A 72,089-nucleotide genomic window follows, 5' to 3' on the forward strand; every position below is an offset into this window, starting at 1 on the left:
AGACAATGTTTTGTTGTCATAGCACAGAAGACACTGTTAATTGTAAGGCTCCTACGTACAGTTTTGTGTTTTCTAGAACAAGCATGAAACAGTGGTTGCACGGAAGAGAGAAAAAAGAAAATAATATCCTAAGAATATATATTTATTTATTGTACTTTTCCAGTGCCCCCATACAGCCCGGGGGCCTGCGTGAGGGTGCACCATAGACAGATATATCCAGTGTTGCATAAAAAGCAGATACACAAAACGCATGCATAGTATCAAGAAACAAAAACGTGAAATATTCTGCAACATATTTTTTGGAGAACTTATCACATTGTTTGTTCGTTAGGGGCAGGATTTGTTACATACGTGTGAAAGACAATATTTTGGTTCAACCTGGATACAGAAGAGCAAAAAAACACAAATGCAAAGCCGTCTTTTTTTTTTTTTTTCGGCCCCACCTTTACGGAAATAGCACGCCTACCTGTCATACATTCTAAAATACTCCACACTGCTGGGACTCACCGTAAATATGTAACAAATTGCACCGGGCTCGGGTTGCTATAGGGAAGTCATTGACAGACATCTTGGAACTGCTAATGTTAACGACTGTTTGTATGAAACTGTGTTTCGCTTACACTCAGCTATGAGGAACATTTGTCGAGGGAAGTTTAATATGATGTACATGTAAGCATACTGTTATATATCTGGGCAATGATAAGAAATTAAGAAATGATTGCCGGGTTTTCGGTAGGCTACAGACTTCAGAAAGTATGAAATAGTCTCAACCTTAATATATTAGTGTACTTTAAATAAATAATACTCATTCTGTCCACATGATGCATGATGGACAATAGGCCAGCTGAAGCGCAGATTCCACTGCCTGCATGCCGAGCTGTGCATGGAGCCAAGCAGACGCTGCGACGTCATCGTGGCATGCTGCGTGCTTCACAATCTCGCCAAGAGATACCCCTGCGTGATGCCAGGGACTGCCATCCCCCCTGAGGTTCCCGTGGAGCCCATGGCAGCCGGCCGTGGCGAAAGTAATGAGGCCCGGCACGCCCCTGTCGACCAATTCTTCTGTTGAGCGTAGATATGTGGGTATGTGGTGTTTTCAATTGAAACTGATTTTCTTAAATGCGAGACACATACAGAGATATTGTCCTCGCTGTGTGTTTACCAGGCTCCGTAGACATCCAGAGGATGGATAATCATAATAACAAGTTGAATGTGGCACGCGATTTCATATAATAACTTTTCTTGAATGCTTCGTGGCATCTTTTGACTGTAGGTTTACAGGCAGCTAATAATAATATCTTTATTAGCTTTGAAAAAATACAGGTGTAAGCGTGCTGGCCCACGAAAGCAAAGATGCTTGTATGTGGGACCAGGCAGCCAACAAAATACCGTGACACATTGAACACTGGAGAAACAAAACAAACAAACAACAGCAATGTAGGCATTTGGGCAACGAATACGCACTAAGTAATTATTTAATTAGTATTGCGCGAGCGTGAGGCACCATTCTCTTACATTTCGTTTTACCGCACGAAAGGATGACAAGTTCAGCAAAGATTCTGGCAAACAGTTGAACATCGAAGGGACATAGTGTCGTTTTAACTTTTTTCCATAGTTTGTTTGTATCTTAGGGACCTTGAACCTATCTGTACGCCGCAAGTTTCTTTTTTTTACCTCTTGTTTAAATGTTCTACTATAATAATTACTTGTTATTATCACATATTTATGAAACTGATTAAATGACAATACTTCTAACGCGCGCATTTTTTCTTCAATGTCTAGTTTATCGAACACTGACCCGTAAGAAATATTGTTTACACTATATTTTATGATTTATGATTTTATGAATATAAGGGGCCTAACCAACCCCCACATATTTCTTGGAGAACATAGATATTTTAAATATTTATTAAGCACTCTTCGTGTATGGTTTCAATATGAAGGTAAACAGGCTTTGCGGCGTTCACTTGTTGCAAAAGAATGGAAGCGTTGGCAGATATTAGAGCAAGTAGATGTTGTGCTGCGACTGGTATCCACCTTTATTTGCAAAAGCGTTACTTGGAGACGATGCAGCGCCCGTCGTATGCTGCTCAGGCATCCACCTTCATAATGAAGACGTCTGTACCCTTGCCTGATTCCGAACATTTTAGCAGAAAGAGTGCCTTAAGCATTGCAAACCATATAGTCTCGCAAACCCTCTTCATTGCAACATGTTTTTGTTGGCTGCAACAAGGACATGCAGTTAAGATATAATGTGGTGGTGTCCAAAAAAGGTAACTCTTCTGAACAGCCTTGCAGGCACGGATCAGATTCATTCTCACCTCATCCAGTTTCGGTGTGTAGTTACAAATGCACAGACTGATTGGCAAATCTTGCAGCGTACCTCATTGTAAAAGGTTAGAGTTGGTCAAGCAGCATAATTGCAACTGCATTTAACAGTGCAATTACTGCATGACCCATTGAACAACGTATGCAAAAGTCCTGCAATATATTGCTGTTGTGTGCCTCGGTCGACACTATGCGTGCTGCTTTTACGCAAAAAGATGGCAATGCACAGGGACCTCAAGTCAAACTACATGCATGGAAGACATAACCAGAGGCTTGACAAGCTGCTAATGATCCTCTTAGGATTAACCCGTGACCAACTGACCAACTGGTCAGTTGGTCACAGGGTTGGTTGGGGTTAACCCGTGACCAACTGGTCAACGGAATAGCCTAGCAGACGACGCTCCCACCAGAAAGGGCTTTGCGCGCACACGCTTAATCTCTCCCGGACGCCGTGTTTTTCCGCGGCAAAACACTGGCCGTCCCGGCGGTCGACGCTCGCTTGATATTACTAAAAAAATTGGGCCACTGTACATAATGAAAATTATTTTGTTTTGAAGCAATCATGTGGCCATTTGTAATCAAAGGTAACAAGTAACGGGTAATGTAATTTGAGAGGAGATACCGTAAAATATTAACGACATTACTTCATTCATTAGACATTGGGATTCTAACAACTGTGTTAGTATGCTAGTGAAAAACTAACGTGTTACCAGTAATGTCGTTATCTGTAACGCGTTCGTTCTAACACTGGTTCCAACACTGGGGGTTCGGTGCCGGCATGGGCAACGCAGCACGCTTACGCTTCCTTCTGCTGCAGATCTTCGCTGCGGCATGGGTTGTCGAAGAGATGCATCATCCCCTGACTTCCAATCAATGCGGTTTTGAGGAAGGCAGCCAATCCCGCTCGTCACCGACAACATCAGCGGACTTCTTGCCTGGCGCAACGTTCGTCTGGCAACGGACTGGAACGTTATCTTGTGACATCAGCCTGCAAAAGGAGCAACCGCCCACTTCTTGGACGGGGTTCGGTGCCGGCATGGGCAACGCAGCACGCTTACGCTTCCTTCTGCTGCAGGTTAGTCCTGCTTATTTAGAAGTTGCTCGTTATTCCTCGAAACGCCAGCCGGCATCGTTCCCCAGTGTCCTTGTAAACTTGTGTTCCTGGTGTCACAATTTTCTGTCAAATCCTTGTGCTACACTTGTAGCATTGACATTGATTCTCTCCGGCGACGTTGAACTTAACCCCGGGTCCCTTACGGACGCCCAAATCCAGAAATTGCTGAAGGCAGTTGACCTACTACCAAAACTGGATAAAGGACAGAAAACTAATTAACAATGTGGCAGAAATAAACCGGAATCAGGTTCGACTCGACAAAAAAATCGAAGCCCTGAGTAAGAAATTCACTGCGATGGAAGCGGAAATAGCTCTGTTAAAAAGCTTCAAAGATGATATGCAGGAAATCGGTGCCCTCTCAACCAGTCTGTCAGCGCAAGTTGCTGCGGTCTCCTCTAGACAGGATGACACAGAAAACAGATCAAGGAGAAAAAATTTATTATTTTACGGAATCAATGACGAACCTAACGAAACGTGGTCCCGTTCTGAATTAAAGGTAATTGAGTTCTGTCAAAAAAATCTAGAGGTGACCGTGGCAGGGAACGACATCAAACCTGCTCACAGACTAGGCAGCTCAAATTCAGAAAAGCCAAGACCAATTATTGTTAATTTTCTATCTTTCAAAGTCAAGCAGCACGTTCTATCCCAAGGATTCAAACTAAAAAACAGTGGCTTTTCAGTCGGCGAAGATCTTTCGGACAAGATTAGATTTAAATGCAAACAGCTCTTGGAGCATGCAAAATCACAGGAAATGCCATATAAGCTATGTTTCAATAAGCTCAGTATTGAAGGGGTAAACTTTATGATAGCGCTGAAGCAGCTACCGTATCAAGCTCGGCATAAGATAAGATCCACGCGCAAACTTGCTGTTATGATTATAAATTGTCGTAGTATCAAAAATAAAGTGGAAGAGTTTTCCGATCTTATCGCTCTGACAAAACCCAGTGTCGTCATTGGTACAGAGTCCTGGTTGGATGACACCATTCGTGATACTAAGGTTTTTCCTTTTGGTCATGTTGCGTACCGCCGAGACCGAAATGTGCATGGTGGAGGAGTTTTTGCGTTAGTTCAGAAATCCCTTCGAAGTTTTGAGATCAGGGTGAATGGTATCAAATGTGAATCTGTTTGGTGCAAGATTGCGTCAGAAAATGGAGAATTTATTACAGTCCGTTCTTTCCATAGACCTGGCCCTGACGAACGCGCAATGTTTTCTCTATTTGATGTTTTGTCAAGCATCGACACATCCAATCTGGTACTTGGAGGCGATTTCAACTTCCCAGATGTGGAGTGGGCAGGTGGTCAACCCGTAACATTGAATACCGCTAAGGCATATAAAACGTTCCTTAACTTTGTTTCAAGTTTTGAGTTGCACCAGTATGTATCCTTCCCTACAAGATTAGGTAAAACAAGGGCGACAACTTTGGACTTGCTTTTTAGCAACAGGGAAGGCCTAATATCGACTGTCTCTAGCCTTCCTGGAATTAGTGACCATGAAGTTGTAGTTGGACGAATAACCAGTATATGTGGAATCAAGAGGCCACATTTACCTAGGAAAGTATTTTTTTTTACGAACGCGGTAACTATGAAGGTATTTCCAATAACCTATGCGACTATTTCTGTGAGTTTAGAGAGCTCTCTCACCAACTCGACGTTGAAACTCTTTGGAACCTCTTTGGAAATAAAGTAAGCTCCTCAGTCAATGCATTGATTCCTTCCAAACTACTCGGTTGCAGGCGACAGAGATAAGCCGTGGATGAATGGAGAATTGTGTACCTTGGTTAAAAAGAAGAGGCGTGCATACCTGAAATATCGACAAAAGAATGACACATTTTCACGTTTACAATTCGCCGAATTAAATAATCAATTTAAAACAAAATCGGATGAATGCAACTGAACTTTCATTCCTCTCTTGACTAAAAACTGAGAAAAAAAACCGAAAGAGCTTTGGAAATATGTTAAGTAAAAAATAAGGCCTCAATCGGCATTCCCCCCCCCCCCCCATTAGCGATTCCAGGCAGCTTGTAAGTGAAGAAGAGGAAAAAGCTACACTCTTCAATAATTATTTCCATTCCGTATTTTCATCCGTAGTTAACACGGAGCATCTGATAACTGGAGAAGGGCTCCTTGACAAGATGGATGAAATCGAAATATCTTACGACGGAATATTAAATTTGGTGAACGGATTAAAGCTCAACAAAGCAAGTGGTCCCGACGGTATACCCGATCGTGTTTTCACATCATGCTCTGGAATCATCTCATCTTACTTAGAAGTCCCTTTTAAAAAGTCTCTCTCGAGTGGACGGCTTCCTAGCCAGTGGAAAACAGCAAACGCAGTGCCCATACATAAAAGCAGCCCAAAAGACCATGTCCAAAACTACAGACCTATTTCACTCCTTTGTACGTGCTCCAAAGTAATGGAACACATAATTTATAGCAACATTTTTATCACCTGGAAAAAAAACTGCTATCTTACTACCGCACAGCACGGATTTATAAAAGGGTTTTCTTGCGACACGCAGTTGGTTGAGTTCTACCATGACCTTGCAACTTCATTTGATAACGGGCTTCAAGTAGATTGCGTTTTCCTTGATTTTCAAAAAGCATTCGACACAGTACCTCACGCGTTCATTATCTATAAACATTCCATCCAACATTCTTGCGTGGCTCAGCGATTACCTATCTCATAGAAAGCAATCTGTTTTAATGAGCGGCAAAAGCTCGGGTAATGGGGTTACGTCCGGAGTACCACAGGGGTCTGTATTGGGACCACTTTTATTTTTAATTTTTATCAATGATATCACTAACTCCATACAATCGAAAATACGGCTATATGCTGATGACTGCATACTTTATTCTGACATTCATAACACATCCAATTGCTTGACTTTGCAGAAAGATATCTGTCGTATCTCCGCCTGGTGTGAAAAATGTGGAATGATTTTGAACATAACCAAGTGTAATCATGTATGTTTCACGCGCAAGAGACAGCCTGTCACCTTCCAATACGTTATCAGCGAAATTTCTTTACCAACTGTTTCTGAATTTATATACCTCGGTGTCTATTTTACAGAAAACCTTTCGTGGGCCAAACACGTGGACTACACATCCACAAAAGCGATCAGAATGCTGAACTTTATTAGACGTAACTTTAAAGATCGTCCCAAGTTTACCAAACGAACGCTGTATCTAACCTATATTAGACCAATTTTAGAGTATGCCTGTGTCTCCTGGGACCCCCACCAGGCCTACCTTGTCAACCAGCTAGAGGTAGTTCAAAATAAAGCAGCTTGTTTTATATCGGGTAATTATAACTTTGGATCAAGTGTGACTCAACTAAAAATAGAACTTGATTTAATTCCATTATTCCAGAGAAGGCGGTCTATGCGGCTAAAATTTTACTACAGCATTTTTCATAGTTATCTCGGTGTTGACAAATCCAAGTACATGCTGCCTGCCCACTACTCATCAGGAAGGCGTGATCACTCCAAAAAAGTGCGAGAGTATAAATGTAGAACGGATGTGTTTAAATACTCCTTCTTTCCAGGCACAACGAGCGCCTGGAATTTGCTGCCAGAGGAAATAATTTCTACAACTTCTGCCACTTCTTTCTTTAACCATGTGTTAAGTGATGCTTCATAAACCTAAAAACAATAGATATTATTATCTCATGTTCGGCCTCGCGCTTTTTGTACTTTTTTTAACTTTTTGTACCTCTGTACTTTTTCTCAAATGTATGTGTACCCCTCCCTCGCAATAATGACTTTGTAAGGCGATGCGAGGTATTCTGAATAAATATAGCATAGTAAACATAGCCTAACAAAGGCCACGTACCTAAAATGTAAGTCTGCTACTTTTTTTCTTGTCCTCGACTTTTCGCATGCTCTCTTTAAGACACTTGCATTTCTTATGCTCATCTTTGCATGCAGGCAGTCCCTCGCCCTTGAGTCCTCCTCAAACAGGCGTCATGTTATATATTTTTATCAACTCAATCAGACTTCAAGTGTTTCATATGGAAATGTAATTTTTTTTCTAGGTTGACATTCGTCGCAATATTATCTTTCCCAACAAGAAGTGGGAGGATTTGCATGGGCAAATGGTGGACAGTCTGTTTGCTAAAGAGCCGGCCGTCTCAATCTGGGGCTTGGACGTTTTGAAGAGGAAGAGCCCAACAGGGCGATTGTCAAACGAGGCAGAGGCCCTGGGGCACACAGAGGCCTTCCCTCCATTAACACTAAAGAAGGTGGTGGTACTGCGCAGTAAGATTCATACTTATGATTTATGAGCACTTTAAAGAATCCATTTTCCCAGCAAGCCTATGCTATCAGTACGATACAATTTTCTGCGAAGGTGCCCATAGCTGGTGTATTTTCTTCTATAAAAATCGAAAGTATAAACTCACCCGAGAAAAAAAAAAAGTGCTCTTTTCTTACGCACGGCCTCCGTCTGCTAACGATTGGAGCGAGACGCAGCAGAGAGCGGTCGCAATCCAGAACGGGTGTCTACCTCTACAAACAGGCAGATTTAGCATAGCCTGGACTAGCTGGGCTGTTGATTCGCTTGGCATTCCTTCAATGTGAATCTTTCTTTTTGGGCTTCATTAGCCCCCTTACTGAAGATTATATCCCTATGGAACAAGCTGTCCAATGCACGAAACTGATTTGCAAGTTCGTCAGCGAAAAATGCACTGAATTGAGAAGATAACGGAGCATTTTAATGAATCTTGGAAACCAATGAGCAGGTTGTGAATATTGATTGAGGATATTTTGGTGTTTTGTACTTAGTATGTGAATCTATATTTTATTAACATTCCAGAAGGACAAATTGGTATTCTTTGGTTTATAAAGAGATGGTACCATTGTAAGAATAGGAGAGTGTGATATCCAGTATTTTAGTAAACCAGTGCTGAATAAAGCCTTGCCTTTGCAGCGTAGTAGTAAATATGATATAGTTTTTTGTTTCTGAACCTGTGGCGCTGAACCCAAAGAGAAATCCAAAGTATAGGAGTTCCGTGTTCTTACCTACATTATGATTACAAGAAGATAGCTAGGTCGTTGTCGTGCAGCGTCTGCCACTACATCTTTGTGTGTTTCTTATCTTGTCTTCCTGCAACAGCTCATTAGAATATGTTCACATTTAATGTTTTATAATCTACGACTAAAGTACAATCACTTCTTCAGTGTATAACGTTCAAAAAAATTTGCTTTCATCCTACGTTGAAATCTTGTTTTGGGCCTGCCATGCTGCTTTTTTCTGACTCGAGAGGTTTGTGAACACCTATACTGCATTTCATACTTGGTATACAACACAGTGAACGCTACTGGCACGAGCACTTCGCTTCATCATGCACTTCTTTTGCGCGCACCTTTGCACTAGATGAAGCCACGAGCTCACGCCAGTAGCCTTGACAGTGTTGCACACTAAGAATGAAACGGAGTATAAAGGATCCAATTTCTGATGGGCTGACGGGTCTAAAGGGTTTGCATTAAAGGGTTGATGGGTCTAAAGAGCAGACGTATCTAAAGGGTTGGAAGTGCTAAGAGGGTCCCATACCAGAGCAAGACTGATGGATAATTTTCAATAAGGAAACCATACGTTTTGCAATCTACAGCTTTCCTTGCTAATCGTTGTCCCATCGTTTTCTGAGCTCAGATGCAGACCACTAAGGGCCCTTGCATTTGCATGCAACGGCACCCGATCACGTTACAATTGCTTACAACAGCTTACAATGAAATAATACATTTACTTAGGCTTAGCAGAATTAAAAGCCAAAGCAGAAATGTAGATACTTTGCAAGTTCCTACAACACATTGCACAGCCCTCAGCTGCCATAACACAATGTATTGTCACGAGTGGCTAGGTGACGAAACAAAGAATAACTGAGTAAACAAAACGTTGTGCCTACTTAGCCAGCTGCGCGCGCAGCAGTATCATATCGTTTTAAGCAACTGTAATGCAGTCCGATGCGAATGTCTGAACTAGCCTTGAGGATCTGCCACAGCAAGCCACTGCGCTTCTGATCTGCTTGAGATGATGTGCAGCAGGTAATCAAATCAAACGTGGTGGGACACTACAACTATGAACACTGCCCTTACAGTGCAGTGATATCAAAAACCTAGCCTGGAACTTGGAAGATGTGGATAGTGATGTAAGTAATCCTTTCATACTGCACCATTTGTTTCTCAACAAGCGAGATAATAGTCAAGACCATATGTTAACCACCTAGCTTGACCTATGGGTAGTGTGCAGCAAGCTGGGGGCACCACATTGTGGCTCAAGTGTGTTGCAGGAAAGGCAGCGGACAGCGAGAGCATTGCATATGTACCAAGGAAAACTTTGAAACGTATCATGTGAAACATCCCGTTGTTAAATGTGTGAATAATCACAAACACTGCCTACTAGGAAAGAAAGTGTCTGATGTATCAGTGCAGTCACGCTTTTAAGACAAGCGAGAAGGCAGAAAATACTGTTTCCTATTCCAACAAAGGCTAGATTTTGTCATAGTTTTTAAGCAATGTCAACTTTGCCGAGCACCACGGTACACAAAATTTTGAAGGTATTGTTGGTGTTAACTAGAGATGAAGATTAAAAACACAAAGCCTATGTATAAACTACAAAAACAATAAAAATAGCAGTGATCACTTGTTTCCCAGTAAGTCTAGCCACTCTTTCAGATCATGAAGAGTAGTCTGATAAAATAAGGGTCTCATTTCCACAACACCGCCCACCGACTAAAAGCAGTGGCTGCACACTTCGACACAGATGTTGCGCTCTTGTGCCCCTTCAAGTTGGGCGCGATGCGCCACCTGGTAAATTTCCCCCCTCCTCCCAAGATCAGCTGCGCAAAGAAGCACGCGGCCCCCTTTGTTCCCTGTGCGACCAGACGGGCGTATTCTGTGCCCTTCTGGTGCGGCGCAGAGTACATCGGTCAGACGGGCCGCTGCCTCAACGACCGCCTGCGCAAACACGAAAGAGAAGTAACAAAAAACGAAGGGGATTCCCAACACCCCATGGTCCATCACGTCAAGGTTTGCACTCCCCGTGCCCCCGAGTTCTCGTCCGCGCATGTTCTGGGGGCCAAAAAGAACCGCTACGGAAACGAGGTCTTGGAAGCATACGCCATAAAAGAAGCGCCGAGGAGCATTTCGTCGGCCTCCCTGTAGCTGCCGCAGAGGGATTTGACCTTTCTGGGACCAGAATTGGCGACCTTGGGCGCGGCAGGCGAGTGGGCATTGCTCTTGAGAGAAAAATCGAGATGCCGCCTACCTTCTTCCTCTCTTTCCCCGCTGCCTCTGCGTTTTACTTTCCCCACTGCTCCCTCTCCCGTCTTTCTTAACCTCTCCCGTCTTTCTTAGCCGCCTCGTGTTGTGTGAATGCTCGGTTGTTCGGCTCGCTGGAAAATGCATCCACAGAGCATTTTAGAAGATCACCTCCTCGCATCGAGTTTGACGGAGAGCGAGGTGGAAGAAATGCTTCTCCTCACATCAGGGCCGCCTCGGAGGGACTTTAAATCCTATCGTGGTTTGCTGGACGTAGACCAGCTCAATGACGACGTCTCCCGAGCCACGTTTATATTGTGGAGGGAGCGGTTCCCGGAGCTTTTATCTGGCCTCCAGATCCCGGACGAGGTTACTTCGGCCCAGGGGATCGCCGTGACCAACGACGAAGCCCTGGGAACCGTACTCCACCACCTCGCCTACCACAGCAGGTGGATTGACCTGGAAGCTCTCTTCGGACGGGGTTTGTCGGTTTTATCGAGCATGGCAGCGAAGGTGTATTGAGATTTTGATAAGACATTCGTGATCCCACTCTCAGACCCGTATGTGCACAGGTAGTTGGACATGGCCGAACTTGGACACATGACACGGGTAAGCAGTCTTGGGTAGTAACGCGTTACTGTAATTTTGTTACTTTTTTGGTAACTTGTAACTGTAACGAAATACTTTTTAAAAATGTAACTTGTAACTGTAGTTCTATTACTTTTTTCTGAGGTAACGATGAAAGTAACAATGTTACTTTCGTCGTTACTTTCCAGTTTTTTATGAATAATATATCACTGAACGAGTACAATTTAGCCATTTTTTACGCTTTCCAAATTGTCTCTTCCGACATTTCAAGTGTCAAGTTATTTTTTGCACAGACTTGTGAATACGTTCTTTCTCGCCAGTCACGGCCCGAATATAGCCACGTGTAGGTTTGGTGAAAAAAAAAATGTAGTTATCTTTAGCATGCGCTTGTACTTTGTGACTGTGAACACTTGCATCTTAGTGTCTTGAAGAACTATCTCTTTTATGGTTCTTTTTTTCTGCGCAAACGCTTTTTAATCGGGTGAATCAAACGTGAAACAACGATACATGCAGAGGGCACTGCAAATGTTTCGTATTTTGATTTGCGCCATTAATCCGGTGTAGTGTCAACAGTCGAGGCAAAATTTACTGCTGTTTGTGCGGGGTTTGTGCGGGGTTTGTTTCTGGCTTGCTGGGTACAAACTGAAATATGTCCAGGGACCCTATGAACCCAGCGCAACCGTCAATGAGCCAGCAATGTGCTAGTGCTACCAAGGATATGAATGTTGATAAGAACAAAGAAAAACTACCATGGCCGGCGTACAGAGAGTATTTTGCTGACGTGGAGGAGGTTACTAACACCTTGACCGCAAAAAACAGCACTCTATTGCCTCACCGCCTACCCGGCAATCAAAAAGTTTTTCCGGCAAAACAACACTGCAATTCCATCCAGCGCGTTAGACGAGTGCCTGTTCAGCAAGGGCAGGGACGTGTTCGTTATCAAACAAGGGAAACTTTCAGAAACTAATTTCGAGAAGCAACTGCTCCTAACTTACAATACGAAGTAAAAAGCACACTTTTTAATTTTATGCAAATAAACTTGGTGAAAAGCATTTTCTAGTTTTTTCTAATTTTTTTGTGTTATAGAAAAAGTAACTGAAAGTAACGTCGTTACTTTTAAAAATAACTGTAACTGTAACGAGTTACTTTTTTGTTGCGGTAACTGTAACGTTAACTTTACTACTTTTTATGAAAGTAACTGCAATGAATTACTTTTTAAAAGTGACATACCCAAGACTGCGGGTAAGAATCTCGTACCACCATTATAAAAGTAACTTTTGAAGAATGCCAAAGTAACTTTATGGTTATGTGGATCCAGAAAGTAATTATTAGTTTGCAAAGTTACTCGGTAAATATTGAGATAATTTATTCACAGCTTTAGTTAACTGCAATGTACTCATTCGGTGACACATACTGTTGTGTCCATTCAGAAGTTATTGAGCTAAAATTACAGTTAAGTCAAGGGAAGTAATTTAAAGGGGCCCTCTGGAGCGTTCTGCGATGGTCTATTTACGACGGCGCAGCAAATTTCCCTATTAAAATTGCTATCAAAGTCCCCCAGCACACCCCCCTTTCTGAGATGACCCCGGAAAACGGGAGGGGCATCACTTCACGCATCAGCCAATAGCAAGCAAAGGATTCCGGCGTCACTTTGCGTCAGTAACGCGGCCGACCGCCGACCCGCGAAGGAATCTCTCGAACACGCGCGGAGCGTCGTCAAGGGGCCCGGACTTTGTGCTCGGCAGTCGTCGTTCGTCGCACCGCACCGTTGCGCTATGGACCTTTCAGACCTGACGTCTCTGGAGCTTGAAATCCTGAAACGGACAGCGGACATGGAAGCCATTTCATATGATTCAACCCCGATGCGGATGTCCCGCAAATGCACGCCTGCACATGCCCCGGGAAGCAGACCAGCCGACGCCCCGACGCATCACCCCCTAGCAACAAGCTTGCCAGGAGAAAACAGCTCGCTGGTTTTGGAACGATAATTGCAAACTACGTTTCTTGCACCACAATCCGTTAACGTTTTTCTCAAACTCTAATTTACAACAAGCTTAAAAAGTGTTGCAATAATAATGTTCGCATTCACCGCGAAATGCAGCATTTCCATTGGTCAAGTTTTTGCGATGGGCGGGGAATGGGGGATTGTCTTCCAAAATAGTCCCGATATATTTCTACTGCCATCTGCCTAATAAACGGTCTTGTAATCTAAAACTTTGTATACACGTCTGCTAGTCCGGCTTCAGGGCTCTGCCATCTTGCTTGGCTGGGGTGCGCTCGGACGAGTCATAATCCAATTACGAAGCCTTGCTAAGGCGTTGTAATCGGATTATGGCCGCGCCAAGAGCGCACCCCACTGAAGAAGATGGCGGCGCCCTGAGACCGGACTTGCAAACGTGTATACATATTAACTTGCACCTACTACGCAATATCACAACATAAACAGACGATCTCAGAAAGCTCCGGAGGGCCCTTTTAATGGCATTCTGAAGTAATGTTACGCTTTACTTGACCTCAATTATGAGCCCGCGGTCAACAAGATACTATTGCTGCATTACTCTTCTGCATTTTTCCAGGCGGTGCATGACAAGGGAGACCCACCTACAAACTGTTGGGGCTTCATAGACGGAATGGCCTGTGCCATCTGTCATCTCTCCAGGGGCCAAAAAGACTATTTTTCTGGCCATAACCATGTCGAGAAATATCAGTCGGTAATGTGTGCCAATGGCAGAATCTGCGACCTCAATGGACCCTTCCGGGGGCGACGACATAACGCTAGTCAGTACTTGGCACATGAGTGGAAAATAATGGCAGTGGTCAGTGAAACCTTCATTGAAACAAGAATACAAACCGGTATTCTAGATTGGTACATAAATTCCTTGCTGGTGTACATAAAGCTTCAACAAGAGACACTCACTTGATATTAAGACGTTTTAGCAAACGATACCCAGCCCACAATGATTGATTGAATGGCTCCGCTTGTTGATAGTGTGGTTTTTGTATCGCCATCGACAAGTTAGGTGAAGTTAGGAGCACCGATGCCTATGACAATAGACCCTTTCCACAATAGGCCCTTGCAACCATGTTACGCTACTTGGCGGTGCCCAGAAACACGGCTGGCAACAGCAATTTAGATGGGCAACACTGTTATTATGGATAGCGTCGCGAGTATGAAATGCGCTTCTGCTGCTGGCAGCTAAAATTCACACTTGATCCTAGAATGCAATTCATCTATATCAAACTGGCATTAATATTGGTTGTTCCCTTGAGGTGGTACCGACTGAGGCATTTTTATTTTTCATCTTTTTCACAAGCCTAGCCCTACCAAATGCTGTTGGCAGCGTAACTCTCTTGTTGAGTAAATGCTTATTGAGAATCCTGAGCTCCTTTACATAGAAAAGGTTCAAGAATACTATGACGCAACCAAGTCAACAAACCGCAATCAGCAACAAAGTTACAAGTTTGTAACAGAGAGTTACTAGGAACCGAGCTCACCGGAGACGGCAACATCTCTTCATGGGTAAATTTGACGATTTCGTATATTTGCAGCATTGTGCAAATTGAAATCTATTTTTGGGTGAATTCAGAGTGGATGCACCCATCCTAGTGCGCAGGAAGTGCTACCGGAGCCAACGGAAATCGAGCAAGCCATACTGCGTGACGACGACGGTTGCGGCGGACGGCACTGTTGTGGTGAGTGGTTGTGAGTGCACGGCCAAGGAAGGGCTGTGCAACCACGTTTTGGCTTCACTGAGGCTGGTTGATCTCCTGAAAGAGCAGGTATAAGAGGAGCTTTCCCCCGAGGTTAGCTGTACCGATCTCTCACAACAGTGGAGACATCTTCGTGGGACCCAGATTGCTGACACCAGCGTCGACGATGTCAAATGCAGGAGCGTGCGGGAAGACGGGACTACCAAACCCATCAGGTCCCGGCTGTATGACGCAAGGAAGCATCCAAAGAGATCTAGGAGAGATGCAAGACCAACGGGGGTGTGGTCTTGTGTCAACAGTGTGGAAAGCAGGTAAGAATACATCCTTAGGTGCCTTGTTTCGGAGAAAAACCAAAATTTGATAGAACGACGATTTAGAGAATGAAAACAAAACCACGACGTTTCATAGAATGATGCTGTAGTGAACGGCAGCTTTGTTTCCCCTGATCGACAGCAAGGGGTAACCGTGCCAGTTTAAAAACCGAGCTCGTCACCGCCGAAAAACAGCCTATTCGCTAAAATGGCATTCACAGAACCGTTCGTCCGTTCAAATATTTTCTAATCGCTAAATTGTCATTCGCTTATTTAATATGAACCAAGAAAAACACCTGCTTTTTTATCTAAAAGAGATGATGTAGATGTACTTATCTAATGAAAGGTTTACTGGTCTATGGGTTGGTAAGGAGTTTCCAGCGCAAAGTCCACAAGCTTCTACAAAACTGTGCCTCCCCTCTCCCCACGGTTGAGATAGGCACATACATCTGTAATACGGGAGTTTCCTGAACTGTGGCATGACCACCCAAAAACACTTTATCTAAGTAATTTTTATTTGATGAATACGAGTAAAACACAATGTTTTTCTAAATCTAGTAGCCCCGAGAACGAGCACAACCTTTGCTGTAGTTGCAGCGTGCCGATTGGTTGCTGTGTCGACTCCGTGAGGCCACAGTGAGAAAAGCGACCTTCTTCCCGTGAGAATAAGATCGCACAAACTAAACTTTACGCACGGTATTCAAAGACCAAGGAGAAAGAATATTCAAAGTTACCATCAGCCATTACCGGACTGTTCGCAAGGTGACTCGGGAAAAAGTTATCTCCATGACGTTCCAGAGAGAGAAAACCAAAAGGAGTCACACAAACTTCTTGACGCTAGTTGAAATTTTAATTAGTAAATGAACTATACTCAGTAACAAGATAAAACGCAGTGTCGTTTTATCGGATTACTGATCTCCAGTACCTGCTTGTTGCCTCCCGTTACGCTTCGGTTGGGCGTGTACAGTTGAAACTCACACTGGCGGCGAGGCAACTGAAATGCCCTTTATCTTGCACGAGATAATCGGCCAACCGACTCTAGAGAGATGAATAGCGTGCAGTCTCTCACACTGCCCCATAAAAAGCACACACCTAATTTGGGCATGAGTCGTAGTTCACTAAACAGCCCTGCGCCCTGTTACCTAAGCGGCAGATAGTCTTGCAAGAATGAGCTTTGGCAGCGGAGCATATGGCAGCTGTGTGCTCTGATGCTAAACTAAATTGAATTAAAAAGTGCAATGGACAGACATGGACATCACATAGACCAGACAGCACTATCCCCACAACTGGGGTTTTAATAAAACAATAAAGAAGAGAAGGAAGAAGCGAAAGAAATTATACTGAAGACAAAAAGGACGAAAATAAATAAAGAAATTGAAGTAGGAGAATCATAACAATGGTAATTATAAATTAATATCAATAAATAAATAAATGAACTAAAAATTCAAAAAAATATTCTTAAAGACATTAAAAATAATTTTAACATTATTACAACACGACTTTGAAGGATGAAGTTTAGATGATCATCCCCCTACCTAGAAACCTCCTGACACCTTATGTAGGTTGGTGGAGGTGTAATAGTTCTTTGTCTGATAAGGACACAGAAGGCTTACTGACACAGACGTCTTCACAAGCCTTGACTGCCTATGCCTCGTAAAGTTCTCTTCATCTTTTGCCACGGTACTGTCCAAAGACTCTTGTCTTTTTGAAGATCAGTTGGCACTGGCAGTCACGGACGTGTATAGCGAGATGTCCTTCCAGTGAGGAGTTGAGTGATGTTGCATGTTCTCAAACTCCGGTATTTACACACCGGCCATATTGTCCCACATAAACTTTCCTGCAGGTGAATTGTATTTTGTGTACTATACCGTTGCGGCATGATATACATTTATTCTTGTGCTTCACTTCGCAATCATCCTGATGGTTTTGAGGTGAATTGATCTTGGGGCACAGTCTCTTCAGCTTGTCCAGAGTCGAAAACACCAAAATTCCACGGACAAGCTAGGCTCTCGTCAGAGTAGTTTTGCAGCGCTGATCATAAATGGCAGCACTCGTTTTGGTTGGCAAATATTTCTTTCGCCTCCGCTGATTTTTGCGTAATAAACTTTTCAAATTTTATGTATAATACTAGAAGAATAACCATTCAAAATAAAAAAAATTTGGCACTTTTAGGTTACTTTTGGAAAAAAAAATTTTTGCACTTAAGGGGTTAAAGATGCTATACCCTACTAGAGTAGAAGACAGTAGGGTGTTGCTACTTTACACGAATGTGGCGGCTTATATGCACAAAGCTGCCTTGCTCCTAAAGGGTTTCTACCCACGTACGTTGCACGTCACGTGCCTCGCCCATAGCACTTGGCGCATTTGCGAAGAGATAAGAAAACACTCCCAAGCATGTAAACAATCTCGTTGCTGCTGTGAAGGCTGTGTTCCTCAAGTCCTTGTCTCGTGTTTGGGCATTTAAGGAACAGCTACCAGGGGTGCCTCTTCCATCAGAGCCCATCATGACACGACGGGGAGTGTGGCTTAGAGCTGTAGAGTATTGCAGTACTAGCTTTGCTGGTGTGAAGATGGTCATTAACGGGTTTTCAGCAGACGACAGTGTCTCAGTCAGAAAGGCTCAAGATGTCCTGCGCAAGGACACTCTTGAAGGTGACCTGGTTTAGTTGTGCTCCAATTTCACGTTTCTGGCAGACACAATCAAGAGCCTCAAAAGTGCTGGAGAAGCTCTGGCTCGGAACATTAGGCTCATTTCGAACGTCGAAGGAGGCGATGCCGTCCCCACAGGCCCCGCTGCTGTACAAGTTCGTTCAAAGCTTCAGTCCATCTTGGGCAAAAAAAGTGTGTTTTCTGTACTCAAAGAAGTCTTGAAGGTTCTCACTGGGGAACACTCCAAGGTACCAGAGGGTGTGGAAGCATTGAATATTCCTAAGTACAAGTATGTCCCACTCACATCAGTTGACGTGGAACACTCTTTTTCAATGGTTCTAAGCGACAAGAGGAAGAAGCTTAAACCCAAGAATCTTGAGATGGTGCTTGTTTGCTAATGTATTCATAATTTTCCCCATTGTTTCTAGTTGGACTATGTACAGCATGTGAATAAAAACTGATTATGCCAACAAATGCCTATTACAAACTTTTTACTGCCTTTTACAGGCAGTAAAAACCTAAAAGTGGCTTTTTTAGCGCCTGAACCTCCGGCCTCTACTCATTTGAGCCCCGTTGAGTGCGCTTCGCATTGAGCAGCGGTGCACTGCAGAAAAGCAACACCCGCGGAAGCAAGCTCCGCGGGTGTTGCTTCTCTGCAGTGCTCTGAAAGAAGCGCACTCAACGGGGCCGCAGGAACAAAAAGTATAATTTACACTAAAACACTGTTTAAATTAAGCGGCTTATGAATACATTCAAAACATAGCAGCACAACCAACATTTAGAAATTTGAATAAACCACAAGTTTGAAATATCTGAGTGAATTATCGTGAGCCTACTTTAGATGAACTCATTTAGATGCAATCACTGGGTGATTTCAGATAAGAGCGACCAAAGGGTGGCTAGTCGACATTTTTAAATCAACTGATGTTTTTATATGCCATTGTCTCGTGACTGGTATAAACAAATCAAAACTTAGTTTTGACCAGAAAAAAAAATTTGGGGACAGCAAAAATTGTAAGGCATGAAGAGGTGGACAGTTGCACAATTGCACACTCATAAAGAGAGCACGTTTGACAGTGAATAACTAAAACGATAAAATTACGAGAAATCTAATACTTTTCAGAAGCAAACTATGGGTACAGCTTGCTTGTAATATATAGTAATGGTATTTATTCAAATTATATTCTTTTTCTAAAAATTGCCAAACATCTCTGCTCGAACGACAAATAGCAAAATTTGGAGGCCTGTATCTCATGAAATATTTTAATCACCATATACACTTTTCATATAGTATTCTACTTATATATGGCTATTATTTAAAATATATATTAGGTATCCGAGTGGTATGATAGCCGTGGTATATTTAGGCAAACATGGGTGCAGTGGTACCAGATCAGGGAAAAGAAGAGAAGCAGAGTATGAAATGATCTCGTAGCTGTCCGAGCGGCATTTCAGTATGCTTCATACTTGCTTTGTTGTTCTGCGAAACTTCTCTTGTCCACTGCTGCCATTTTGCAATTGTTTCTCCGGCAGTGTCGTTCTCCGCTCCTGCGTCGTTGCACTTTGCTTCTGACGATGTCAATGCGGACGAGCTACATTGCTGATTTCAAGAGGCAAGTTATCCTGTTTGCCGAGAGTACCAACAACTGCGCCACTCAACAAAAGTTCGATGTGAATGAGAAACTTAGAGGCTGGCGGAGACAACGGGAAAAACGTTTTGCCTTTTCCGGGCAGCGTCGTGCCTCTCGTGGCCTAACAACCGGGAGGCATGATGCCCTCAAGAAAGAACTGAGGCTTCACGTTGACGAGAAGCGTGCTAAAGAGCTCAGGGGTTTTGTGACGAAAACCAAACCAAAGCTAGAGAGTTGGCCCGACGAGATGGAATCAGCCGGTCAACATTTAAAGTGATTAGGGGGTGGGTACAAAGTGACTCCCAGCCGACTACGAGGAGCGACAGGTGAAATTCCAGTGGTATGTCATCAAGCTGAGGTACGAGAAAGACTACCTTCTCAGCCAGCTCGGGAATGCTGGCCAGACCCCGGTCTACTTTGATATGCCAAGCCGCACCACAGTGACAAAGAAAACCTGTTGACGACGGACACGAGCATACCCGATTTACTGTCATCTCTGCTGCACAGCCAACAGACAGAAGCTTCTACCGTATATCGTGTTCCGCCGGAAGACAATCCCAAAAGAAGTCTTCCCGAAGAAGGTAATCATCTGGGCGAACAAAAAGGGTTTAATGAACAAAGAAATGATTAAGGAGTGGTTCAAAATTGTATGAATAAAGCGCCCGAAAGCAGACCTGAATCTTTCCAACATTCTGGTCCTGGACACGTTCAGGGGCCACATTTGCCCGGGGGTGAATAAGGCCATCCAGGAGGCGGGCACTAACCTGATCGTCATCCCTGGTGGCATGACATCCCAACCCTTGGAAGTCACCATAAACAAACCGTTCAAGGTCCGCGTCGCAGTGCTCTACAAAGAGTGGCTGGCGAGGGACGACGCAGCCATGACTCCAACGGGGCACCAGAAGAAGGCTCCATGTAGTGAAGGCACACCTTGGATCAAAGACGCGTGGGAGGACCTGCCAGCGACCATCATTCAGATCGCCTTCAAAATATGTTGCATATCGAATGCACTCGATGGCACCTAAGGCAATATCATCTGAGGTGCTGAGGACTCCAACGAAACATCCGACGATGATGACCTGTGTGGAAGTTCGGACGATGGTGGAGCTCGTGGCAGTGAACAGTCAGGTCTAGCCGAGCACGCAATTAATTAAGATGTGTTTTATTTAAATATTCTGTCCTATTTTTAAAAATGTAAATAGACTTATATTTGAATTTTTTTTTAGGTGGTGCCACTACGTGGTAGCGGTTCCAGCATTTTGGTTTGAATGAAGGGATCAGTTACCATGCGTACGTGACTAACCTTGGACTGTCTGGACGGTGATATCTAATCAGTGGCCTTGTGGGTAGGAGTGATGTCGGTTGCTGTTGTGGGTGGGAGCTGGGTCGGCTTGGCTTATATAAGAAGGGAGGGTAGAAATGCTGCGTATAAAGGATGGAGGAATGGGAAGACGACAGTATGGATCAGGCTCTTACTTCAAGAGCAGAACTACTAGAAAGAAAGGAGAATACTTTTCATTAAAAGTTTGATTCAGATATATCGAGGAATCCTGATTGGCAAACACAAAATCTTCAAAATGGATTATTCAGTCCAAGCTTCGAAACAACCTTCGTGGACTTGTCCTCAGAACTGGATTCATCGTTTCAACTGGGGCAACCTTCACCTGAAGAACAAGATGGAAGAAATCTCCCAGGCAAGTCTTCCGAAATTTGTGATCTCGGACTTACCTTTGGGCAGTCTTTGGAACTTCCTTCAGTGTTACGAGAACGTAATAATGGAGAAACAGCTTCTACCAGTGGAGGGTCTGGTGATCTTTCTCGTGCAACTTCGTCAAGAAACGAAATACCAAATGTGGGAAAGCTTTCTTCATCAAACAAGCGAGTTTGTGAAGAAGATAATCAAGAAGAAGTTCTACAGGAAAAAGAAAATGTGGGCAGAGTTACTACGTATGGTTTACTTTCTGCTGGTAAGACTCTGCAGTTGCGTTGGAGAAATGGGGTATTCTTTGGACGGACATCTGCCGAATTATATCAGCACTGTAATGGAATCCTTAACGACACACATCGCTTTATTCACGATGTCGTTCCCGATTCAAATGGTACAAGAATTGATCAATTGTTGGAGCAATTGTCATCAACCAGAAAGTCAAATGGATTATGGATGGTTGCCCTACACAGAAGTGCTGGTACTTCTCAACTCTTGGAGCTACCTAGGGCATTACCCTCCCGAAATGAGGCAATTGAAGCAGCAAAAATACTCAACCAATCATATGGTTGTGGACCCGATCGACACGCCCATGTGGTACACCTTTGTCCGTGGGCATCCAACTACTGCTGATGTCGACCCCTTCATGGAGTGCCGATCAAACGTCGCACAAGACCAACAAGACCATGGAGACTCATCACCGAACAACATTTTGCCAATCTTATCCTCTATTTGCTCCGTGACCCCAGGCTCCTGTGTATTTTTGAAGTCGGAGGTTCCCCCGTCGACGTCTCACTTGATCCAAGTGAAGATTTGGAAAATGAATACCGACCCAACGACTCTTGGGAAGCAGTATGGCCCGCTGCTCACATAACTTACTGTACCGATTGGAGACAAGAGAAATCTGCAGCGCCGTCAATTGTTTCTTGAGGTACTGAGTTCGATGTTAGTGACGGAGTGTCCGCTCAACTTCTGAAACGTCGATCACAGGACAATACAGTGGACTGTATATACAAGTTTCTTCAGCAAGTGTGTGTGTCTCCACCAAAATCAAGCTGTAGAACACTTGAATGGATGAACGGACCAGTGTCTAGTTATAGTGCTGTAGACCAGGAGTATAACCTCGCTGTGCGTAAGTGGAAAACTCAACTTTGTTATTGGTCTTTTGATGACTTTTGTCACCACTATGATTATGTCCAGCCAAACCCAGTGTTTGTACCGATGACAAGTTACCTTTCTGTTCCAGAAAGTGTAGAAAGTGTAGAAAGTGTAGAAACGGCAGTCGTCGCTGGGAACCCGAAAGGTAATAAACGCTTGTCTTGTTGAACTGGATTTCGGGTGTTGTACCTCCCTGCGGGCAGCAGCAAGGCCAAACCGCTGCATCTGGCGCCCAACGTGGGGCCCGAACCCACGACCCTGAGATTAAGAGTCTCGTGCTCTACCGACTGAGCTAGCCGGGCACACTATGCCCCAGATGAAAGGACCCTGCTCTGCGAAGTCTACGGGGTACCAGAAATTCACTGGCCCACACATCGGGCCGGCCTGCTCCACCGCGAGCGCGCCGTAGCCACCCACGTGCCGCAGGACGCGGACCTGGACATGGCACTGAACTTACTCCGCCGACTGCGCCCGCACCTCCTTCGAGAGTCGGACGACGTCATCTTTGAAGACGACGACGCCTAGTACACGGACACCCAGAGGGGAGGAAGGTGTGGGGGCGCTCGCACGCTCAAGCGGAAGGGGGGCGTGAAAACACCGCACATCCCACTTTAAGAGTCAGGCCAACTCTGCCCAACGGCAGTCGCCGCTGGAAACCCGAAAGGTAATAAACGCTTGTCTTGTTGAACTGGATTCTGGGTGTCGTACTTCCCTGCGGGCAGCAGCAAGGCCGAACCGCTGCAAATTATGAGAAATTATAGTAGACCGTTTCTGCAATCTCGCAACGCTATACGGAACCGCTACAGGGCCCGCTAAGCACACTATTGCGGAGGCTCAAAAGGTTTGGTAGTACATAGACCGTTCGAGAGTTTGGCGTAACGGCTGCTATGGCACAGCCACTGGAGATTCAAAAAGGTACGAGAAAAATACTAAATGTACTTTCTTCTCACAATCCCACCAGTGTTGGTCAACAATTCTGTTTTCTTATCGAATACACACATACATTACAATCAGAAATGTTTATCTCTTTGTGTGTGATGAACTGTTCCTCTAAGCAATTTCGCTACTCAGGTTGTTCTTGAGGCCAAGCCAACTCTCCGAGGCCAATAGCCAACTCTAGCCAGATCAATTCTCACTGCCATATAGCTGTGTTGTGTCTCTTTGGTCTGTCTCGTGAGGTCCTGTCGCCTCGTGTTGTGCGACTGATCGGTTGTTCGGCTCGCTGAAAAATGCATCCACTGAGCATTCTAGATGTCCCCCTACTCGCTCAAGTTTTACGTGGAGCAAGATGGAAGAAATGTTGCTCCTCACGTCCGAGCCGCCTAGGAGGGACTTTAAATCTTATCGTGGTTTGCTGCACGCAGACCAGCCCGACGACGACATCTTTCGAGCCATGTTTAGATTTCGGAGGGACCAATTCTCAGGGTTACTCTCTGGCCTCCGGATCCCTACTTCGGCCCAGGAGATCGCGATGACCGGCGACGAGGCCCTGGGCATTGCACTCCGCCACCTTATCTACCCCAAACGGTGGATTAACCTGGAGGTTCTTTTCGGACAAAGTTCGTCGGTTTTATCAAGCATCGCAGCGAAGGTGCATCGACACATCGACAAGAACTTCGCAATCCTGCTCTTGGACCCAAATGTGCACAGGTAGCTGGACGTGGCAGAGCTCGAGCACACGTCACGGGTGCGAATCTCGTACCACTGTTATAAAAGTAAGTTTTGAAGAATGCCGAAGTAACTTTACGGTTATATGGACCCAGAAAGTAATTACTAGTAAGCAAAGTTACTCGGCAAATATTGAGATAATTTATTTACAGCTTCAGTTAACTGCAATGTAGACATCCAGTAACACCATACTGTTGTGTCAATTCAAACAACAATCGAGTTACAAGTTCTCTAGTTTTAAAAGTTATTGAGCTAGAATTACAGTTAACTTAAGGGAAGTAATGTAGCGGCATTCTGAGGTAATGTTACACTTTACTTGACCTCAATTATGAGCCCGCGGTCAACGAGACACTATTGCTGCATTACTCTTTTGCACTTTTCCAGGCAGTGCATGCCAAGGGAGCCCCACTTACAAACTGTTGGGGCTTCATAGACGGAACGGCCCGTGCCATCTGTCGTCCCTCCAGGAGCCAAGGAGACCACTTCTCTGGCCATAAGCATCACCATGTTGTGAAATATCAGTCAGTAACGTGTGCCCATGGCATAATCTTCGACCTCGATAGACCCTTTTGGGGGCAAGAACCTGAGGCAGTTAAGTACTTGGCACATGAGTAGAAAATACTGGTTGTGGTCAGTAGAACCTTGATTGAAACAGTAATACAAGCTGGTATTTTAGATTGGTGCATAAATTCCTCGCTATTGTACATAAAGGTTCGGCGGGAGCTTTATGTACATCGAAAGATGTTTTAGCAAACAACGTGATCAAAGCTTCCTTGGCATGCCGAAGTGCTTCGTTACGAGCTGGCGGAAATGAGAAAGTGCAGCTTCGACTGGGATGCAAAGCTGATGCCGAAAGGACTTCGAAGTTCTGGATGCATCTGGAACTGGTTTTTGGTCAACATTATCTCTATTTGGGCCAGAACTCCCGAAGCGCAGCAGGTTCAGCACTGTGAACGTCCCTGTCTCCAACAAGCGCGCTAAACATTTCCTGCGAATATACGCCTGGCATTTCTTTACAAGAATTATTACTTTATTATAAAATGCTGCGAAAGAAAGTTATTACTCAACTGCGTTGTTTACTGTCCTATGTAGTTATGATTTGTTTTTGCACATCTCTCAGGTATCTTTAGTAGTAGATAAAACGTTTTTCTTATTTATAAACTATATGTAAATTTGCAGTTATTTCCTAACATTGTGCGACTATAGGTACTGAGATGAAAGAACATTCACAAATTTTCCGTTCATATGGAGGGAGGGTTTGAGTGATGGAAAGGAGTCCACTTGTATACAGGAAAGAGCATACCTGATGCATTGCAGCTGCTGTTCAACAGCTTTGTTTGCATCCAATAGTTATAATTTGGTTTGTGCATGTAGTAAACATTTGGTGATAATCAGATTTTATTTACTGTTTATTTATGCATATATTTTTTGTTATTCTTAAAGATCAGCGTCTCACAAACAATAGTTGAGATGAAAGAAGCGACTGCCGATTCTTCATTCAATTTGAACAAACATTTGAGCAATGGAGCCGAGAAGCAGTATACTTGCACCCGAAAGAGCTTCCGTCGAACAATGAACCTGACATTCTCTAGCTAGGAAGACATTGACATTTTTTACTATTTGTTGAAGAGGTCAAAGCATACACACAAGTAGCACTGGCGAACGTTATTTTGAAAGCAATAAGGATGCTTGTAGATGAGGGGAACAAGCGACTGGAAAGAGCAGTGTCGCTGATGGCCGAACCGACCGATAAAGAAGCAACGCTTGTGCTCTCCGACTCGTCAGCGCCCTCCAAAATGGTCAGCGGTGTCCAAGACCATGCTCGGGGGTGTCGAGAAGATGTCATCCTCATGAAAGTGACACCCAGGGGGTTTTCAGCTCACCTAAAATTCAAATGTCAAGAGCGCACTCTAGTTTTTGACACCAGCTCCAGGGTTGGATATGCGAGTTGTCGACTGCTCTGTGGCAGTTGGCTTTGCTTGCAGTGGGATGCTTGGAATCCAATTTGAAAAGTTTTGTAGCTTCAGCGAAATTTCCTATTCACGCCGGTCGTTAGACAAGCTCACTTCGCAGATTTTAACAGCGGTGAAAATCTTAAAGTTGGCGTCACTGGCAGTAGCTCAGTAAAGAGAAGTAAGGTTGACCGCTTGGCGAGATTCCTCGAGAAGATCGCTGAGTATTGAAACTGACACCTGGCACGCATGTCGGAAAAACTCTTTTTACACCAACGTTGTTGCCCTGGGGCAGAAGACCCACAAGGTGGTGGGAATCGCACACATCAGTAAAGAAACGGAGCCGTCGTCACAAAAGCCCGAAGCAGTTGGAACATACAGCTGTACAGTACTTTGATGAAAGAAACATCTCCGTTACTGACCGCTCACATGACAGGAACACGACGGTCAATAAGATTATTTTCAAATTCATTCTCACGAAAATCTAGCTCTAGAATACGGGGAAAAAAATAGTTTGAAACAATAATTTAAATTAAACCTGAAGGAATAAGATAAACAAACATTTATACATTAATAAACCCAATAACACATGTAGAAGGGAGTTCGCTAGCCATTAGCATGTGTCTGTATATTCTGTGTCATTTCCTTTCTTCTTTTTGGAAGATATATTGAGTTTTGAGTTTCAGCGTCTTTCCTGTCTTCTGTTTTCTTTAACAGTTTCCTAACGTTGTTCACCGATTTAAATCATGTTAAACCAATAATACATATTTGTCTTTTACATTACAGATTATAAAAAAAAACACAAGCAAAAGAAACCAGTGAAGAAACCTTGTTGTCGTCTCAACCAAGACACAAGACCAAGAGGAACAAAACTGAAAGGACAATATTTTAAACTATGTCATTATTACCACGATTTTATACTCGAAAAAAGCCCGCTGATAAAACACAAGCTTGTAACCGATATAGTAGTTTCGCTGCCTCTTTGTTTTTCTTTGTTGCTTGGCTTTTAAATCAAAATTTTCTTTTTGTTCATATTAGACCCCATTTGTTTATTTTTAATCGGTTATACCTGTTAAACCGTTTGGTGGTGAAGGTAGAGAGACACATTTTATTTTTATTCATTTTAACTCTGTATTTTTGCAGGAAGCTGCCAAAACAAAAGTGGCCCTTTTGCTGTTCTTTATTTTGATCTTGCAGGCGGGGGGGGGGGGGGGGTGCAGGTTCGCTAGTGAACTGCAAGCTGCACCCCCAAAGAGCTGCATGAAGCTCGCGAGCTGCAGTTTGTCCACCCCTGCACTAGAGCAAGTCATTCCGTTGGAGGAAAGAACTGAGATGTCTGGTGTCTGGGAGCATTCTTGACCACAATTGTTTAATTATACAACCTTCTCCTAAGCCATGTACAGAAGAAACAGTCCTTATCATTTCAATCTTAATTCACATACATTGCAGTAAGAGGTCAAGAAACAAAAGTAGGTGCAGTCCGATATGCTGGGCATGGCGAGAAAATAAAACAATTACTAGAGGATTGTCTCCTTTTGGTACAGCCCTTACTTGTTTTGTGCAGGTACTGAGACCACGGGATTGATGATATTGAAGGTGTCAGCGAGGACACAGGAGGCCCTGATGACTGCCGAGCTATGTGGAGTATAGTGCCATGAAGCTAGAGCTATACCTCATAGAAATGGACGAGTGAACAAGGTAAAGGCTGAAGTGCAGTGCGGCAAGAAGTGCAACATAAGAAACATTGGGAGGCTATGGTGAAGACAATCTATCACAGGCAGTGATATTTGAGGTTGCTCAGGTGCAAAACCAACTAGGCACAATGAAGCAGGTCTACAACTGCCACACCAATACAACATGCATCCAGTTTAGTGGTCAGTGTGTGGCACAGAAAATCTATAAATCAGGCGAGGGGACAAATGTGCATTGTATGAACTAGGACATGCTAAATGTGCTCAGTGACAGATTACGTAAGGAAATGAATGGTGCACTCTAGATACGGTGAAGAATATCGCTTTTGAGGTTTAAGTGTGGGACATTGTGTTTGTGCACTCTAGATACGGTGAAGAATATCGCTGTTGAGGTTTAAGTGTGGGACATTGTGTGTATGATGGGTGTGTGGTGGGATCCCATGAAAGAGACATGCCGTACGTCTCGAGCAGTACCCATAGAGACAGCAAACCAAAAGACTGGTAGATCTTGTGTCAATGATAATCACAGTTGAAACATGGTTTGGTCAAATGTTCCGAATGTGTGACTAACTGTGGTACAGTGGTTTTTGTTGCAATAAGCAGACATGGTGTAGCATGAACTCATCGACATGATCTCCAATTCATTATATTCCTTGTAGCACAAAACAACAAAGTTCTTAAACTGAGCTCTCGTCACCTGTCTTATCAAGATGTGTAAACCAACATGCTTGTCTTTTGACAGTCAGGCACAAGTATACTTGGTTTGTGCTTTTCATATTCACCTTGCCAGTCGTGACTAAAGCCCCTTGGATAAAGGTTTTGTTCACAAGTAGCGCTAACCATTGTTTTTCAGGCTCGCCAGACAATAGGTGAGGGGATAATCGTCATGATAAGTAGGCTAATGAACAAAAGTTGGTTAACTTTTCAATTACTGGTTTTGGGGTCATCTTGCAATTGCAGTATTAATGGCAATGACTATTAAACAACACACCAATTGAAAATATTTTTATAAAATGTAGCAATTTTAGATATCAATCGATAAGCAAGGCTTGGGGCTCACAAAAGGAATGCCGCAAGCTCTGCTTACAATGACGCTTAGAATAATGATGCAGTCATTATTCTGGTGGAAGTGTTTTCGAATACTGTGTCAGAGTACTGCATACCCACACTTTAATGCTTTGCAGACAACAGTCTCACTCTAGCCAAGTATTTCCATTTTTTTATTTTAGGGGGCATCGTTCGACGGCAGCAGTTACGTGAGACGTATGCCGTCGCTATCATCGTCACTGTTACGAATCACCGCCATGGGTCACCATATTGTGGCCGGCCAGCTTCTGCGGCAGCGCTTCAAGTTACTTCACAGCTACTTAACGTAAAATACAGCAGAAGCGCCCACTATTAACATTTCCCAAACTTGGGAATTCTTGAAATTATACGTAAAGCGCCTGATTTGACCAGACAAGCGCCCATTTCTAGATTAACCCAGTTTTTAGTAAAAGTGTGGTGGGCACTCCCCCGGTATTTTACGGTGGTGTCGTGACCAACGAGGTGAGGGCCTTAGAGCGATAAACCAGCAGCTGAAATCGACCCCCAGTTGGCCACCGCCATGTTGCACACTTCTGACCACTAGTCACGTGACCTTATAGATTTACGTCTAATTTTAACGAAGTACCGCACACAAATAATTGCTTGGTGATCTTTAATAACACTACCGACGAGATAAGTTATGTTTCGTTTTTTTTAAAGTCCAAAATGTGCCTCCACTAGGTGCCGTCAGCCGCGGTCTTATATTTTGGTTTTTATCGGAGCTAGACGCTGATCTCTAGGGCTAACAAAGTTGAAAAAATAGTTTATCATGTTTTTCACAGCGATCACAATACAAATCTCGGCATACCTTTGTGTAAAAGCCTCAGGATTTGGTACGGTCAAGTGTCTAGTGGTCAAACTTGTTCAACATGGCGGCAGCCAAGTGGGGGTCACTTTTACCTGGTGAATGGGATACCAGTTTATCGCACTGAGCCCCTCTACCTCATTAGTCGTGATGCACATATTTTCAGGGAATCGCATCCTAACGTTTCATATTTCGTGGCTCCTACATGCCCGCTTGCAGTGCCTTTGGGCGCAGAAGCAGGTGAGAGAACAGCAAGACTATTCCCCTTTCTGTCAGGCAAAAATGCTACTGCAAAGGGGAGAACTTAGCTTGCCATTATGAAATCAGTGATATGATTGGTCTAATCGTGAATTCCACTCGCAGATCTCGAGTGCTCCAAAAGCCCTCCATTTGGAGCGCACATATTCCGCTCGCAGATCTGGCTCGAGTTGGTCATCTTCCGCTCGCAGATCTCTAGCAGCGCCCGTTCCACGGAGCGTCTCAAACCCCGCCGAACTTGCTCTGCGGGATTTCACAGATCTTTCCGGAAGTACAGAGCACTCTACATCATTTCCTCCTAAACCGGCAGTGCGGATGTACGGCGAGGTTGGTGGGGTCGACGGGCCGATGGGGCCACTGTCGAGTTGTCGAGTTGGATCTGTTCGAGTGCGTCGGTCGTTTACGTGGGATTGTGACGGCTCGAACACTTCTACCTCGCGTAGATCAGGGATACAAAGCCGGGACTCTGGAGCGTGGCAAATCGTAAGCGCTGATATCTGTGACCATGAGAGGAAGAACAACAGAAAACAAGATGCAAGGTTAAGCGCGGTTCAAACAGACTCTGAATACGGAATCCGGAAGTTGGAACCTGTTTTTGAAGTAATCACTTCCGGCACCCGTTACGGATCGAAGTCTTCACGGTTTGGTTTGAACGGCGTGCGGCCGCGAGCCCCCGTATACGGCAGCTGACGTCACGGCGGCTCCCCAGGAAACCAATCAGCAAGCAACCAGGCGCGGGGTCGTCGCCGCTTGCGCAGGCGAGGCTAGGCGCTCTGGAAAAGGCAGGCGACGCCAGCGACGCTTCGCGCTTCGTCTAGAGCAGCACTGGCGCCTCGTTTTCATCGCTTTGTTTCGCGATGGCAACGTCTCAGCAGGATCCCGGCTACGAAGCTCGAATTGCCTCACTTATGAACCTTTGTGTAGCGAGGTATGTCACAAATGCAAGAACTATCAACTGGCGTCGGCTGACTACTTTCGCGGCTGCATGTGAGCAGTACCTGTGGAGCGTGAAGAAAAAGAAGCGAAAGGCCGTCCACGAGCTCGTGAAGTCTCAAAAAACGCTCAGCGAGTATGCCACCATCGTGAGACAGATGTACGAAGACCCTGACAGCCGGGACTTCTTCGAGTGCTTCCGAATGTCACGAGCCAGCAGCAACTTCAGCCCTCTTTGTGGCAGCGGCACTCTTTTTTGCAGCTTGAGCAGCTTTCCTCACGTCGGAGACGGGCGGGAAGTTCATCGTCACAGCCATTCTTGCGAGCAAACACGAAGCGTCCGAGGCATTTGCACGCGGAACCATGTGAACGCCGGTGGCAAGGAGGGCGGAGGAGGGAAGCGCGCTGCGCTGATTGGCCGCGGACAAAATACGGAAACCTAGGTCACAACACGGAAAGGAGATTCAACTCCTGACTACGGGTGCCAAAAACCGTAATCATGTCACCGCCCGTGTGGAGGGAGCGCTGACGTCACTATGGGTTCCGGCACCCGTATTTGTATTGCGGGCCTGTTTGAACCGCGCTTTAGGCCTGTTCATTCTGCAGCCAATGATTGTTTACCTTTGTACACTCCATTCTGCCGGCGTTTTCCCGTGCAATGAAGCAAGAAGAAATTGGGCAACGACCATGTAAGTGATGGTTTGTTACCTCTGTGTTTAATAAGCCGTACCAAAAATCTGAACTCCACCAATCACAATCGCTGTCCATGCACCGCCGCTTTGATGTGGCCGAAAGGTATGTGACGATGCCGAACGCAAACGTCTTCGTTATTTGTGACATGGGCGCCGCGGTACGTATAATTTCGTCCAGCCTGTGTCGCGTGTTATGTGTCGCGTGTTATTTCTGCAGCTAAGCAGTGACAGTTGCCACTGGTCGTCGGAAAGATCAGTCGGCTGAGGCGTTGGTGAGCTTGTCAAGTTCAAGCAGCGGCCATTTTGAACGGCGGAGGGGGAAGCGGGAGGGAGTGGTGTGGGGGAGGTGGGGAGGTTGCTCCAAAAATGCGAGTTTATCTTCCCCTCGTCGATTCGGAGCGGGTCCCACGGAGCAGAATTTCGCCTCCCTCGCAAATTTTGGAAAGTGCTCCGGATCTACGAGCGGAATTCACCATAAGTCATATTGAAGCAGCTCTTGTAGGAGTCAGAAGTCAATTTTGTAGCAGCAAAAGGAAGTTTTGGAGCATAAGCGCACACTTCATTTTTATTTACATCACTGCAAATATTATATTAAGATTCATGTGTTGGCCTGTCCAACTAAAAGCAATGTCTACTTTGCCTTCTCATCTATGTGTAACCTTTTGGTAGACTCGATTGCACCCCCCCCCCCCCCCTAGCAGGAGCAATTCCCTCAAACACAGAACTAGCTGTTTAGTTGCGTGTAGAAGCACCAGACACAGTAACAAGATGACCGATGAAGGACAGCGCAAACTGCCACGAATGGTTATTTGAGGTACGAAATCCCACTCAAGTAATGTTGGAATACAATATTTAAGCACCTAAGTTTCAAAAGTTTTTTTTTTTTTTTTCCCAAGTTCTAAAGGTTGTGATAAAACTGCAATCCTTAATTCAGACAAAAACAAAGCATGAAAATAAGCCTACAGAATAGTCCATAGCTTGCAATGCCGAAAACTCTTTGCAAAATCTCGAATTTCAAAAAAGATGCCACCAGGATATCATGGCGTCTATCGGTTATGCTCCGTGCGGGAACTATACGGGTTCCTTTGAAAAAATGCGCGTAGCGCCCACCAGCCGAGGAGCTGGCGTTCGACAGTGAGATACGTTCAGAAGCCTCCAACGTCTTTTCACGTGCGAAGCTATGGCGGCAGAAGCGCGCATGGATGTGACTTTGGTTCTTTGAGACAACACCTTGATGGTAACATTGCACGAGAGCTTGGGCAGACCAGCAAAACCTCATCTACCCGTTCTCCGCTTCTTATATATCCCAAGAAAATTAATTTAATGTCTTCAGTAAATCATAGTGCAGGCTGGCTTACGTCAAGAAGCCTTCCCGGCTTCTAGAAGGTACGACCACTGCACCCTAACACAAAATTGCACGAGGAAATGATAAATTGACCTACCTTAATTTACAGGGAATTCATGAAGTTCAAGAAGAATAAAAATCAACATGATTTAAATTGTGATTTAAGTCATGCCATTATCACTATGCTGATCATCCTTAAAAAACACCTTCCTCACAAAAAAAAAAAGTCTGGCATATTAATTTTAGAAATATGTTTTAGTTAATGTTTTTACTATATTCATGCTCTTCATGTGCATTTATTTTGTCTTAATAAAAAGAAATGAAGCAAACAATAATGTATAGTGGGCTGAACAGGAGCAAAATGCGATGCTCTTCTCAGCTAATCGGAGAGGCAAGCTATGTTCCTATCTTCCATTTCTTTCGTACATTACCTGACACTTTATACAAGTAAATCAGGATGGGAAGTAAACAAACAAAAACAAAACTGTGCGCACGCACAGGCACACAAACCCACAGAGGGAGTGACTCAGAGAAACACAGACAGACAGATCTACACGGCAAGCGAAAATGCTTAACGTTCGGCGCGGGCTGACGAGTTGAAGCAGGATTTGGCCACGAAGTATGCAACACAACGGAAGTTGTACCTCCTCAATGTCACTGTCGAGGATGAAGAGACAGATTCCGGAACGCAGTTCGTGATTGTGGATTCGAAGGTGTTGAACGTGTACTTTGCGACCACCAAATGTGGGTAGTGCAGATTGGCCGTGCCTACGCTCGAGAAAGCCAAGGAGAAGGAGTAAGGGCTGGCTGTGAAGTCAGTGCTGACGTGCCCCTTGTGCGGTTTCTGCAAGAAGCATTTTTCGTCACCCAGAGGTCAAGGAGAGGCACGGATTATGCCTTTTGAGCTCAACGTGAGAGCTGTGAAGGGAATCCAGTCCATTGGAGAAGGGTCCACCGCACTCTCCGACTTCTGTGCGGCCTTGAACCTTTCTACAGAGGCCCTTACCATAAGACTTTCCAGCACCACCTGCCGACAGTGATGCAAGCCCGTGAACTGTCAGCAGCAGCTTGTGAAGCAGAAAGTGCCGAAGCTGTGAGGGTCCTCTACGCGGACTTTCTCAACTTTCCCAACAATACTGATGCCATGTATGATGGCACCTGGAAGAAGTGGGGTCGGTCGTCTCACATTGCTGTGGGCTGCATCGTGAAGTTGTACAGCGGCCTGGTGATCGAGCACATCGTCCTGTGCAACCTCTGCTTAAGGTGTGCACTTGGCCCAAAGCCCGAAGAGGAAAACTACAGTGTGTGATTTGCTGAGCACAAGCCATACTGCAAAAAGGTTGATCACTCTGCAAGGGAGGATCTGAAAACACACCGTCACCGTCTTCCACGACACCGGCTGCAACGCGGTGGTTGTTCGAAGGAACTTAATACCGGAAGACGACCTGACGGGAACTGCGAAGGCAGTATGCCTGGTAGATGGAACCGTCAAGATGCTACCAGAGGCCAGGCTGTGGATGCAGACCCCCTTTTTCACTGGACAGGTAACAACCCATTGGATGAAGAGTCCGTTGTACGACGTTATATTGGGAAAAATTCCCTGCGCAAGAACAGCGAAGAGCCCAACCCTGAGTGGGAGGAGGACGACGCGTCGGCGGAGAAGCCTGGGGAAGATGCGGAGAAGACCGGAGGGCCCACCTCGAGCGCAGCGGTGCAGAGGCTCCAGAAGAAGACAACAGACAAAAAGGCAACGGGGCCCACTCCGCTAATAGTCCCGGATATTCACGCTGGAAGCCTTGAAGGAAGAGCAACAAAAAGATCAGAGTCTGAGAATTTGTCTTGAAAACGTGGGGAAAACAATGACGGGCAAGAAACAAAAGCATTCTTGCGTTTTTATTAAGAAAAATGGGATTCTGTATCGAACATACAGCACGTTTCTCAGTCAAGAGGTTCACCAGTTCGTGGTGCCGAAGAGTTTTTTGATCCACGGTCGAGAACTCCCATGATGGAATCCTGGCGGGGCACCAAGGCACACAGAAGACGTTGGATCGGGTGATGGGGAATTCTTCTGGCCTGGCGTAGGAGCCAACGTCAAGCATTTCGTGAAGTCGTGCGATCGCTGCCAGCGGACCACACCAAGAGAGAAGGTCACCAAGATGCTTTTTTGGCGCATGCCACTTATTGATACACCGTTTCAGCGCATGGCCGATGGACATCGTGGGGCCGCTCGCACCCCACGATGTCCACCGCAAAATTACCACAAGTAATTTTTGTTAACCTCGGAGTGGATTATTGTTAGATTTTTATTCCTCCCCACTTCGTGACAGACAACTCTGCTAACAAGTCTGTTCTCAAAAACGCATTAACCCTTCGGTGGTGATGTATGTCGGCTGGTAACGTTCCTTCTCCAGGATCCACCAAAGCGATCCTGGAGAAGGAGCGTTTTTGAGGGATTATACGACTTACGGCCAGGTGTTGGCCCACTGACTTTTCCTAGAGCCCTGTTTCGAAGTCGTGCTTTCCACCCCTCTCCACCACCACGCGGATTACGAGGGACCAAACGGAATCAACTTGCCATACGTGGAAAGGTGCTCTCAAAGTCAGCCTCGGCGGTTCCTTCCCCTTTTCCCTCTCAAGTAGAGATACAAAGAAAAGGAGGAAAAGGGCACATCTTGCTGCCCCCACAAGTGCACGAGCCGCACCTCAGTGTTGGGCAACATCATGCAAAGGCCGCAGCTACATGTGGACGGCGCTGTACAAGGCCCCAGTAATCAGCGGCCAGGCCTTCAGGAAGGGTGCAATAGAAGTCCTCCTGGAGAAGGCGCCCCTACAGCCGTGGAGCTAGCCAGTGGCTGGAAAGCTACCGCCAAGTTGTGAATACATCATGGATTGTGGACTGGGAATGAAGTAATCGAGAAACTTTACCCCCTCTCCCTGCTCATGTGTCACACACCATACTTTTTGTTAATCTTGTATGTATGTTAATGGGTAGCACGGCCACCATTAGGAACTTCAAATCGGTTGAAACTGGTTAACAAGAACAGCTCTGCTAATGTGAAGGTTGTCAGCTAATTATGCCAATTTCAATCTGCGTTAGGCAACATATATATCTCAGGAGGAACAAGAAGGCTTATTTGTAAGGCTCTACATGTGCACATTAAGGTTCTTAACACTGAACATGGAAAAAAAGCTTTGTACCTGCTTAGGACAGGCATGTCTTAAAATGAATGTCTGTCAAAAACATTTCTTTGCCTAATATTAATGCTACAATGTGAAGTTGATTTGCAAGCGAAACCAAAACCGAAACCAAAACCACCCCATGGGATGATGACGATAGCATTTTCATAGTCGTTGGGTAACAGTATCATCATCATCCCACGGGTACAATTTCGGTTTCGCCTGAAAATCTAAAAATTTGTATTGTGACCTATGTCACAATACAAATTTTGCAACATTGGGCAACATTTATTTATTTTTTTTACCAATATTTATTTTAAGACATGCATCTCCAACCAGGTAGAAAAAAAAAATTCCTAGGTTTTTGGGGGTTTTTTTTGTCCGTCAGGTTAACTTATTTGCAACCAAAGCCGGCGAATCGTCGGGCGTGCCATCAGGGGTCAGGTTGCTAAAGCCAGCGATTCGCTGGGCTACATATATTTCTGTTTTAAAAAGCCATTCTTAGATGGCACGCTATGTAAACTTGGTGTAATGTAGTTAGATATATTGCCAACAGATGGCGAGAATTGTTCTGTTCACTGTGTTTGTTTGAGCGTGTTCTTTTGTATGTCGTCTTTCCTGTTCGATCGCTGATTGCTTGGAGAAGATGGCAGCGTTGAGTAGTCAGCGTTAAGGCCTCTGTACACTGAAAGGTAGCGCCATTCTTTGATCCTCCGACACACCCTCACCCTCTCGAAAAATCCCTCTCCTCCTCTGGGAAGTTCTCCCGCCCGCCTCCTTTCACTGGCCAAGCCTGGCCGAGTCCGTGAGGTTTTGGTTCGCCACTTCCGTCCGCCATAAGTTGTGGCCCACCGCGCTTTGGCCTCGCTAAAGCCACTTTAGGCCTCGCATCCACCGGCTGCATACTACGTTGCCGGCCGCTCGTTGGAGCTTGTATTTTTGTGTCGGCAGGATGTATGTCGAGTGTTTTGCTTTCAGAAACGACATCAAGCTGCCGCCATGTTGGCTGCTGTGCGGTAGGTTGTTCGAATCGTCCAGGGAAAGGAAAGAAGCTCTTCCGAATCCCCCTTGGGGTGCGGAAGAAAAAGCGAAGGAAGATTTGGATGCTGCGAATCAAACGAAAGAATTTCACGTGCGTGCCCTCAACCAGACTGTGCGAGGTAAGTTGTGGCTCAGGAGTGAACCCCTTATTATCCCATCTCCTAACTATCTAGCGTTAAAGTCAAAACGGCAGTGACTAGAGAGTGACCGTGAAGACGCGAGGTAGCTTGCGATCATTGTGGTGCGAGTGTTTGACCCGCGCGGAGACAAGATTGTTCCTATGTCGTAAACAACCAACTGGCCTTAAACCGGCCCACTTCCAAGCATTGCTGGGCTTCAATTCTAAGTTGCGATCTTGTGCTGTGCCCGCATTCTTCGCTGACTTGTCAACATAAACATGATTAGAGTAGAAGGTGTTCGAATGGAAGAGTGGGGACATGATTCGAGTTGCCACGAGTGGACGGCTTGTCCTGGCCCTCATGGTGTCTCACACGTTCATTACCGAGACCTCCTGAACGGACAATCTCTGGTAATGATGAAATCTGTAAGGCATATGGTTACATGTCACTTCTGTGTTTTACATGCTGAAGACCACAAGTCACCGGTCTTACTGCACTGGATAAATTGCCCATATAAAGCGTGAATCAGAGTGGTTAGATTTTTACACAGGCTGAGCTCGTACTATGTTGAATTTTATGTGTGTGTGGGAGGAAGGGTGTATTTCTAAGTTGTCTGAAAATGCCTACACACTGAATAATAAAAATTACCCCGTCGCAAGAAAGCTGGTCTCGTGAAACGATACAATGTTTTGTCTGGTTACATTTATAAGATTGATGTTCCAACTATTAATTTAGAACTCATTAAGCCAATTAGAACGGGCCTTCGGCCTCTGGTACACATGAACCCTCCCAGATCAAAATAAATATTGTCACCCTTGCAAAACAGCAGTGCATTCAAATCGAGCAAATCGCCACGTCCACAAATTTCACGGGCACACGTAAAACGTACCAACGTCGGACTAAACGAACCAAGCCACTTTATTGCAAGCATACAGACTTCTAGAACAAACTTGGATCAAACTTCTGGCATGTTAGTGCTCGCCCTGCGTTACTAAATCACTTGCGAGCGCCCGCAAAACGCTCATTAACGTTTTTAGCCGCATCACTTCAGCATGTGAAGGCAGAAACAAAAAGCAACAAACTGTTCTGGAAACGAGCAAGACAGCAACTCGCTTCAATAACAGAAACAAGTGTTGTTTCGCGCTAAATGATTTGACAACCGCATGTTGAAAAGGCAGTGGAATTAGGACGATGTGTTTCACAGTCCAGTTCAATATTAAGAATGTTTTTGAAGAGGAATATTGCAACGGACCTCGAGCCGAATGATCCAAGCAGACAAGTCTTCGGCTAAGCCGAAGCCTTCGACAAAGCTTCCATCCCTGCTCCAAACGTGAATCAATGAACAGACATACCTACTTGCAAACGTGTCGGGGACATCAGTAACTAATATTCTAACAAAAACACGAAAGATGCGAGCCGAAATTGCGCCGAAAACACTGATATAGGAAGGATTTGCCAGCAGACTCCTGCAGCGGCGCTCACCGGAGGGACACTGTTGGCAGCGTCGGAATGGGAGAGGGAGCTAGTCGCAGAGAGGAGGAAAGAGCGGGAGAAAGAGGGAGTGGTGCTACCTTTCCGCATACAGGGGCCTTAGTCGGTGTGGCCTTTCTGAGAATGAAATCAAAGATATCCTCTTTGACAGCAATGATGACGGGACGTCTGGTGAGGACAGTATGCCCTCAGAGTCAGAATCACAACAAGATAGCCCTGCTTGTGCGACGCCTAAGCGACCGAGAATGGAGGAATGGCCATGGGCTGACAACGACACTGCCGAAAAAGTTAGGAAAATTCCCTTTTCTGGGTCTGCAGGACTCAAGCGGCGAATAAGCACAACCCTGGGCGACAACAGCTCGCCTTTGGAAACGCTGACTGCGCTCCTTGAAGATGATGTTTGGAAGCTGGTGACGGACTACACAAATGCCTTTGCAAGAAAGAAGCAGCGCACTGAGCCAGACGCAGCGCGGTTTTCTACGACTCCCGGAAAGAACAAAATCTATATTGCCTTGTTCCATAAGCACCTACTGGTCAGAGAGGGGCATAAGCAGCACCCCGTTCTTTGGGTCAGTCATGCCGAGAAAGCACTTTTGGATGCTCTCGAAGTATGTTCATTTCTGTGATATGAAGGACAGAGAACAGACGACAGGCTTTGTAAGCTGCGTCCAATCATCAACCACATGGTGAAAGCATTTGCAAGTGCTTTCACCGTGTGGTGAAAGCACTCTGCCGATGATAACCTCGCCGTAGACGAAAGCTTGATGAAGTTTCGTGGACGCCTGGCTTACGTCCAGTTTATTTATTTATTTATTTATTTATTTATTTATTTATTTACCCTCAAGGTACAGAGTACATTTTAGAGGGGAGTGAGCAAACAATAAATAAACGTAATTAATCAACCAAGGGTGCTGTTAATAAGTAATTGCTTAAAGAGTGAAATATCATTAATATCTGCAATAGAAGCGGGAAGGTGGTTCCAGTCAGTCGATGTGCGAGGTATGAACGAGGTGTTGAATTTGAAGGTGTTAAAATTAGGTATGCCTACCTTGTGAATATGGTCGAGACGGGATGAACGGTAAGAGGGCTCGAGCATTAGTTTCAAACGGAGAGATGGGATGTGATGATAAATTTTGTGAAACAGGCATAAACGAGCTGTTTTGCGCCGAGACGACAAACTGGGAAGTGACAAAGTTAATTTCATTGATGTTACAGTGGCTGTACGATGATAGTTAGATATGATGAAACGAACGGCTCGGTTTTGTGTAGCTTCTAATCTGCTGATAAGACCTTGGTGACCAGAGTTCAACCCTTAAGCGTGCTCGTTTCGGAATCAAGTTTTACAAGCTTTGTGAAACGTCCAGTGGATAGTGCCTCAACTTCTCCACTTACACGGGCATATGCTATGCAGCAAACCAATTGTTATCAATCTCCTCGGAGACAGTCTTGGTGATGGACATACCATTTACTTAGACAACTGGTACTCCTCACCGCATCTCTTCCTGGCCATCAATAATGGCGGATCCAAAGCTGTCGAAACAGTCAGAACAAACAGGAAGAATATGCCGAAAGATCTGAAAGCACTGAAGCTGGCCAAGGTTGAATGCAAGACTTCATTCTCACACGGCATCATGGCTATTCAGTGGCAGGATCGAAAGCCTGTTACCATGCTTTGAACAAGCCACGGTGCTGCTGACATCACTGACACTGGAAAGACACGACACGGGAAATGAACCAGTACTGAAGCCTCTAGTCGTGCATGAGTACAACAGAGGAATGGGGTTGTGTTGACCGCCAAGACCAGCAGCTTGTATCATATCCGATCTTGCGTCGCTATGCAAAAGGATACAAGAAGATCTTCTATGTCCTTGACATGGCTGTGTACAATGCCTACATGCTTCATGCAAAGAAAACAGGAAAACGGGGAAGCAATACTGACTGGAAAGTGGACCTCTCCGAAGGAAACACTGTGTACCACCGGTTCAGGGTGTGGCGCAAGAACGTGTTTGGTGATGCAGAAGATCGGCCGAGAAGGAACCCGCTTATCTCAAACAAGGTAAAGTCAGCTGCCATCAGATGAAATCTGTTTTTGCTTTGAGCTGCTTTCTCTGGGTTCCAGTAAGGTTGTCATGGCAGTCACACTTCTACAGCTTCTGGTTACCACTGTGTACCAAAAACACAGACTTATTGTTCAGATACCTTAAAAATTATGAATTTACATTGTCGCTAAAGCATAGACCAAAATCATGTATTGTCTTCCTATTTGCATTCTGGTTTAGTTTGATTAAAAATAAGATACATTAGCCAAATTCAATTATAAATATTAAATGATTAACCGAAAGCCAAAAATGTACAAATAACAAAGATATAAAACATTCCACCATTTTTCAGTTGTGAAACCTGTTCTAGACTCTGTTGGCATGCTGCACTAACATTTGCATTACGATTTGCCTCTATGCAATAGTGGTTACTGTCAGCCACAAAATGTCACTTATTACTATTAATCCACACATCTGTAACTGCCTTACAGGCAGCAATTGAAAAAAAACAGCTTTGCAAGGAGATGAATGTAGAAAAAGACGAGTAACAAAAAGGACGAAAATCAAAGGGATGAATGTTAGTAGGGTGGAAAGTTGGGCTAGTTGGTAGTTATTCATCTTGGTTTTAAAAGCGCACTTTTGTGCGCTTTTAAAACCAAGATGGATGAATGCTGGCTGGTCCTGAACGGCCCCGTTAGTAAAAGATACACCATGATATTTTCTTTCATAGGATGCTGTTGCCATACTGCGGCAGATCCAAGAGGAACAGTGGCGGTACCCCTCCCTGGCAGCCGACAACCCCTTCTACTTAACTATCCTGAAACAGGTGCTTCAGAAATGAAGTACAGAAGGAGCCACGAGTGATTGCTTCCTACCTGGCTACCAAGGCGGCCTACAGCAGTGCTAGGAGGTGCGGGCAAAGCATCAGGGTGCAACACACAGAGATCGCCAGGCGTCGACCAGGCATCACCAGAAGCGCAAGTCGAGTGCCCGCTGGCCGCCCTTCCAAAGGCTCCGGCACCAAGAAAAGCAAGCGGGCACATGCCCTGCACCCCAGCATCAAGAGCCTCATGTCAAGTCCCACGGAAGCGGACACTAAGCAGGAGATGGGCAAGAACACTGTTGGCGACTCCGGCCATGACTGCCTCAACTTCTCACTGGCATATTTTTTTTGCTTCTTTACCTACCGTAAAATACTCAAGAATCTGCCCATGCAACAATAAGCGCCAACACTCTATTTTTTTTTGCAATATTTGTAAAGAATGCAAAGGAGATATTTTTGTACTAAGTGTGAAACAAGCATGTGAGCAACAGTATTCAACATGAGAGAGGTAATGCAGAGAAGGGGAGGACAACAATGACCTCCGACTAGAAACAACATTTGTTGACCCGAAGTTCACATATATAGGTGAAGGAGGGGGAGGGGAAGGAAGGGCAACATCAAAACCGCAGTGCTGATAGAGATGTCGTCATCATCGAAGGCCAACGCTGGGCATAGACTGGACGCAATGTTTGCGTCAACGTTCAGCTCAAACTTGACTCAAAGCCAAGTGCTGATGCACCACTTGTTGGTGTAGAGAGAATGTTTCATGACATAATTAACGAAACAGAAGTGTAGCAACGTCAACCTTGTCCTCCTTTATTAATTTTATATACTGTATATTGTATTATATTATGATGCATCACGTTTACTTTGTCTACACGTATAAAGATGCCTGTAAAAATAAAAACATTATTGCAAAGCAAAAAAGACAAACATGAAACATTGCAGTATTGTCATGTTTCTTTGTAAAGGTACAGCGTTTTCAGATCAATCGGATAAAATCCGTAAAACACTCGCCGGTGAAATTTTGCCCGTTCCGAGTTTATCTTGAAAGCTCAGAATTTCGTGTACCATAAAAAAGAGCTTAGAAAAACGATGAATCTATGGTAAATAAATAAACTGCGAAGAAGCAGAACCCTGATGTTCTTACTCTGCATCAAAAATATTGCTACCCCCAACGACCCCGTGCGAGGTGGGTGGCTGGTTTTTCCTTTCGAGAAAGGTGGCAACTCAAGAGAGGTGTGCAAAACTTCGGCTTCAGCACCAAATGTGACTTCCTCAGAGCCTGTTGGAGTGCGACACCTGGTAGACGGAGCATGCGGAAAACAGACCCATTGGAACGCAGCAGCGCCGAGCAGAGCCCTGGCACCAGCTTGCGGCAAAAAAAGAACCTCGCCTACGTTTTGTCAATACAGAGTTTTAGTGGATCGTTTTGTCTCTCCCGTTACGCTATACGCTAGAGCGATGACGCTACGGCGCATGTGCACTGCTAGCGGAAAATTAGCGGAGCTCTGGAGGCTAGCGGAGATGCGCTGTTCGGCAAAAATAGCGGGAGACGTAGCGGGATGTGCTAGCGCAGGTCTCGCGAGAACGAGTCGTTGCGAGATTAGGGAAGGCCAGGGAGAACCAGAGTTCTCGATCACTTTACAAGATGTCCGCGATGTCCGCCGCTTTGCATGTGTCCGCTGCGCGGTCACGCTTCACCGTGGCAGATGACATTCTGCTGCTACAAGAGGTAGCAGTTACCAATCCATTCAAGGACCACGACAGGTGGCGAGCAATTACAGAGATGCTCAACAAGACAACAGGAAAAAACTTCACCGCTCGTGTCGTATGCGAATTGTGTGACCTGTTGCTCGGCCACTTTCGTCGAGAAGACAGGACAAACTTAAGAAAGCAAGTCAGCAGGAGTCGGCCAAACCTTCAGTCTGCGGCTCGTTCTGAGATCCACTGCCTGAACTGACCTGTGCAGAACTGGCCAGTGACGATGCAACAAGGGCACAGCCACGGATACGCCAGATTTGTATTTAGTTAAAGTATGGGTGTCGCTTTTTCGAAGTTTACATTTTGTGAAATCGAGAGACTGTTTTATGGAGCATATATTTTGCAAGGAAATCCTTGTTTAAAGCAGTTTCTTTGCGTTCTATTTACAATTCTCCGAAATTAATAAGAGATGGTCTGCGTTGCCCTTTCCCAGATTTTCCAGCGATTTTTACCGCCCCGGGCCAGCGTTTTATAGTCAGCTCATATCAACTCCCACTGTACATTTCATTTTCCTCTTGCCTTGCTCATGGGGATGACCTTTTAAGTACCCATGTGACTTGACCACACGAGACAACAAAATGTGAAAACTGATCGGATGCAGAGTTTTGTATTCCTGTTTGATAAGAGCCAATGGCTATGTTGATGGAACATGACTTTTCATGAGGCATAGTTACTTGCTGCAAATGTGACTAAATAAAATTCAGAGTTGTCTCATGCAGATATGCTAAATCTTGACAACTCAACTCACATCTAACAATTAAAGATACTAAATCACCTTGTGTTGGATTGAAATACTCCTGTTGCAATCATTTCCATTTTATTCTTCATACATTAGGTCTGGCACACAGAGGAGCAGTGCTCTGAAAAGGAACACCTGCTGCAAGAGATAAACGACACGACGAGAGAGTTTGGCCATCAAGTGAGGGTGCAGCCCAGGAAAGTGGGCAGGACGCCGGGCAACGCCACAGTGCCAGGCAGCAGGACAAACAAAGCTTCTGCCAGGGCAGAACTACACGCTGCCAATGCAATCACGTCGAGCCACCTGTGGATGTTTAGATCGTCCAGCAGGTGCTCGAAGGTGGTGTTGATGTGAAGCATGACCCTCAAGGTGACGCTTGAGAGCACACTCGAATGACGGTCGAAGACCCCTTCAAGGTGGACCCATCGGTTTGGATAAGCCAAACGACGTAGTGTCACGTACAAGGCTTGCTCTCCATCCATTTTGACACCTTGCGCCGACGTGATCGTCTCCGGCATCAAAAGAGCACGCTGAAGCTCTCCGATGTGCTCCTTCCTGAACCTGAACATACTTCTAAACATTTCATCGTCTAGACGGTCTACGTTCAGCAAGCCGCGATCGGACTTGAAACGGCGGCTCAGAGGTTCTTCTAGTAATAAATAGGCATCTTCAATCTCGCGCCAGCTAAGAACAGAAAGAACTAGCGGGTCGGAGAAGATCCCGCGGTGATTCATAGCTAGAGGCACGAAGGCACAATCACGAGTCACGACAAGGCAGCGGCGTCCGAGAAATGGCTGGGATGGCGACCTCACGCTTGACTGGCTTGACTTAGATTGGATCGCATTGGCCAGCTTGACTATCAGTTGTGCTCATTTATAAAAGATGCAGATATGAGCACTTTAATCAACTTAAAAAGAAATACAATGTATAAATAGTGACATTAATAAGCGATTACTAAAAATTACAATAAAATATTTATTTTACGTAAGCTTTAGTGTCTGAAAGAGTCGCTTGTGGCGTTGCGTTAGCTCTCGCAATGCTATAATCCGTTAGCGAAGATTGCAAACGCACTACTAAAACACGAAAGCGAGGGTCCGCTACGGTAGATATACCGGGGGTCCTAGCGGACTGCAGATAGCATAGCGGGAAAACCAGAACGATCTACTAAAATTCTCTAATGGCTGCAGCTTTGCATGTGCTGCCGAGTCTAGGAAAACGCAACAAAGATGGTATCACTTTTTTATGAACAATGCTATGTAGTATTTTTTGTAGTAAAAATAAACATGATTAGCGCTGCAATTTCTGGCCGGAACTTTTCCGACCAGCACAGCGCTCTTTAATTTTGGAGATGTTTGAAGTAGCAGCAGCCCACCGGGAACACGGCTTCAGAAAAGTTGATTACTAATCTCAATGCCACTTAAAATATATATTAATTTATTTTTTCAATCTTTATTAATATTTATTAATAAAACTTAGCAATTTTCTACTATTGACGGAATTAATGAAAAAACGGTTAAAGTGCAGGCGAGCTGGTGGATATTTACCATGATGGAACTTAACCCGAGACTGGGTAGAAACAGAAACTTAAAAGTAGAAGGGAATTGTTGAACGGTCTCGAGCATTTGATAAGATCAGCAGCCCCTGAACTACGCTTCACCGTAGAGAAACCGGAGAATGGAATATTACAATTTCTGGATCTGCGGATTCACACTGATAAAGGTCTCTGCTGGGAGTATGGCAAAGAAAACCCGAAACCTGTTCTGTCAAAAAGTAGCTGCCATTCGAAAACGGTGAAAGCGAGAGTGGTAAAGTCTTTGATCTGAAATGCTCTAGACCGATCATGCATACATTTTATCACAAACTCGGTGGAATGTCAATGAAAGAGACTAAGAGGGGCAGGGTATGAAGAAGAGTTCATCAGAAGGAATTTAGATGTACACACCAAGGAGAAAAAGGAAAGAGAAGACACGTCGAAAAGACGGATGGCTGTGATCCCGTATTTTCATGGAATTTTCGCATTACCTGAAGGCGTGTGCTAAGCAGTTTGGAGTTGAAACAGTTTTTAGTTCTGATTTCAGGTTAGATAGATTAACTCCTCTTGAAACTGAAATGCAAGAGTGCAGGAAAGGTCACCGTGAAAAATCGATCTCGTGCAGAAACAGTGTAGTGTATGAAATTCCGATGGCGTGTGGCTTTGCTTATGTAGGGCAAACTTCGAGGTGTGTTAATGACAGACTAACAGAACATAAGAGAAATGTAAGGATTAACGCTACTAATTCTGAAATAGCTAAGCACATAAATGAATGTAACAATTGCACTGCTTTGTGGTCAGAGACGGAAATAATACATAAAGAAGTGAATGACAGTAAGAGTCTGGTAAGGGAAACCATTCGGATTAAATCAATCGGTAATTGTATAAGTCGGGCTTCATTGCAGTTGGGAAACAATGCTAAAGCATTTTTATTTTTTGCGCTTTTTAGAGTGAGTCCTTCTGTATCTGTCTGTTGTGGTTGTCGTTCCGGTTTGGAGATATTCTTCCCAGTTCTCTTTGTGTTCGCGGACATTGTTGGTCTTTGTACTCAAGTTTTGGGTCTTGTTGGTTCGTGGGCGTAGTGTCAGTGACACACAGAGAGAAAAGAGAAGGAAAGGAAAAATGAAAAGGTTTTCTTTCCGGACAAGTGGATGGTTTGCCCCTGTTCGTAGTATTGCTTCAGGGGGCGTCCCTTTGCACTGCTGTCTTTGGATTTTTTGTTTTTTTTCTGGTGTGTTGTGTTTTTGAAAGGGGCGTGTTGAATGTTTGGGTGACCTTGTGGTTGTGAGTATATAAGGATGTGGGACTAAATAAACATTTTAGCTGCGTTTGAGAGGTTCTCTTCTTCACTTGTCTCTGTCCCTTCTACTTTTAAGTTTCTGTTTCTACCCCAGTCTCGGGTTAAGTTCCATCATGATTGACGGAATGTTGTTTTGCCAAAACTGATTCCCAACAGCGCTGGATTAAGGAGGAGGGCTAAGGAGGCTGCAGCCCACGGCCTCAGCCCTAAAAGCAGAGGAAAGAGGCCCCCTTGCCTTGGCGTATTTTTTTTTATTATTATTATTTTTGCATAACAATTGCGGAGGGGGCAGAGGAAAAGTCGGGATGCCCTGAGAGCGTCCTTCCCCCTTTAATTCAATGTAACTACAGACAATAGAACTTCAAGCAGCCGGAGAAGTCAGGGACCCCGCCTAATGTCACTTCCTGTAGCTTGTTTACTTCCGAGTGACCTTGTCAGCACTTGCAGAAGCAAGGCCTCTGGCTCTCGGGGGGTCCCCCATCCTAGAGGCACTCAACCCCGTCCCGCTATGAAGTCCGCGTTTGCTGGCGGATTGTCGTGGAGTCTTTTGTGGCTGTTGGAAAAAGCCCCCGATTACCCCCTCGTCTCGACGCAAGCGGAAAGCGCTCCGGCGGCACCACCGATAGACGAACAAGTACAGAAACACTGCATCGGCATGTGTTTTCAGTTGCCGCATCAGCTTGCACAGACGTTAGCCGCACAAAACACTAACAAATAATTTCGTGGGTGTATTTTTTTTTTCTTCTGGTTGGGGGAAGCTGAGCACAGAAATCTTGAGTCGCTCTTCGAGAAACTGAACCAGATGCAAGTGCGCTGGGCATTTGTATAGTTTCCAGGCTACTATTGTCATTGCAGAGGGCTTTTGAGACGCCAGATCTTTACTTTGATAGAAAAAAAAGAAATACTTGGGGTGACGCCGTTTGGAGCGCTCGGCACTCTAAGTGTTCTCTTACCGCCTGGTCTTTCAGCGCAGTACCACGTGTTTGCAAGCTGCCTTTGCCGCGGAATACTCCGATTGAACATTTTCCTGTTTAGAATCGGATGTGTCTCAAACATCCCTTCCTTTTACCACTGTAAAAGCCTCATCCCTATCCACGAGAAGGCACACGTGGCTCTCATTTGCAACCTACGTAGCGTTTTTCAATTAAGATGAAGAATTTTACTCTTCCACAGACATGGGAATAATTCTCTATATTTTATTGCCGCACGGAACGTTGTGTTCGTTATGATGATAGGTTAAACAAACACATGAATCTCCACCCCCTGGCCTCTGATTGGCTCTACTGGGTTAAGGGCGTGCACGTACGACGCAGTGGTATAAATTATATGTATTCTATGTTTGGTTGGTCAACACTTTACATCACCTGTGACGTCGTTCATGTGGAAAGAAAAAAATATGCGCCACCAATGAACACCGTCTGGCTAAAGCTTCCATGTTGAGTGAGGTGTCTACATGAGTTCAGAATTTCCCAAGATATTTATTTGCTTCTAAAATTCCGCTTCGAGATGTCCGAAGTCCCAAAGTGCTCATTAGCCCAGGGCGCCTATATTTCTTTATCCGGCCCCGATTCTTGTCATCCCTCACCACCTCCAACAAGAAATATAACGTCTACACGAGGACACTATTGCCAGCCATCTCAGATTTTCAAGAACTTGCACAGGATTCCGACATCCATCCTTCTGGCCCGGAATTTTTATAACTACTATATTCAAATATGTCTGGAGTTGCCACCTGCGCCAGTGTCCCACATTGTCCCCTGCTGCCCTTCACAGCACCTTATTTACCGTTCAAGCTTGTGGGAGTCGACCTCTTTGAATCCGTTCTTACATCTACTTCCCGAACCAACTGGACCCTTGTTGCCATTGACCGTTTAAAACGCTATGTGAAACAGCAGACCTTCCCCATGCAGAGCATCTGATATTGCTGGGTTCCTTCTAAACTGAGTGGTTCTCCGCCACAATGTGATGGGCAACGTGACCCAGCCGGCGGCACAGCACGCAGGACGAACACAAGAAGCTCAGCCAGCGGGAGTTAGTGTGGGAATCTCCGTCTTCCGAGTAAGCTTGGATCTAACAGTAACTTCATTAGCTGGCCCTCTTTCTGCTTCAAGTGCCTCAGCAAGACAAGTTGGCAAGGGTATGCAATGTCAAAGTCAACATATTATCGCTCTCCGACGTTCTCCCTCAATTCAAGCCATCCTGGCTGAAGCAAACACTACAATGGTGTCAGAAGTAGGATTTGTCATAATGAAGCTAGCATGCCACATCATCACCGGAAAAAACACCCAGAACACCAGCAACGAGCACCGAGACGACCGAAGCAGTCGGAGCGTGGCGCATATGCTAGCGCTATTTCCAAACTTCAATCTTCAAGCAACCGACGCCAACAACATTGGCCTAAATTGGCAAAATGGGTGGAAAGGTTCAAAAATGTCATTATAGCGTGCAACATCACTGCAGACGCACTACGCGGGACAAGAGGTGTTCGGCATCTTCCAGTGCCTACCCGACTCTCTGTCAACATTATCGGCGGTCTTCAGCACGGCCCAAGCTCCAGGTGATTCGAGAGCTTTAACGTCAGAGCTGTCGGCGCATGCGGGATTCCGTTAAGGGCTCAGGGTCGGTCAAAGATTTTGTGGGGACGTCTGGGGTGGCCCTTCCATGCCTTCTTCCGCACAGTCAGAGTTAGGCCTCGCGCATGGGTCCACGTCGATGCGGCGGGGCACGCAGTAAAACAGAAAAAGTCAGGAGACTCACTCGGACGTCGCATTCGGAGTCGACAAGGTCCGCCCATCGCGGCACATTTCCATCTTGCAGGGTCTGGAAAGATGTGTAAACCAAACCTTTAGAAAGAGAGTGACCATCCGCCTCCATGTATCGTCAGAAAAGTAACAAACATACGTAATACAGCAATCATTGTTTGAAAATGCCGTTTCTTGGTGGTCCCTGGTGTCTGCTCCAAGATGCAGAGAAAGGGGCATGTCACAATCATTGAAAGTAGTGAAAGCGCACAATAAAGACGAATACGAAGACGGAAAGGCAAACAGGACGAGCGGTCGTCCTGTTTGCCTCTCCGACTTCGTATTCGTCTTTATTGTGCGCTTTCACTACTTTCAACATGCATAACCAACTCGCCTGCATCGCCACATCACAATCATTGGTCAGATACTTAATAGGGAAATTGGCCGCCAATGAGTAATTTTAGGCTTTTTAAAATGCTTAGAGCCTGAAGATTGAGTCATCATCATTAATAGAAGATCTCAGATTCCATTTGAGTGCCTCTTTAATGTCCTACAGATCCACAAAGCAAGGAAAAACAACAAGAATGCCGTATGAACTCTTTTTTGGCAGACCTATAAGGAACCTTCTTCCCAGATATGCCGCACCGTCTCCAGAAACAGCAGACTCTGAAGGATTGAGGATAACTGAACTCAAAAGAAGAATGTACAGCCTCGGGACATATAAGCTACCATAGCAAAGCACTAACCGGAGCAGGAAAATGCCTGCATGAAGCACTCCGAGCGTTTCCGCACCTTGGGAGCCGGGGTAATGGAACAGTCTCACTTTGTTATCGAAGGTAATAGACGCAGGAAGAATATCCGCATTCCCTCTTTTTAAAGCGAATCTGCAGCACGTCCCATTAGAATCACTGACTTAAGTTGTTTGTATAAAGTGTAGGGCGACTTATAAACTGCTGATGAAAGTTGTTTTTGTTTTTTTAGAACTGGAGACCAATGCTTCCTTAAAAAAAAAAAAGGTGCTGCCTACTTAAACGGTTTCCAAGAAAATGAATATACTGATTAAAAAGCGCACAAAAAACAAACACAAAAAGAAACATGCACGGCAGACAAACATTTGTCTATCGTGTGTGTCTCTTTTGTTGTCGTTTTTTGTGCTTTATTTAGTATCAGCAACCAAGCTCATCATGCTGTCATTCTTGCAGATAAGCACCGACGGCTGCAGTCGTTTGGACGAATAAAAACAAGGTTTAAAAATAGTGCAACACTATTGGTCGCTTTAATTCACGTTCCCTGTGATAGGCCCATTACAAGATGTAATTTTGGGTGTAAATTCAACACCACCATTATGTTCATCACACTGTTATACCCACGTCGCATATGCCGCTAAAATGTGATATACAATCGTGGCGCTGGCAGAAGTTGGAAAATCCCGGCGAGACATTGCACTGACAGTTATTTGCATAGTGAAAACTGTCGCCCGGATTGTTCATGCTTTTTGCAATGAAAAACGCATTCATGATGCTCCACATTCACGTAGACCATTATCTAGAACCACAAAGGAAGATCTGTGGATCGTTGCGGCGGCTATTGACAGACCGACAATCACCCTCGATGAAATCAGTCAGGAGCCAAGATTTTGGGTGAGTGAGAAGACTAATAAAACGGCTCCAACAAAACTTCATTCCCGTGTGGTGTGCCAAAAACCTTTACTGACACCTAGACATAAGGAGCTTCGTCTGGAATTTGTTCGATCAGTGGAAGCTGGTCGTCTTCAAAGATGAGTGCACTCTTTGCATGATGTGGGATCAGCAAAAACGTGATTTTAATGGTGCAAAAAGGCATGTTAGACCGTAGAGCGCCAATACTGGAACCATTTTTCATACACATTAAAAGGATGGACCGATCACAGAGCACCCAACAAAATTATCAGTTTGTGTGCCATCAGTATAGACAGAAAAAAAATTAGGTGACAGATAGGTTTATTGGAAGGCCTACAAAGGCAGCCAATATCTTACTCCTCATTGACAAGGGAGGTACTCCGGTGGGTTTATTTTTGAATGTTCGTTTAAAACGGGTTCTCTCAATTATTTGCTGGAAATTATTTTGTGGCACTGATCTGACTATCAGGAAATACTGCAGACCTAAGACAGCCTACCTTTTTTCTAAAAATAATTCATTTGCTTCAGCATAGAGACTCAACACAGGGGAGGTATGAAATGCACCAGTGGCAAGACGAAGGCCGGCATGATGGGTTGGGTCCAACATTTATAGTGTCGTTGCCCTTGCTACACTAAACATACACCACACTCATCCATACACTAAACAGCCGTAATCCAGGCATGATCTAACAACCGATCAGAAGCTTAAGTCATGTGGAACAGAACCTTTAAAATGTTCAGAGCCTTGTGGCATTTAGGTTTTAATGTTTCTATATGTTGGCTGAAAGAAAGCTTGTAGTCGAATGCAAGGCCTTGAAATGGGAAACTGCCGCGGAACCCTCCCCTTCCCCCCCTCTATATTTGCCGACCGAGAAGCAACAGATGCACAATCATAGGCAATTTTGCTCGTGTTGCTTCCCATATATCCCCACCCTATCAATTGCGATGTCAGTACAAAGTGAGATGAAGGCGCTTTGCATGGACCTGCCGCGCAGCATGCAGCAGAGGAGGGGGCGTTGCAATTTGGGTGTTCACAAAACCCATGAGACCAGCTCGTGGAACCCCTGTATTACCCGGAGCCAGTTTGAGACCCCTTGGCCTAGAAAGTTGTGCTCCGTTCTGATGTGAATTGGTGCATTGTAAATCGTCAACGAAGGCCATTGGCAACACACCACACTTCCGTAAAAAACAAACACAAAAAAGAGGACACAGAGATTTGAAGATCATCCACGTTAAAGGAATAATTAACGGAAGGTGGCAGGACACACTTTATTGAATTCATCTTTACTATAAAAGGGCGCAGTGGTGGAACGGACAAGTGGTGATTTCAAGCGGCTCTTGTAGCTGGGAATAACGGGCTTTGGAGCAGATTCCCACTTTTGGAGCAGAAAATTTTGAGCTTTCAAGCCAAAACATTTTATACAATCTCTTTGAAAGTTTGCCTGTAGAAAAAAACTACAGTCGCTGGAATGTTGGGAGACTATTTAAAGTGTCATACCTAGAGAAGACCTGTTCGCTACATATACGTATTTACTTATTGAGCAATCATATGCCAGTAATTTCGCAGATGTCTCAATTAACCCATTACGAGTATCGATGGGGTCTTTGGTCTGTGTTTCACGTAAAAAGATGTCTTGGGCCACTTTGTAGGGTTTGTATCACGGTGACATAATTGTCGCAAGTTCGACATCAAATGGTAGCTTTAGTATTGAATCTGTTTCCCGCTGCCGTCGCTCCTATTCAACCTGCTACTGGTCATAGAGCACCTAAGTGGAGCACATAGCTACTCTAACTGATCACAAGTAGCGCTAGATATTCACTGCAATCAATGTGAGCACCATTCGCACAGACCGTTGACTCTTTGTCAGGCCTGTGTAAATAATGTATTTTGGGTTCGAAGCAAATTCAAAGTGAATAGTGGTTTTGGCCGAATATATATTTCTTAATTGAATATTGAATAGTTGCTGCACGCCCTCCACTACTGTTGCACCATGCTTAAACGAACGTTCAGCTGAACTCGTAAAGGTTGTTCCCAAGCTTCTAACTGCCCACCTACGAGCTCTGTTGAATTTAATCTAGCTATATATAGACTGTGACCTCAGAAAGTCTAATACCTACATGGGGATGGTAAGTAACTGACCGATTTGACATAAAATTAAACCTACAAAGCAGCACTGTCACACCTAATTGAGGTAATTCATAAATCTTCTTGCTATATGAAATACTTTCTTTGATTCTGATTGTTAAAAAAAAGCACAATTAATAAGCATAGGTTGTTAGAATACTTCTGCCTGACATATACCCTTGCATACTAGCCACAGTCATTAAGGTGAAAGCCTTAAGTGCAGTTCACACACTTGCAACCGAGTAGGACGGAGAGAGATAGTGGTTTTTACGCCTCTTACCAGGTCTTAGGACCAGCTCCACAGCTCAGCATCCCGTCCTAAGACGTCGCAAGGGGTTTAAAAACTGATCCTGTCTCTCAGTCACACTCTGTTACAAGAGTGTGAACAGGCCTTTACTTGTCCCACTAAGAAAAGAATTTAAAGAAAATGGCCATTCAAATGCAATTGAACGGCACGCGACGCTTAATGAGCAATTATACTTGTCCCATTACCTTGGCGTCATCCTTGCAGTCGTCCTATAAGTCGTCCGAGACTTCTATGAGGACCTCATTTGTCAGAGTATGCGATAAAACAAGCGGCGTCCGTCAACATTGTGACCGAAATATGGCCATAAAAATATGTCATCAAGCATCATGAGCATTTTGTCATCAAGCGTCATCATACTTCATCAGCGTGATGTCACCACCGGAGTGCCATGTGCAAAAGGTGCGCTTCGGACTTCATCTGTGCTCGTTGAGTGCATCGTGCGATGGACTGTGAGGCGACATGTATGGCCTCAACATCGGCAGCAGCATTTACACCTGCAGGCAGCAGCTCACTGGGCCACAGGCCAAGCTAATAAAACATTTGGAGCTCAAGCTCGAGAGGTGTAGCGAGCAACTGAGAGACACTGAAGATGACCTGTCCAAGGCCCGCTCAGAGCTTCATTATTCTCTTTCCAAGTGCAACCGCTTTGACAGACAAGAAAAGGAGCTCCAAGACACAAAGCAGGCTTTCTTCAGAAGCAAACGAGATCTGGAGCTCGCAGAAACACGTTGAAGAACTCCAGACGAAAGTGTGATTCTAAAATTTTCGATCGAATTTCTTAAAGACCACCCTGCAGACATGCAATTTTACACTGGAATGTTAAGTTACGGACTCTTTGAGCCTCTAGAAGTTCTTGGCTCCAGGGGAAGGTGGGAAAAACGTCAAGTATGGGCCACAACGTACAGCGAAAAGACCACGAATGCTGGCATAAATCTACTCCTATCATCAAAGGAACAGCTCTCTTTAGTGCTTGTGCACGTGCACCTTGGTCTTTATGAGAGAGACCTTGCATATCGTTTCAAGGTGTTTGTGGCCACTGTCTCGAAGCCTGGATCAACTATACCTTTGTGCACCTTGGCCAGTTGAGCATGTGATTCACCCGAGCAGAAGTAAACGACACCATGCCATTAGCGTTTAAGGAGCGTTATGCATCCACCCATGTGATCCTCTATGCTACGGAAGTCAGATGTGAGGCGTCACGCTCCCTTGTACTGCGGTTGACAACTTTTTTGACCTAGAAGTCGACAAACACATTTAGGGGACTTACCGGTATTTCCCATGACGGAACGGTGACCTTTATGTCTCAGCTTTCACAGGGTCTATCTCAGACAAAGACGCTGTTGAGAGGAGCGGCTTCTTGAAGCTTTCTTTTGGCGACGGCGATTAAGCCGTGGCAGACAAAGGCTTCAAAATACAAGACCTACTACGCAGAATCAGCGTGAAGCTGAACATACCGCCTTTCCTGCACAGCGGGCATTTCACAGAGGAAGAGGTGCAAGAGACGGAAGAAATAGCTTCTCTCCGTAGCCATGTGGTGCGGCGCATCCAGCGAATCAAGAACTTTTCATATTTTTGACCTACCTGTTTCCATATCAATTGCTCCTCTGGCCAGTGAGATGTGGACGATTTGTGCAATCCTCAGTAACTTTCGAAGTCCCCTGATAAAACGCTGTGACGACTAGCATAGTTATAAAAGTACCAAGATTTACTTAGCTTAATATGAGAAACATTTTAAGCTATCATATGTCCCACCATGCACGAGGCGAACTGTGTAATTGGGCTATTTTCTTTGTTGGGAAAGTCAGCCTTGTTATAGTACTAGAGTTGCCATTCTGCCTATACCAACATTCCAGTTTTGTCATATATGAGTTAAGCTGGGGGTCACTGATCTTGAGCTTCTGCTGACTTGGTTAAAGTGCGCATGTGTCCTGCTTTCTAAGTAAATTGAGATGTTAAAAAACTGTTGCCAATTTAAAGAAAATGTGTTTTCCTACTCAATATTTATCCCAGTTTATCGGAAATCACCACAATGAACCTATCTGCTGTAAATGTTTCTACAACTCTGTGTTTACTCTGAATACAGGCTCAGCCGCATCTAGGCGAGTTGGCAAGTGGTGGACTGGGCCGTCGCTGGACTAAATGGCCTGCGGTCGCTCGTTACATTGCTCAGTTCAAGATATGTACAGAACTTTGAGCATCGCTTGGAAGTTTGCATGCGACTTGCCTCAGCGAGCGACGTGCCGAGTGACAGCAGACCATCGTCGCGTTGCCTTGTTGCTCATCTGGAAAATCACTCCCACGTGGTTTATACCTGAGAGCACGTCTATGAACTTAGGAGCAGGATGTAGATTTCATGTAGCATCAACGAGGTAGAGCGGCTCAGAGCGATAAACTGGTATCCTGTTCCCCAGGCAAAAGTGACCCCCACTTGGCTGCAGCCCTGTTGTACAATTTTGACCTCTAGACACGTGACCGTACCAAATCTTGAGACGTTTACACAAAACTGATTCGAGATTTTTATCATGATCGCTTTAAAAAACATTATAAACTATCTTTTCAAATCAGTTTGCCCCAGAGATCACTGTCTACATCCGATAAAAACCAAAATACAGCACAGCGGCTGACGGCATTTAGCGGAGGCCAACGTTACTAAAACACTCAGTTGGGAAACTCCCATAGAGACAACCCTAAAAATATGGCCCCAATCTGTCTCCGAGCACCGAGCTAATGACGAACACAACGCCACCATTTCTCCCGCAGCGGCCGCTCGAGAAACTGTACGTGACTTCTATTTTTGGCTTCGACAGCGGTGAACCGCCGTCTCTCCGGAGGACGCGCCGCGTTGAAGTACTGAAGTTAAAATGGACCTAGGTCTGGACGCGCTACCTGAAAGGCCCGCTGAGGCATGGTTTTATAAAAACAATATTAATTGTTCCGCAAAACCTTGCGAACTTAAGATGATAAAAACATCACGCGCCCATCATTTGGTACTAAACTCCAATAAATTTCATACAAAAAGAGTCTTTTCCGTTTGTTTTTACGCAAAAAACAGGCTTTCAAAACGCTCGAGGTGACCACAGTACAGACAAATGATAAAGAGTGGCGCTGTTGTCGCATTTAGCTCGGTCTCGGTGGACGCCAGCGGCCCAGGGTTCGACGGCGAGTTTCCCAACTGAGTGTTTTAGTAACGTTGGCGGAGGCATTGCAAAGCTGCCAGAGTAAAAGCACATTTTAGACTGAAAACAAACGAAACCTAAGGTATCTCATTGGTGCTGTTATTAAGGATCAATAACCAATTATTTGTGTGCGGTACTTTGTTAAAATCTAGACATAAAATTATCCGAGACTCCAGCTACCTGTAGGTGGCGCCACTCGTTTTCCAAAATGGTGGTTATAGTGAGTTCCATCTTTGTATGTACTAGTTATTTTATTGTAACTAAAAAAGCCTAGTGCGCAGAGTATAAGTTTTGGTCAAGCGTACTAGTCAGGAATGCATTGTATAACTACCTCGGTGATTGGAACACAGTTTTGATAGGTATTATAATTCCAGGGGGCTCATAGGTTCAGCTTTCACTTCATTCGTCAATGACACGTGCTGCTGAGAAGCGAAGTGGTGCGGAAGACATCGCCCACAAGTTCTGCAGAGCCCTGTGCCAGGCATCGATCCCGCTGCGTCAAACAGACGGTCCTCTTGTGACCTCTTTCGTCAGTGCTGCCCAGCGGCCAGGACCATGCCAAGTACTTCACAGATGTACAAGAAATACCTTCCCAACGTACGACGTAGCAACAATCCGAGACGCCATCCGAGACGCTCCAATTGCTCCGACGCTTGACGAGTCACCTAATCTCCGTGGACGCCCTGCTGTTGCTGTAATGGTGACATTTTATGACCCTACTTTACCAGGCAGACGCACGTACATGCTTGATCTCAAAGTGCTTCTGCAGTGCAATGCCTTGTCGATGGCCATGCTTCTTCAATAAGTTTTACAGCGTCTTGGCAAGCACATCAGCGATGTTTGCATGCTCACATCGGACTCGGCGTCCTACATGAGGAAGTTGTACCAAGACCTCTGCCAGTCCGACGTGGGATTTATTGGCATTCACCTAAGCAATGCTTGTCACCTTCTCAACAACGCCCTTGCCGAAAGTCTGCGGATAGAAGGCCTCACGTCTGTGCATGACTTTGTAATGCATGTGACAGCAACGCTGAAGAGTACCAGAGAGCTTCGATGGAAGTTTCAAATATTATGCAAATCAATGAACATTGAGCCCAAATTTCTTGCCACCATTTGCCCTACCAGGTGGTTTTCTTTCTACGACTCTCTGTGCGATGTACTAGATTTCTGGATGCCTATTCTAGCTTTCTTGAAAAGCTCAGATGCGAAAGGTGAGAAATGTAAGAAGCTTCAGGCCATCATTGAGGGCAGCGAGGGAACGCTTGACCTTCTGATTAAGATGAAGTTTGTGAAGGAGAACTCGAACACGGTTTTAGCAACTTTGCGGAAGCTGGAGTCAGAAGACACACTCGTGTACGATGTGTATTCATTGCTTGCCGTTCACCTTGAAAGTGTCTTCACGGGATGGGCAAGGGACGACGTTGGCTACAGCAAGGACGTAGCTAGTATGCTAGATCTTGTGGACGAGGACTGACGGTGCGAGCTCACTTTGACCTTCCAGTCTTACCGCAGAGCCGTGGCGAAAAAGTGGGACGACAGTGTTTTTCGAAACGTGTCCGAATGTATGGGATACACGGATGCCATCACGACGTTCTGGTTTAATGTGCATATCATTGATCCGAACGTGAAGTTCGAAATGCCCCATGACTTTGCCATGTGCAACCGTGTTTTCAAACTCGTAAGGCAGACTGACTTGATGCAAGCTCTGCAGCCACAGTTTAGTGAGTACACGAAATATGTTGTGCTTCAAAACGTCGCACCGTGTCTCTTTTGGCGCTCGGATTTGGTTGATTGGCCGATTTTGGCTCAGGCAGCGCTTCATCTCCTCAGCCTGCCAGTGTCCAGTGTAAACGTAGAGAGGGCATTCTCGAAGCTCAAGGTCGTTAACAGGAAAGAAAGGGCGCGCATTAAGAAGGAGAACTTGGGAAAGTATATGTATGTTTACTATACACCTTTCCAAAAAACGCTCCTAGGCCGCCGCCATGTTGCTGATGCTGATACGGATGGTGCGACTCTCGCGCCCTCTATCAGCTAGAAATTTTCTGCCACTCTCTTGGACTGTGAAGACCCGCTCAGCGCGGTTCTCTACCTACATTTTTGCGGTTTTACATTCAACGTTTTCTAACCCCTCTTGAAAGTTTCCACTTAATTATTTTTATAAGTGCTGTGTACCCTTCCCGTGTTATCTTCCATTGTGAAAAATAAGGCTGGTAAGTGCCTGCCATTCAAGCTTTTCTGCTCGACGTACACGAGAAACAAAGAACGTCGAACGGCCCTAAAGTCTCGGCGCGATTTTGCAAACATTGCTCTCCCCCTTCCAGAGATAATCTGCAAAGAATCCTCAGTCATCTCCAAAAATAGTGCAATGGGTTGTGGTGGGAAACGGGCCAGTCGCGTTCATTCCTTTGCCTCAGAACTGTTATGAAAAAAGGAAGCTCTCCCCACAACGTGCCCCAAAACAAAGTCATCTTGGATTCCTTCCGATCGTCAAGATGTGACTGTCGCCGACTGTGATTGTGTTATTTAAGATCTTTCTCGAATAAATTCTTTTCAGATAACGCGCTGTATCGTGTGGTACGTATAATATATTGTTTGAATGTTAACACTTGCTAAATTGTATGTCCGTGTCCTGTCCATCGGTAAACACGTTATTTGTGAGCGTGAAAAATGCATACCTCTCGTCTATCCTCTGTTTCAAATTATTTTCAACAGCCAAGTGCTTTGTCGTTTGACATGTGGCGAATCGCGTGGTGCCGTCAATACTTATCGTAAAAAAACAACAAAAAACTAGAACAATACATTCCAGTCACATTCGTTCTGTCGCGCACATACCCAACAAAAATAGTTTATAGGTTTTTTTTATTGCTTTTTGTTTTATTCAAATGTGGTACAATGCTGCTCAATGACCTCGGGAAACACAAAATACAGCGGGAAAAGATGAGAATTTAGCCGCCAGCAGTATTTGACACTGTGCCTACGCAGGCTGCACCTATCGAAATTAAAGTCCACTCGGTACGGGTTTAAAGGGACGCCGGTGATAGTCTAGCCTCAAATCAGTGAATGGGCTCGAAAATGGTTTGCTGCCCCTGGGGTCGGGTGTTTCTTGGAAACGTGCATAAGATCACGTAATCCTGATGTACAGGAGGTGAATTTCCATGATTTGGGGCATATGATTCATATCTGACTTGTTTGGACTTGTGTTTTTTTCTTGTTTGTTTTACATTTGCACACATTTGCCAAATAAAGTGTAAATTTCTTTTTTTCAATGTATCTGTGCCGTTATTCTTTGGGTGTCATGAGTGATATCAAATCTCAGGGCTACAAGGATCATATGATCTGGTGTCCGATGGTGTTTTTTTCTGTTCACCGAAAAAAAATGGTAAGCTTTTGTAAGCGTAAATATACAGCAAAAAAAAAAAAACTAAAATTTAATTTTAAAATAAACATCGAAAGAAGTACGCCGAATTTTTAAAAAATAGAAACCGAAAACCGGAACCCTAAGCATATGGTACTATCGAAGTCTCGACCTTTGCCAAACGGCAAAAGTTTCAAATTAGCCGCCGATCCTTCTGGACCAAATGCCCAAAAATACAAAAAAGAGATTATTTTTTTTTCTTTTTTTTTTTTCTTTTTTTATTACAAAGTTTCAGACTATTTATTTTGTTTCATTTTTACGCACTGTCGTTTTGCCAATCTCAGCTTTTCCAATTCGAACGAACACCTGCCCGCTTGCACGTCTGCTCACTGCAGCACGTTTCGTAGGCGTTGGAAAACCGGTAAAAAGTTATAGAGTTTTGTTTTTGCGTATACAAGCGAATGCAAGCACTGGGTGTTCGCGTTATTGTTGCATGTTTCATACTGTCTGTGCGCGGTGCCCAAAATTGCCGTCTTTGATTGGCAGATAGCACCGGCGCACATACGCGGCGGGGAGCACGCAACTCGAATGCAAACGCACAATGCTTGCATTTGCTTTTATATTCAATACTAAAACTCTCTACATAGTAATGCACAATCCCATACCGGCTGCAGCGGTACATGGTGACAGTGGAGAGAGTTATTTGCATTTAGAAATGACATTTCACTAGCAATAGTCGCAAGTAGTTCTGCCGTGTCCGCTGAGCAGAACCGGGGGACCCTCACTAGAATGCTTCCCGTTTCCACCGCGAGAGGGCGAGCAACGAGCTGGAGACGCGAACAAGGTCACGTGTCTAGTGGTCAAAAGCGTGCAACATGGCGGCAGCCAATTGGGATCACTTTCAGCTCCCAGTTTATCGCCCTAAGGCCCTCTCGTTTTTCTTTTGCGAAGGAGGAGTGAACCCAAGAGCACAAAATTAAAAAAACTCGGCAAGTGTTCAGCTGGGTATCAGCTCATATACTCAAAGTTCTTTGTTAGTTTTAAACACTTATTTTGTGTTGCATAACCACAGTTTAGTCCTTTGCCACAAGGAGGGCACTGTAGTGTCCTGCATTTAGCCAACTGTGAATGAACGGTTGGCAACAAGGATGAGCAGTGACGAGGTAAGGTACACACGTTATCTTCCCACAGTGTCCTCCTCAATCCACGTCATCCTGGCCGAAGCAAACACCGGAAACCAGAAGAAACGTTGACAATATAGAAAGATGTTACTAACACACAACTGTATGTCTGAATAGTGCGAGAAAATTACAATTTTAACGATGATGGCAAAACGCAGCAATTTGAGATTGTGCAGAGCCGTCTGAAGTAGGATATACTCTGTTTCAAGATAGCTGGACGAACCATGGACACTGCGGCCCCCATGACCTCATAAGAGCATCGGAGGAAAGTGTCTGAAAATACTTGATGACTGAGGCCACGGAAGCCTTGTTACCGCAACAGCAACGGTGCCGTCTCCAACAAAAAATAGTTCTAAGTTACTTTTCCTAACACAATTGAACTCGCGTGACTCTATCTCTCGTGAGAATATATAAACAATAAAAAATAATTATTTACGCGTTTATGAGTTTTATTTATCTTTAAACCGAAAAAGTGACGGCACATCCGTATCTGCTCCAGATTTTTTTTCTCGTTGTAGCACTGTGGCTGTTGGTGTCACTCTTTTTTGTTTCGCTCAACCAGTCACGCTAATGTCGCGTTTAGCACAAACTCTTCTCGCCGTAACACTACACGACATGGAAGAAAGAGGAAGACATGTTACTCTTCAATTATACTCAAGCGGGGATACTACCCACAAAAAAACTAGTTCTGCAAAAAAAGTTGATTTTGAAAAAATGACATATTTACAGCCACCATCTAAAGAGCATTCCCAGAAAATTTCATTAGTTTACACTGCATAGTTATTTCTTATCAGTTATTTTCGGTTCAACGATGCTAAAGAAAAGGTAGGGGTTGGAGCACTTTGAATGCATTTTTCTTCGTTCCACTTTTCGGCATAAATTTCACTTCAGGAAAACTATCGTTTTCCTTTTACACAATGGAAAATCATTCTTTGGTGGTTTTCTAGGATAGGAATTTTGTGAGGAACATGCCTGGCTGGTTAGTTTTCTACTTTAACATTCTTTCATGCTAAAAAGCTACATTTGTAAACAAGTGCAGACATGAAAAAAAAAGTAATCTTTTTATGGAGTTATATTTACGAAAAACAATCCGATGACTTTTTGCCCGCACCGGGCAAAAAGGCATCGGATTTTATGTCTTCCCGAAAGAAAGCAGCCCACGAAAAGAGTGTCTAAAAAAGGTAAAGAGAGCGGTAGAAGAGCGGCAGGAAAGAGTTTTTAGATTTGTTTCGTTATTTGATTCATAATTTATATTCACCCCATTGCACGATAACTAAAGAGGGTAAGCTTACACAGGGCATGAGACGTAGTAGGGCGGGCTAAAGTGTTCCGTACGTTGGAATCTCCCTGAGCACTCGCTCCGTCGCGGTATATCCGTTGGTCTATCTCAGTTGGAACTTCCACACTGCCTTGCTGTGACCGTTTTTAATACAATGTTTGCTTGATGCATTTTGGTGGTTACAACTGTTATTGATACGACATGTTTTGAGCACAGCTGTGCTCCAAAAGATCAGTACAATCACTGGAGAGCAGAGATTCTCGGTAGGTATAACTTGAAATAAGACAACTTTTTCCAAATCAGACATAATTTTTTTATTTTTTGGTGTACTATTATGCCACAACATGATTTTGGCTGGCGTTACTGATCCATTCTTTATTAACACCAATCGACACAGCGGAAAAAAGCATTTTCCGTCGGACAGCTCTTACCGTTAACCAAATAAAATTGAATAGAAAATGTACACAAAAGCTCATCTCTACCCGAAGTACTCAGGCATCTCGCATGGTTACGTTTCATTTTGACAAACGTGAGTTGTCACGGCTCTTCAGGCAGGTTCTTTTTGTGGATCGTTTTTTTGTGTGCAGGCTTCCCCCCGATTTTCATCTGTACCCTGTCGCAAAGGCTGTCAACCAGAATAAAACGAGTTTTAGAAAACTATCGCTCCCCGAGAATGTCTATTGAGCTCGTGTTCATTGTCGAATAAAAGTTATGCCCAAGCCTGCGCACTACATAGCTCAGTATTTCACAGACACATTTGACGCTGTTCCGCGGTGCTACACCGAGCCGATGGTCCGCCGAATTTTGTGCTCTCTCACGTTGAGATAGATATTCACTTGCTTCCAAGTTTATCCGGAGTGCTCGAGGGAGTAGCGGCCTCGTTGTTTTCCCGCTGTTGCAGTAAGACCACCGCGTGAACGCAGTGGGTTCACGCGCGTTCACGAAGGCGAAGAAGAGGACGACGACGAAGCAGACGACAAAGCGATTTTAAAGCGATAAGACGACCGAAAATTTGTTTTTCTTTTTTTTTGCGCTTGATGACAACCTAAGGCATCACAAACAACATAATCTTATAAAGTGCTGATATGCAGGAGAATCCAAGCTAACACCAGGGCTTCCCAAACTATGATGTACGCCCACATGAGTCCTTTTCAGCCAGGAAGCCGGGGAGCGATGACTACAAGTAGCATGGCGGCGGCAATACTTCCGGAATGCGCGCGCCTGCACTGTTCGCTTGGTGGCATCGGTCTATTCTTTTCCAAGAACATGGCCTTTGAACGATGTCTGAACGATCGCTTCCGCTTAAAACATCGTCCTAGCATTAGCACCTGCCACAGTCGCGGGTAAATTGAGCATATGGTTCTCTGATGAACCATTTCCAAAGAGCTCGCTACTCTAGCAAACGTATGACAATGTTGCAGCAGTGTATGTTCATCTGAAGCGGGTTGGTTTCGCAGCAGGCGACTCTTGGCCAGAAGACGACAGCGGGCAAAAAGTCAAATTTAGGGGTTTTACGTGCCAAACCTACGACGGGCATCTGGCACGCCCCAGCGGAGGACTGAGGATTAATTTCGACCACCTGGGGATCTTTTGACGTGCAACCGAAAGCTCGGTTACACGGCGCCTTCTCCGCAATATGAGTCCGTCATATTGCGGGCACCTCAGTCGGGATTCGAACCCGCCACCTGAGAATCCGTAGGCAGACGACAGCGGGCGACTCCAGGCCTCACATTTGGCGCAGTGACAAAAACGCCCCTGTGACGTGGTGTCACGTGCCTCGCTCCGACCTCCTTATCGCAGTTCACAAAGTTATCGTGAAACGGAGTATGACAATCACCAGTGCAGTGACAAAACTATCGAAAACTACAACCAACAAAGAGCAGAAAGACAGGCGCTACGACCGCAAGAGGTCAACATCTATCAAAACGTTTTATGGGCGAGTAATCAACTTTAGTAGTTCTTAACGAAGGAGGAAAAATGTGATGTTTGGTTCTCGGTTTGTAATGCACGACAAATAAAAGCGTCGAAAAAATCTCGCAAGATCGGACAGATCTCGCACTGCTACGCTGATAGAATGGACTTGATTTCTGGCCTCAGTGAATGACATAAAAACAGCAATGTTCACAGAACTGGAGTGGCTGGGATGGCTCGTAGCATCCGCCATGGTCCATTGTAACCGATACGAATACAGCGTGCCTCACATAAAAGTTTACGTTCTAAAATGACCCGCAAAAATCTAAGGCTTGATCGTACAAAGTGAAACTTTCTCAAAGACGTTGTTTACTGGTCCAAAGAGAGAGAACTAGGTGCACCATCTTGGTAGCGGCGAGGAAACTAATCCAGCGACCCTGCCACCAAAGACCCCATGTAAGCAAGCGGCTGCGCTTCACACGAGAGACGCGATGCCAACGTGTTGCTGCGTTCCGTTGCGGATGCGGACAAACCTCTGATTTCTGCGCGACGTGAACAAGGTTCACAATTATTTATTTTTATTTGTTACTTGAGACGCATTTTTTGATAAAAACAATCGGTGACAATGTGAAGAAACGTGGACGTTATCGCGCGGCAACAAGCCAATTACAACTATTGAACTGGGCCCTAAGCTTTTCACAAACATGTACCAAATGTTTTTCTAAACTTTTTCTTTTGCACGTTGTAGTGATGGTTTGCGCTTTTCTTGATGCGCAAGCGGCTCAATGTATGCGGACAAGACCAAGGCTTATGTTAAGCAAGCAAAAAAATGAGTTTTAATCAGGGTGTCCAACCGGAACCGAACCGAACCGAAAACCGGAACCGAACCGGTATTTTTTCCGGAACTGAACCCGAACTGTTATATTGTTATCGCGATGAACCCGAACCAGAACTGAACCGGAAAAACATAACGGTTACCGGCTCATGTCAAAACGGTTCGGCCACGCGCTGTTGACAATGAATGTGCTATCAATGCCATTTGTTTTTTAAGTGCCGTCAACTGACACACACCCTCGCTAACATATTTTTCTTCTCCCCTCAGTCTTAGGAATATAAACGCTACATCCATGAATCTTGACATAGGAACCAGTATTGCGCTGGTCGCGGCTTGCACGGAAAAAAAAAATTGAAAGGCTGTGCAAAAAAAAAAAAAACAAATCGCGTCACGGGGTTTCATTTTCCTACAATCTCGTAAATCCTAAATGCTGCTGTGTGCTCATTTCATAACACGTTTCTAGAACGCGCGAGTTCTTGAAGCTTGCTTCCATCGGAATGAGAAAAGAAAAGGCTGTGGAGTTTGATAATAATGCATCCGGTTTCGTATAGGCACTTAGAAGCTAACATATTTGTGAGTCAGAGAACTCTTCTATTTTAATATTTATCCTATTACGTCCTTCTGGCGTTGCGTTCGGTGAAGTGTTTTTCATATTCCGTACCTTGTTTAATGAAAACTTTTTTAAGGGTCTAATTTGAGTTACCGAAGCCTAGTTCAAATAAAGAAAGCTGTATTTTTTCCCCACTGTTCCTTCAATTGCTTACACGCCGAGGTGGCGGGATAGTTGGCGAGTTCTACTTGTAAGTGGGTGTGTAAGGAGGTCGCGGATTTTACAGCTACTGCGTCAGACCCAATTAGATGAAGTTTGAATGCGTAAACGTCGGTGAGATAACCTTTGAGCGCACATAAAGAAAGCATTCCTGGTAGAAATCTCTGAGCATTACACTACGATGTATCCCGTTTCGTATGTGCCGATTTCAGATGTTTTATTTGTAATTTATTTTGATGTTGCAATTTGTCATTTATAATTTCCGAACCGGTTCACGAACCGGTTCAGCGCACCAAACCGGTTCGCGAACCGGTTCGCGGATTGAATTAATCGAACCGGAACTGAACCGGAACAAAATAAATTTATTGAACCGTAACCGAACCCGTATTTTTTTCGGTTCGACACACTGGTTTTAATAATCTATGCCACCAACCATAATTGAAGATGCGTATGGTTAACAGTGTACAACCATAGTTGAAAGCACCACAGAGCCCTCACTTTAAAGTCATATATTTAAAAAAAGAAATTAATTACTTTCAAAAGCCAGAAAACAACCTCATTGCTTTGCAGCGATTTCTATAGACCATTCCATTTAGCACTCTCAGAGTGGCGCCAATTTGTTAGACCGCAGCGGCCTCTCTACGCATCTGGGAAGTTCAGCAGGTTTGGCAGAGTAAAACGAGAGAGGGCAAGCGCCCGACTCTGCTAGCAGACGCCAAACCGGGAGGTTGCCGTTCTCCATCTTTGGGCTGCACCGGCGGGCTATACCGAACATCAAACTCTCGCTTGTGGCTGCCGTTATGAAGTGGTTCAAGTTCTTAAAATATTTATGGCTATTCCAAAATCATCCTTTAGCGTTCTGTTGTTTTATTTCTGTAAATAATCAACTAGCGTATCTTTGTTCCGTTAGTTCAATAGCGGTGGAGTCAGCCAGCACTTCAACCACTGCGTCTATTCCGCCAGGAGAGCCCGTTTTTATTTATGATTCCAGTATACATGGCTTGCACGTGACGTCATTCAAAAAGCGGTTCGATGACCACCAGAGAAGAGGGGAAGGAGCTCCCCTCTTAGCACGATCCTCTTTTGTGCCTCCCGGATTTGCACCGACGTCGCTATTTTCCTCCCAAAATTAACCCGTTACTCAAAGTTCTTACAAAAGCAGCTTCCCTCTCCTCCTCTTACATGGTGGTCGAAGGTATGCGATGTGACGTCAGTGCAAGCCATGCATAACTTATACGCTCCGAGCAGGAACTATAGGGGGCGCTTTGAAAAACGCGCGTAGCACCGCTAGCGGAGGAGCTGGCGTTTGACAGTGAGGCACGCTCAGCAGCCTGCGGCGCCTTTTCGCGTGCGAAGCTGCAGCGGCGGAAGCGCGCACGGACGGACCTTTTGCTTTTTGAGCCGAAAAGTTGAGGGTGACGTTGCATGACTGCTGGGGCAGATTTAAGAAGGGCATTTAGCTGTTCTCTGCTTCTTATATATTGAGTTCGAGTCATTATTAGGAGTAATTTCTTTAGTTGCGGTCGAAACAGGGGTTTGAGCAATTTTCCGAAAGACAAGACGGCCGCCACCATAATTGCTCTCAGTGGGAAATTTGTTTCGCTCGTCGCTGTAAACGTAGGACTGCTGGGACGACGATATTTGAAGGCGAGTGAGATGTTCACTAAGTTTGTGCACAAGGTGGGCCAAGTTTTATTAAGACGGCAGGTGTGAAAGTTATGGTTAGAACGAATAAAGGAATAAAGCTGTCAAGAATATCCAATATTGGACCCAAAACGTTGTGTTATAACCGGGCTGTGCGAAGTGCAGATTTGGACACACAGGTTCTTGGACATGACCATAACTTGACAACACCGTTATAATACCAAAAATAGGTGGCATAGGGAATGCGGGTGGAAATTTGGCTTGGGCAGCGTAACTGAATGGGAAACGGTTTTGACCGTGAAAGGGCCGTCAAGAGAATACCACTCGTCGTGGGAGATGAAGACTTTACAGGTAGGAAGGGACTAGTGCACTGTACTTCCAATTGGAACAACTTTACGAAAGATGGCTTCAAAGCCGAGAAAACCAAGTTGCCGGCCAACACACGGTTTGGCCGTCAAAAGATTTTTGCCGTCAGCTGTTGTGTAGTAATCTTGTTGTGCGAGGTGCTGATTTTCGGCACACAGGTACACTCTAAGAAAAAAGGGAGGAGAAAGGTAGCAAAAGCGACTGTTCCTCCTTGTTGCGGACAAGTTGCCCAGAGAAGGGAGGAACGGCAGTTCAGATGAAAGGAGGAGGGCGAGTTCCTTCTTGTTCAGTTGGCGCAGGGGTAGAACATCGCGCTACTGACCAAGTGGTCAACGGTTCGATCCCCAGAAAAGTTTTTTTTTTTTGTGTGTGTTTTTTTGTTTTTGTAATGTTTTTTTTTTTTTTTTTGTTTACCAAAACACACATAAACAAACCCAGACCGATGAAAGGAAAATTGAAGTCCTTATTATTCTCCGAGACGTTTTCCTCCTCCAGGCAGACCGGAGAAAGCTTTCGCCCTCCCGACCCATCTTCTTTCGGTTTCGTTTTTCGAGCACATCGCGCACGTTGTTTAATAAATTAATGTTGAGTTGACTGAGCTTCAGCGGCAGCGAAGGCCGCCTGTAATTCCGTCTTCTAGTCCAAACGTGCAGAACATTTCGGTTGCATTGACGTTTTTACCACTAATTTTATCAAACGAGCTAACGAAGCCGCTAGAAACAGCGAAGTTCCGGAGCAGTGCCAGCAGCGCTACATACACTGGGTAAGACGGCCGTCTCCAATTTGCGGGACACACGCGGAACTACAGCAGCGAAACCACGAGGAATTGTTTCGACGTTTAAGACGTTTTGGAAATCGCGGGAACTGCGTCCAAGGAAGGCAGGTTTTCCTGCCGGCTGCCTGGGTGCCTTCCGTGCTGAGTTCGGTTCCGTTGTCCCGTGCCGAGTGCCAACCGGCGTTCAACGTGATTCTTCTGCGTGTCAGCAACATCGTCAACGTGGTTCTGTATTTCTTCGTGTCAGCGACATCGTGATGGCAGTGTTGTGGGTTGTGAACAGAAGACTGGAATTATCGCCGATGTGACCGTGTGTTCGCATATCAGTGGTGTAACAACAAGATGAGATGACGTAAACTGTCGGGCATTGATGCCGCTGGTCGGGCCGTTATCGGAGGGGCCGGGGTGTCGCAGGATGACATTCCGCTTTACATTAAAGAGTTTAAAACCACTTGAGGGATTAGGTGCAGTCGATCGACGTGTGGATAGTCATGTTGGAACGCTGGTCTGAACGGTAAGCTCCTATCGTACAGTGGCCAATGTGACTGTCGGTCCCCGAGAGCGATTGCGCTCTGGGGAAAAGACAACACTACGAAAGTATGACGGAAAGTACGTATATTTATAATGGAAGTTTAGCATAAAAAAAGAAAGAGGCAAAATCGAAAAAAACAAACAAAAAACGCTATCCTTTATTTTACTGTTTAAATATATTACGGTTCCTGTAGAAACTGCCCTCTAAGTGGCGCGCTGGGATGAGCGCTAGAAGTTTTCGAGCTCGCAACGGCGCAGCTCCGTACACTTAACAATTGTCGCAAGTCGCGGCTTTGACTGCATTCAAGTTGATCGAAAAGCGATTTCTGTGCCCGTGAAGCATCACTTCCAGCTGAGTGGATATCCGCTCTACAGAGATTAAATCAAGACGGCAATTGCAGCTTTGCGCGAACAGCACAAATAGAAAAACGAACACTACAATATAAATACTGGTTACGAAGGGCCATGCGGGAAAACAAACTCATGGCTTGGAACCACATTGGAGCGGCTCGATTTATTGGCTTTCAAATAATTATGGCATGATCGAGCGTCTCTTTAATAAGAGATTCATCCCCTGAGCCATTAAAAATAGCCTCAGATGTATGACATTGCTGCAAAAAAATGAACATGTTCGGAATATTTTTTTTTTGCTTAGGGAGTCACCGAAAAATTCCGTACGTTCAAAACGACCACTATAAAAGACGGAAACGCCGGGCTCGGTAGTAGTGATCGGGGTAGTGAGTTGTATTGATGTTTGTATGTGCGATGCCTGTGTATGCGTTCAATATATGTTTACCTGATGTTTGTAGTGTGCGCAACGTGTCTACATGTGTTAGCGATTCCGAAGAAAAGAAACGCAATTGTGGCGTAAGGAAATAAATATATTTTTTTGTAAAACATGAATTGGGCGGTACCTAGCGCCACCTAGCCTAGCTACGTGCGATTACTCTCCTTGACCCTGCCATCTGGTGGCAAGCGATTTAACATTATTTTACGCTACGCGGCTACGCCATAATTTCGTGTTACCGTGCTGAGATAAGCCAAGAGGTTGCTTCGGATTTGCTTTTTTTTGAGAGCGGCTTTTGGTTTTGCGGGCGAATGATTTTCACTCCTCCGTAATGTGCGGTTGACGCAACGGTTGACGAAGGAATTGTGGCTCGAGGAATAGCAAAGGTAGGACATAAAGTGCTCGAACTGAGTGCCGGTTGTCTCCGTTGAACATCGCAGTGCTGACGATGAGAAGACTGAGTGACTGCATGCTTTCGAAACGTAAGTTTCTTTACCTGCAGGGGTAAAGAAACTTCGGAAATATATACAGTTCGCGGAAAGCTCGTGTTACGTTTTTATTTCCTGCTCCTCTCGCTTCGTGCAATAGACTTAGTGTTCTCGTTAAGCCTTACCGAGCTCGATTTGCTCGATTCGTGGCCGCCATAATGAGATGCAGTCGACGGAGGAACTTTTCCTCCCCTGCTTAAGGGACGAAAGTTTCTCCCTTTCTGAAGGAACATATGTGTCAAGAGCGTTCCTCCCTTTAGGGAGGACTATACTGACCCTTTTTTCTAAGAGTGTACTTTGACAACCGTAAGTTGACAAAACACTTATGCCTAAAAGAGGTGGCATAGTTTAACCAGGTGGAAATATTTTTTGGGCGGCGTAACTAAATGGGAACCGGTTTTGACCGTCAAAGGCTGTCCAGAGAATACCACTCATCATGGCCGGGAGGTGCACGCCTTACACGTATGAAGGGACCAGTGGACGGTACTTCCAGTTCGAACAACTTTGCGATAGGGCCTCTAAAGCTGAGAGAAAAAAAAGGTGTCTATAAGATGCATTATACAATATATGTGCATTTTAGATTAGATATGTGTTACCTACAAGACGTATACGCTTCAAACACCAAAGGCATGGCTTCTTCCTCCGACAACCAAATCTTGTAAGAACTACTTTGCCCGGCGTATGAACAATGCACATCCAAAAAGAGGCTGATCAAAAAAGAAAGCACACCACATAAACTTCCATACTCAAACATCGATTTGCCAGTGATTCCAAGTTTCGTTGTAGTTTTCCTTAGATTCCTATTTGTCACTTTTTGTACCATCCGAATCTTTCTTCATAAAGTACATACGGCCATAGAGTTATTATAATGTACGCTAGAGCTTCAACTGGCGCTAGTGTCTATGCGACTTCCGTGACGCAAATTGAAGCAGACAGCAACCAGTCTACTTTTGCGGTGCTCCTGTGCATTCCTATGGGAAAGCGCGCGTGCATTTTGTCTCTTCGCCGGAAAATAACACGGAACACTTTGGTTATTTGGGTCGTACCAAATAGCATGTACCTTGATTAACACTGTATAAGTGTAATTGCTTTAGTTAGCGCATTTTTCTTCATCAGTGAACGATATTGAACTTCGCTACATTTCAGTCCCGAACGTGTGTTCCGCAGCAGGTGTGTAAAAACAAGAGACGATTCAAACCAAAATTACAATCGAAACGAATATAGAGTGGGTTCAAGGCACGCCAGCATTCCAGTGA

At 44.9% G+C, this 72,089-nt stretch overlaps 1 non-coding gene and 1 pseudogene across 1 annotated transcript; one reads left to right on the forward strand and one right to left on the reverse strand.

The window, feature by feature from the left end:
* Positions 1 to 3,106: 3,106 nt before the first annotated feature.
* LOC121833935 lies at positions 3,107 to 22,167 on the forward strand (annotated as a pseudogene).
* Positions 22,168 to 22,680: 513 nt separating this feature from the next.
* Trnak-cuu lies at positions 22,681 to 22,753 on the reverse strand. The gene has a single exon. It is a non-coding gene; the product is annotated as a tRNA-Lys (tRNA).
* Positions 22,754 to 72,089: the final 49,336 nt, after the last annotated feature.

Source organism: Ixodes scapularis, unplaced genomic scaffold (genome assembly GCF_016920785.2).
Source record: "Ixodes scapularis isolate PalLabHiFi unplaced genomic scaffold, ASM1692078v2 ptg000080l_1__unscaffolded, whole genome shotgun sequence".
Lineage (NCBI taxonomy): Eukaryota > Metazoa > Arthropoda > Arachnida > Ixodida > Ixodidae > Ixodes > Ixodes scapularis.